Genomic DNA, 71,827 nt, shown 5'->3' with positions numbered 1-71,827 from the left:
GCTCAGTGGTAAAGCATCTGCTTTGCATGCAGAACGTCCCAGGTTCAATCTCTGACATCTTCAGCTAAAAAATACTAAGCAGTAGATGATGTGGCTGTCCTCTGCTTGAGAAGAAGACTGCAGATTTATACCCTGCCCTGTGAGGTGGATGGGGCTGAGAGAATTCTCATAGAAGCTGCTCTTTCAAGGACAACTCTTGTGAGAGTCATAGCTGACCCAAGGCCATTCCAGCAGCTCTAACTGGAGGAGTGGGGAATCAAACCCGGTTCTCCCAGATAAGAGTCCATACCAAACTGGCTCTGGAGAGCCACTGCCATTCTGAGTATACAAATACTGACTTCTGATTGTCTGATTCAGTATAAGGCAACTTCATGGATGTGTGTGTTCATGGGGAGGTTGGTTAACAGAGTAAAATCCTGTGATAGTTTTGGCCACCTAATGACACATTTTCTAGCCACTGCAACTGATTCGTTTTTTTGAACATGCAAACAAGAGATATTAAGAAACCTGTAGGCATTAAGGTCTTAGGATCCACAAAGTATCTTTGGTGATGTCACAATGTATATAGTTGAAACCATGTTGCTGAAATTTTGCCTAGAAGTGTATCCTAATTAGGGATGGGCACGAACCAGAAAAATTGGGTTCCTGTCAGTTCATGGCCAAACCATAAATCAAACTAGTTAATGGCCCCACAAATCCCATTTAAAGGCCCCCAAAACAACTGAGTGATGGGGAGCAGCCTGTTTGATGTAACGGTTAAGAGTGGTAGACTCTAATTTGATTCACCACCCTTCCACATAAAGCCAGCTGGGTGATTTTGGGTCAATATGTTGTCGAAGATTTTTGGGTCAATCATAGTTCTCTCAGAATTCTCAGCCCCACCTGTTGTAAGGAGATGAAGCGAAGGTGATTGTAAGCTGCTTTTGAGACTCCTTTGGGTAGTGAAGGGCAGGGTATAAAACCAATTCTTCTTCTCTGCCATTGCTCAGCTGTTTTTGCAGCTTTCAGGAAAACATGGGTTTAAAAGGACTCAGAGCCCATTTAAACCCCTGCTTTTTGCTCTATTCATGAACCGCTTCAAAAGTTCATGATGGTAAACCCATGATGAACTTTAGTTCATGAACCACAAAAGCAGGGCAAAATTTATCATGAGCTTTGTTTTGTGATTCAGTTCATGACCATCTCTAATCTTACTATGTAAAATATAAAAACCCAGTACAATTTCAGAGGTGCTTGAACAAATCAGTTTTATGCCTCTTTATTTCTATACATTGCAGAAATCAGTATTACTTTCTTTGGGAAATTGTCTTAATATATAAAACACAAAGGCACACATTATTTCAACTTTAAAAGCTGTTTGGTCTTAATAAGCTCTGTTTGGAACTGATCTTATTTTATGGTCAGAACTTTCATGCATCCACTCAAACCCATGCATAAACCTTTTTCATCCCCAACTGTAGGAGACACTAGGTGGACTCTTACATTCCAAGCTGGTCTTAGAGAAATAAAGCCAAATGTCACATTTCTGTGCCCATATCACCATGCCAAGCTTAGTGAATAATTTCACATGTGAATCAAGAGTTCTGAATGTATTCTTCCTTTAGAACTATGTGAAGACAGCCAAGTTTTGCACACAAAAACTGATGCAGTGGCAAAAAACCAACAAGGACAGTGGCTTTCAGCCTAAGCAGTGTTTCTCCCTTCAATTGACTTCAATGGGTTTAGAAGGGTATAGCTTTGCTTAAGGTTGTACTGTTTGCCTGTCATGCTTTTATTTAAAACTGTTGTAATGTATTTGGAGCTCTTTCACTTGAATGTTTATACTGGATCCTTGAGAAACTTATTTTCACCTGTAGCTTTTCCCACCACCACTCAATTGGCACAATATTTTCAGAGAGTATACCCCCTCACTTAGTGATTCCTTCCCTCCAATTCCAAATTTCATGCAGATGTGAGTAAAGTCCCTATTTATACACCATTAAAATTCTTCATTGCAGTTAGGTAAAACTTCTGATCTTTTGTGCTCCTGGGATTTTGCTGTGAGTAGGAGGTGGGCCCCATGTGGTGCAGAGTGGTAAAGCTGCAGTACTGCAGTCCTAAGCTCTGCTCACGACCTGAGTTCAATCCTGGCGGAAGCTGGGTTCAAGTAGCCGGTTCCAGGTTGACTCAGCCTTCCATCCTTCTGAGGTTGGTAAAATGAGTACCCAGCTTGCTGGGGGGGGGGGAGTGCAGATGACTGGGGAAGGAAATGGCAAACCACCCCGTAAAAAAAGTCTGCCGTGAAAACGTCGTGATGCGATGTCACCCCAGAGTTGAAAACGACTGGTGCTTGCACAGGGGACTATCTTTACCTTTAGGAGGTGGGGGATATTTTGAAACAGTGATGGCAAGGGACGCTAAACTTTCTTGTACACACACAAGAACCCTATGCTAGGTTAATTTCATGTTTCCAGACAGAGCCTTACTTAACTCACTGCCTGGTAGTAGTGGAGGTGCTGATCAGCTTGCTTGAAGAGAATTAAATGCTGTGAACAATAAAGCGTAGTGTTTTACATACCTTTGCTTGCATGCTGCTTTTTTGTAAATATACATATCATTTATCCCTGTCTTTTACAGTGAACTGTGGACTTGTACATAATTTCCCTCTACTTGACAACTTTGAGACAAGGTGAAAAAAAAATTCCCCATGCCCCCACCTCATAGATGTTATTTTGGGAGTTGTGGAAGTTGAAGCACAAGGAAGACAGGCGGCCTATATTTAATTCATTTGTTCACTGTCTTTTTCCCCAATGAAGACCTAAAGCAGCTTACCTCTTCCTCCTCTCCTCCATTTTACCTACATAATAACCCTGTGAGTTTGATTAGGCTGAGGAAGAGTGACTGTTCCCAGGTCACCCAGCGAGCTTTCAAGGCACGAGTGGGGATTTGAACCTGGGTCTCCCAGATCCTAGTTTTACATTCTTAGAAGCACAAGAAAACCATCCGCTGGTGGTTTGGCTTCCCCTGCCAAGTGTCAAAGCAACCTTTCTACCTTACAGAGGATAACAGTGAAGCCTTTGCCCCTTTCCCCAAAGGCAGCAAGAATGCAGCATCTGGCTTCCTAGGGAGGAATTAGGCACAGGCCCCAATCCTTGGCCTATATCAAACCTGGCCTCCCTTTTGCCACACTTCTATTAGCAAGGCTCACCTCTGCCAGTGACCTGGCAATGTGGTTGATCTTTCATAAATTTTGGCTCATTGTTCTGGCTGGATGGCATGTCTGAGGCACGTATCTGCTGGTTTACTCCCCCTGCCCCTCACTACCCCTGGAGAATAATAATAATAATAATAATAATATTTTATTTTTATATCCCGCCCTCCCCGCCAGGCGGGCTCAGGGCGGCTAACAGACATGGGAGTCCCATGATTCACATAAACAGCATAACAGACATGGGAGTCCCATGATTCACATAAAACATAACAGTTTAAATCAGTTACAAATAAATTATTTAAATAGATAAAACATATAAAATAGGTGCTAAAATGTTGTAGTCCTGATGTACACAAGATGGCTAAGTCTGCTCGTTAGTTAATCAGGTTCTGTCTCGAATGCCAACTGAAAAAGAAATGTTTTGCAAGCCCTGCGGAATTGGTTCAGGTCCCGCAGGGCTCGCATCATCTCTGGAAGGTCGTTCCACCAACGAGGGGCTATCACCGAGAAGGCCTGCTCCCTAGTGGCCTTCAACCTGACTTCTCTTGGCCCAGGGATTGTTAATAAGTTCTGGGAACCAGACCTCAGTGCTCTCCGGGGTACATATGGGGAGAGGCGGTCCTTTAGGTAGGCAGGTCCTCGGCCATATAGGGCTTTAAAGGTAATAACAAGCACCTTATAGCGAACACGGTAGACAACCGGCAGCCAATGCAGATTCCGCAGCCCAGGCCGTGCAGGCTCCCACCGTGGTAGTCCCTCCAACAGCCTGGCCGCCGCGTTCTGGACTACCTGGAGTCTCCGTGTTCGGTACAAGGGCAGCCCCATGTAGAGGGCATTGAAGTAGTCTAACCTCGAAGTGACCGTTGCGTGGATCACAGTTGCTAGGTCGGTGCGCTCCAAGAAGGGAGCCAACTGCCTCGCCCTCTTAAGATGGAAGAAGGCGGATCTAGCAGTGGCAGCTACCTGGGCCTCCATTGATAGGGAGGACTCCAGTAGCACTCCCAGGCTCTTGACTTTGCGCACCGGTACCAGTGGCGCACCGTCAAAGGCCGGTAAAGTAGTCTCCCCTCCCGGTCCGCCGCGGCCCACGCAAAGGACCTCGGTCTTCGCCGGATTCAACTTCAGCCCGCTCAGCCTGAGCCAGTCAGCCACGGCTTGTAATGCCCGGTCCAAATTTGCAGGGACATCACCAGCCTGGTCGTCCATCAATAGATAGAGCTGGGTGTCATCTGCATATTGATGGTAACCCAGCCCATACCTCCGTGCAATCTGGGCAAGGGGGCGCATAAAGATGTTAAACAGCATCGGGGAGAGGACTGCTCCCTGAGGCACTCCGCAATGAAGTGGGTACCTCTGAGACAGTTCTCCCCCAATTGCCACCCTTTGTCCCCGACCCTCAAGAAAGGAGGAGAGGAATAAAGAAACTGAACATTATGTTCTGGCGCATTAATTGGAATTGGCAAAAGAACATGTAGATCTGTCTTAGCTGATAGGAAGAAATATCATTCAGACTGGTTACTCTAAGATTAAGGAACCAGATGTGTTCAGCTCACATTTTGATTAGTTACTTTCCTAGGGCACACCTAGTTTTCACATTAGTGGAAATTTTATTCTTATCAAGGTGTATCCAAGTGTGTATGGCTACTGCCTCTAAGTTCAGAGCCTCACACTTACAGATGAATCTTCAAATTCTGCTTCAGCAACTGTTAGCCTAACAGTATCTTTCATATATCCACCTTAATCTTCTTGCCAGTGAGATCATCTCCTGCTGTCTTTATTAAGGCCAAGAGCTTTAAGCAGAGTGGGCATTATCTGCTGTAAGCTACAAAAAAGAATCTATATGAGAAAAGGCAGTTAATCCCACATGAAACATAGAATCCAGAAAAGGTGACAGTTTATGCTCATCAGAACCACTGATACCAACTTAGCTGCAGAAGAGGTCAGCTATCCCATCAGTTCTGTTGACTAGAATAGAAGCAGGCTGGGAAGTTATAGCTGAAGCCAAAGCACAACAAAAATAAAAATGAGAAAAAACTGTGGCACTAGAGAGATATCCCTCAATATAGGAATGCAGTTGTCATTTTATAGCAGAGAAAGAAACTTCCATCTCACCAGTAACAAAGGCTTAAGGGCCTGTGTATGTAGGCTCAGCAGGAATATTCACTGCACAGAACATGGAAGTGAAACTTTTTCACATTATGTGAATGACGTAGAGAAGGTTGTGGATTGCCAACATTAAAATGTCCTATTCAAGATTCATTCAAAGCTGTGAAAGAAGAAGCTACTGAGTGGGGAAACAGAACCATTCGAATGATATATTTTACTGTGTGCAAGGAGATACTGGATGCTGCCAGATATCCCCTTTCTGCCACTAGGTTAGATTAAAATGACCTTCTGTGAGTAAAGGTATCTTCTGTTCACAGAACAGCTATTTTTCTTTATTTTGCACTAGGGCAATCCATGAAAAAAATAAAATAAAACTAAAGATGTTCTTCCATCAGAACTACTGCTGGATCCATCTTGTCGTTCAAGTCTCTTCCCTTGTTCACTTGTTATTTCTTTCTGCTGTTCATGGTACCCTGGAGCCAATTTTCTGCTTTTGAAGCCTAACCCTGAGGGATGCTAATATTCTAGATGTAAACTGCTGAAGTCATTCTTTCTACACCACATCATAAAATCTGATCCAAGAAGAGTAAGAATTAATCCATCCAAAGCATTAAATAATTGTCTGCACCAATGCTCCCTCTAAGCTGTGGATACTTGTGAGCAAAAATTCCACTTTGTCAGCTACTGCAAAAATTAGTTTGCTCGGGGCCATCTTTCTTGAGCTGAGACAAAAATCTGTGAGGTAAAAAAAAATGTGAGCTAGCTCACACTAACTCAGCTTAGAAGGAACACTGGTCTGCACAGTCTCTTCGGCTCAGGATGATCATAAAAGGCATGGATGAAAATAGAAAAGTCTCACTAATGAGATGAGGTTGTTGGTTACAACACATTTAAAGTTCTTGAGACAGAAACGATTCTGTCAGCAAGTGAACTACAGACACTACATTGCATGATACTGTTGATATTGCATATCCAAATACTAATATTAATGGGGTAAGATTGTCATAGCTTGTTTGACCCTCAGTTTCATGTGGTCCAGCATCAGGCTGTAGAGATTAAAAGAATTTGCCATCATAGCCCTAAAAATAACCTTCAGCTCTTTTGTGGTATCTCTTATACTGTACCTCTATGCTAAATTTTACCTGTGTGCTATCTTCTTCGTGGTCTCTGTACTTCACACTCATGGGATAGAGCGCCTGCGCCAATCCCCAAATCGGTACCTAAAAAGCCTGGGATTTTTTCGCGCTTGACACCAACGGGCATGCGCAGGCATCCCAATGCGCGTGCTCGCCAGCGCCAGCACAAGGATCCCGCCAGTTCCTTTCTGACCGCTGCGCTGAGAGGATCTTTCGTGTCCCTGGTCGGTAAAGTAATCTTAGATTGCTTTTTTCCTGTTGTATATAGCCCGTTTGTTATTTTCTTAGTGTAGTTAGTTAGTTTTTAGATAGTTAGTGTTGTTTTTTTAAAAAAAAGTTTGTTGGACTTGCCCTTCGGGGCTCAGTTTCCCCCCCATGTTTTCCCCCTCAGAGACTTTCCTGGGTGGTTTTTTCTCCTGGGCATCTATGGAAAGACACTGTTTTTTTTTAAGAGGTGCCGCTCCTGTGGGAAGAAGACTGCCCCCCCCCCCGGATGGCCATTCCCTCTGTCTCCTCTGTCTACGTGAGGGACATTGCATCGATTCTTGTGCACACTGAGTTTCTCCAAGCAAACTCGTAAGAATCGAGTGGCGAGGCTTTCAGCGGCTTTGGTCAAGTCGGCACTTCGTCCTCAAAAGATAGCATCGGTACCGATGGGTGAGGCTGCGGCCCCGACGGTCACATCGGCTGAGACTTCGCCGATCAGGACGGAGATGCTGGTCGAGTGCGGGCGTTCCATGAAATAGCCTTCTGAAGGGTCAGTTGGCACCCTGGCTAAGAAGCGTCGGGATGACTCAGGGAACCGATCATCTGCGCCGAAGAAGGTGAAATCGAACGAGAAGTGAAAGAGACCATCCTGCACCCCTTCGCCTTCACATGACGCTTCAACATCGACAGCTCCACCGAGGAAGATCTTGGCGTTCCCGCATTGTAGCCCTTTGGTGTCGAGAGGCAGTGCTTCGCAGCTGCGCCTATTGGCATCGAAGCAAGAGACTGACCTGACTCAGCGCTCCCACTTTTCAGGGTCCAGGCGTTGCAGTGAGAGCGACTCGGTCTCGGAGGTGGAGGTGTCGATGCCGATGGAGCCTTCGGCACCGATGGATCAGGCGAGAGGCCGGAGAGAGCTGGAACCGACTACAGTAGCTCGTCGCTTCCCACCGCTTCCACCATGGGAGCAGCACCAATGGCCTCCTTATGCTTATCCCTACCTACCATACCAATGGTACCCTCCTCACGAGTTCGCTGACTGGAACCAGCAGTCCGAGGCATCCCATATGTCCAGGCTGTCTCAACACTCTAGACGGCGTCCTTCGGCATCGATCTCAGTCCCGCCTGACAGACGCGGCGTGGTGGTGGAGGAAGTTCAACCTCAGTCGTCTGTGGCGATCCGGTCACCCATCAGAGAGTCAACTCCGGTGCTCTCAGAACATTCTCTATGCAGAGAATCTTCGTCGTCGGACTCCGAGGTCGGTACCGACGATCCGGACTGGGCTTTGGAACCTTCACCAGTGTCTCATATGGCTGAGGATCTTCCCATCTCACCATCAGAGGATCTGAAGTCGTACGGGGACCTGGTGAAGAGGATGGCACTCTCCCTCTCGCTTCCAGTGACACAGCCGCAACCCGTTGTAGATGATAATGTGTTCGACATCATGCAGCGGGATACATCTACAGCGGTTGTCCTGCCGGTGATGAAGGTCATCCTACAGGTGGTGAAGGAGCCCTGGGCAAAGCCTGCTTCTACACCCGTGTCATCGAGAAGGTTGGACCATATGTACCGTGTCCACGAGTCCGGGGCTGAGTTCCTCTTTACACATCCAAAGCCAAATTCGGTGGTCGTTTCCTCCTCGTCGAAGGCCCGCAAGACGCACTCCTCTCCACCAGACAAGGAGGGAAAGAAGCTGGATAACGTCGGGAGGAAGTTCTACTCTGCTGGGGCGCTGGGAGTAAAGGTATCTAACTATGCCGCGTGCATGGCTAGATACCAATACTCAATGTGGGAACAACTTACCCCCCTCCTGTCTTCCCTGAGCGAGGAGAAGAGGTTGGCTGCAAAGAAGTTGCAGAAGGAAGGCTTTGCTGTAGCCAAACAACTGGCTGCAGCAAAGCACATGGTCGACATCTCAGCAAGGACCATCACTTTTGCCGTCTGCCTCCACCGCCACTCCTGGCTCAGATCCACGGCTCTCCAGCAGGACAACAGGGCCTTCGTTGAAGATCTGCCCTTCGAGGGCAAAGGCCTGTTCAGCTCTACCACCAACAATGCGCTCCAGGAAATGGATAAAAGTAGGAAGAGGCGGGGAAGGAGATCTGGATCCCACTGACCCCATTCCCATAGCCCCCGATTGACAGGCATTGAACAATTCTGCCCTAATAGTTTGCTGGAGCATAGACATAAATTCATTAGAAAAATACCCCATGGGGTTGGGTACGTTACTACCCTGGTAAATCAGGTCTGAATTTATCGCGGAGGCTTGATCCGATAGGAGCTGGCCTCCTGCAGTGGCTCCTGGCTGGAGATTGTCAACCATGCCATATAGAGGAGCAGATGGCTCATGGCGCCGATCTGGTGAAATTTGCGCAAAAACTCCTTCAAAATGGCTGCCTTCTGCTGCTCGCTTCTGACAAGGAGCCTCTCAGGTGTCCACTGAAGTTCCTGGACGCTTCTGCCCGCGGTGACCGAAGTCATCAGGGCGGGACACGTTGCCGGGAACCGCAGCAAGCTGCAAAGATATGCCGGTCCCGGAGGCTACTCCCGAGGCATCAGACTGAGGGCCGAGGGGAGGCAGGCCCTCCAAGAAATCATCTGTGAAATCTTCCATCTGCTGCGTCTTGCGCCGCTCCGCAAAGGCAGAGAGGAAAAAAAAATCGACCACTTTGAAATTTGCCGCGGTAGCGCTGTTCCCTCACTGACTGTGGGGAAATGAGTGTAAATAGAAATTGAAAAAACAAGGACAGTGTTATAAAAGTAAAGCTCAAGAAGTTGTAAAAGGAGTAAGGTTGTAAGAAAGAAGAATAAGGTAAGACAGAAGAGAAAATTGTTCCCTATCTTTCTGGAGCTAAGCCAGCTAGATGCTCTCCCTTTAGAGGCAGGAAAGAAACTGAGATCTGGGTACTCCAGGGTCAAGGAAGAGGAAGAATTATTCTATTTCCTCCCTCTCTGACAAGATGGTGGAAAGCACCCAAGATGGCCTCCGACTCAGAGGGAGAATTAGTGGTTCTTTACTTTGTATGCAGGGCAGCCACACAGGTAACATGCAGCTCCTTTGTGGCATCAGCTACTTGGGTTGATAGGAAAGAAACTGCCATATATATATTCAATTTGTGTTTCTCTTGTACAGTTAGCTCTGGGTGGACTTCTAATTGTCTAAGCCATGTTATTAACCAGTCTTGGCAAAATAGTGGGATAAAGACAGGATGCTTACCTGTAACTGTAGATCTTCGAGTGGTCATCTGTGCATTCACACTCATGGGATAGAGCGCCTGCGCTGATCCCCGAATCGGTACCTAAAAAGCCCGTGATTTTTTCATGCTCAGCACCAACGGGCAAGCACAGGCGTCCCAATGCGCATGCTCGCCGGCACCAGCGCAAGGATCCCGCCAGTTCCTTCCTGACCGCTGGAAGCCCCTACTGGAGGGAGACCATCAGCAGTGGGGAAGGAGGGCGGGTAGTGTGAATGCACAGATAACCACTCGAAGATCTACAGTTACAGGTAAGCAACCTGTCTATCTTCTTCGTGGTCTCTGTGCTTCACACTCATGGGAGATTAGCAAGCAAGACATACCTGGAGGCGGGAAGACGGTCAACCGGAAGAAACAGCTTGCAGTACTGCAGCTCCCAAACGAGTCCTCTGCTGAGCATGCACATCCAGCGTGTAGTGCTTCATAAAGGCATGTGGAGAGGACCAGGTGGCAGCCTTGCAAACATCTGTTAGGGAAACACCTTTCAGGAACGCCACCGACGTCGCCATCGCTCTTGTAGAGTGTCTGCGAATAGGCCCAGGTAACGGCTTCTTTGCCAACAAATAACACAGTTTAATAGTCTCAGTGAGCCATTTCGAAATCCGCTGAGACAAGATCCTGGAACCTAACTTAGGAGCAGCATAAGAAACAAAAAGCTGCTGGTCCTTACAAAAACCCTTGGAGCGACTCAAATAAAACAATAAGGCATGCTTCAAATCTAGAGCATGCAACCTACGTTCCTCATCCGAGGAAGGTGTAGGATGAAAAGTGGGCAACCAAACTTCTAAGTTGAGGTGGAACTGAGAAACCACCTTGGGGAGAAAAGAAATATCAGGAGCTAACGACACTCCAGCCTCCTGAAAAACTAGATATGGGTAGTCACAACGCTTAGCCGTGAGCTCCCCTGCGCGGTGTGCTGAAGTGATGGCTACCAAAAAAGCAGTCTTCCAAGATAGAAGCTGTAACGAACATGTGGCCATCAGCTCAAAAGGACGTCGAGTCAGCCTGTCCAACACTAAAGTCAAATCCCACAACTGTGGGGGTGATCTCAATGGAGGTTGAAGTCGAAGCAAACCCTTCAAAAACCTCTTAGAATGAGGGTGTGCAAAAACAGAGTGCCCCTCAACTGGTTCATGGAACGCAGAAATTGCTGCCAAATAAACCTTGATGGAAGAAAAAACAAGGCCAGCATCCACCAGAGATAACAAAACCTCAAAAATTACCGACAATCTGACTTTGGGGTGAAACTGAGGGATCAACTAAGAACTGCAGAAACCTCCGCCACTTCCTATCATAGGAAGCGCGCGTAGAAAGTTTCCTGCTGTTCAAAAAAACATGTTGGACTCTGCTAGAGAACCCACAGGGTCGATGAACCACGCTGTCAGCTTCAGGTGGGGCATGTTGTGATTGAGTACATGACTGTCCTGAGCTGACAGGTCTGGTTCTGCTGGAAACTGGTAGAAGACCCCCCTCGCCAGTTGGAGCAGGATCAGGAACCAGTTCTGGCGAGGCCACCAGGGAGTCACCAGGATACAGCAGATAGTCGAACAGTTCGGGCAACCAATCATGGACCTGTTTGCTTCTCACAACAACTATCAAGTACCAACATTTTACCAGGTTCTTTTACCCGGCTGCAGAAGCGATGGATGCTCTGACAGTGACTTGGCCTTAGGGCCTATTATATGCCTTCCCTCCGATTCTGGTATTATCAAGGTTTCTTCGTCAGGTGCAACACCAGAAAGCACAGGTTATCCTAGTAGCTCCATGGTGGCCACGACGTCCATGGTTCTCGTCTATTCAAAAACTATCAACCACCCAGCCCCTACGGTTGGAGATATTTCCAGACATGTTGACACAGGGCCCAATTTGGCATCCACACCCAGAATGGCTGCAATTGACCGTGTGGAAATTGAACGGTCTGCATTCCGGAAATTAGGCTACTCATCAGAGGTTACTAACACATTATTTGCCTCTAGAAAGGAGTCCACCACCAGAATTTACAATACTACTTGGAAGGCCTTTCACAGGTGGTGCCACAGAAAGACAAGGGATCCACTAAATCCATCAATTCAATACATTTTGGAATTCTTACAGGATGGTTTTCAATCTGGTCTGAAACCAGCCACTTTACGTAGGCAAGTAGCAGCATTATCTTTGGTATTGGGACTGATACAGGGAAAAGATGTTTCCAGACACGCACATATACAGAGATTCTTGGAGGGGGCCACACTCAAGTGCCCTCCACAGACTCACAGATTTCCAACGTTGCGATTACACACTGTCTTGTTCGTACTCACAAAACCACCCTTTGAACCGATACAGGACATTTCTCTAAAATGGCTACGTTTGAAGACAATCTTTCTGATAGCGATCACATCAGCAAGAGTTTCAGAAATTAATGCGTTGTCTGTAAAGAAATAACTCTGTATTTTTCACAAAGACAAAGTGGTCCTCCGTACAGATCCTACCTTTCAGCCCAAGGTTGTATCTAAATTTCACAACTAGCAGGAACCGCATTTACCATCATTCTGTCCAGATCCTAAACATCCAAGGGAGCGAATGTGGCACAATTAGATGTTAGACGTTGTCTGAAGGCATATCTAGTCAGAACTGAACCAATCAGGAAGATGGATGCCATGTTTATCAATGTTACGCAACCTAGGTTGAGCCAGAAAATGTCAATCCCAGCCATCAGCTATGCATCACGGAAGCATATAGAGCAAGGAAATTAGAAGTACCCAGAGGGATTACAGCACATTCAGCCAGAAGTGCGGCAACTAATGCAGCCTTTAAGTAGACGAGGTGTGCAGGGCTGCAACATGGTCTTCTATTTCAACATTCTTTCGACACTACAAATTAGGTAAATACTTACAGTTCAGCAGAAGCAGCATTTGGCAGAAAAGTGCTACAACATGTGTTCCTAGAAGAGAGCGATACCCCACCTAATCACTAATCTACTGCTATAGGAGAACCCAAGATGGCCTCCGACTCAGAGGGAGAACGACCATTGGTACTTACCATGAGGGGTCATTCTCCTCTGAGTACAGGAGGACATCTTGCCCACCACACTGCATCGCTCATACTAGGGCCTGTTCTGCCATACCTATATCTACTTCATCTCTTCTTGCTGCTTTACAGTTTTATCTGTTATGCTTGTTGCATATTATCTGGCTGTTACTACTGTTTAATTTTTCTGAGTAAGGTTGTTAGTCTAGAAACTGTTTCTCAGAGTATCCCAACAGAGGAGATCTGGGTGCTCCAGGGTCAAGGAAAAGGAAGAAGAATTATTCTATTTCCTGCCTCCCTGACAAGATGGTGGAAAGCACCCAAGATATCCTCCCGTACTCAGAGAATGACCCTTCACGGTAAGTACCAATGGTTGTTTAATCTGTTGCCAAATTTCAGTAAATTCAGCTCTTACTAGAGCACCATCTAGTGTCAATTTGAAGAAAACAGAAGCACTAAAGACGCTGTTTAACCACAGTTGTAAAGTCTTCACTTCTAACCTTTGTAAAACAATTCAAACATTTGAGAGGCTCTACTCTTTTTTTTTTTTGGTAAATACTTCCTCCATTTACTTTTGCAAGGAGACTATTTAGGTAACTTCCTCCACATCCAGACTGTTTTATTAAAACAGACTTTAAAATCCTGAAACCACATTGCCTGTTTGCTAATTGCTTGGCATGTCTGTTTGGTAATTTTCTGGCATGCGGAGCAGTCTGAGTAGTGATCTTATGCAACTAAGTTCCCCTAGGCCCCACATCCCTCTGTACTGCTACCGTCTCTGTACCATACCATAGCATCCCAAACCATCTAAGTCAGCTTCTTCAGAACTTATACAGCCAGCACAGAACATACATAGTTAGTGTGTGAAGAAAAAACAGTGACATGAATCCAGTGCTTACTGCTGAAGTAAGATTCAAACGTTTCCTGCAGGACTAGTTAGGTAGGGAGTATATGTTGATATATACATTTGCACTGTAAAGCCAGTTCCTCCAGATTTTGGCAGCAAAATTTAAGTTTATTTTCAAAAAAATAAGACTCAAATGCAACAGAGACTGTAAAATATATTCAGGGTCTAGTGCATTATTAACAGTCCAGAAAAGAACTACTCCAAACTAAACAAGGATCTCACTGCATACAAAATGGCAAGGTGGCTAGTGAATTCTCTTCCCCACAACAAACTGGAAAGATACAATGAAGCACTTAATTAGGCAAACCCTGAGCAACACACTCATCTCAGAGACAAGAATCTAAGTGTTCATTAATTTTAGCTTCTAAGACCTGAGAATGACAGGCAGGGCAACTAACTTTTCTTGTCTGAGGATTCGCAGAAGTAGCAGTGTATTCACAGGATACAGATTCATCCTTGATCTTCACAGACAGACTTGTGTGCTCTGGACCCGATTTCTTTATGAAGTAATTTGCAAAGGCACTTTTGTCTTCCATTTTTGCCTGTTTTTGTGGCACTCCATAGGCATGCATGCTACTATTTCCTTGAGATGTGGTCTGACATCCTGGAGTTGATATAGCTGGTTCAGGAAGGGTTCTTTTTTGTGTCTCCTTAAAAGGCAGAGAAATGTACTTTGCATTTGTTGAGAATAAACCTGCTCTTCCTACATTAAAAGATTTTTTCCTGATTGGCGAGCCATTAACATTAGTATATGCTTTTGTATTAGCAACTGATACTTTAGGAAGTTTGTTGGTGGAAACATGGCTATTTTTGTCACTGCAAGAAAACATATGGCAAGTATCTATACAGGAAACACTTGGTTCAAATTCTATTTCTTTTTTAGGATTTTGTCCTTTCAAACCAGGTGATGAATGTTGTGGTGAAGTGAGCATCTCCCTGCTGTTTGGACTTGTGGTTCTCTCTAATGATCCTCCACTTCTTACTCCAAGCACAAATCCTCTTCCACTAAAAGGAATTATGCTTTGTTTACCACCTCCAGAAGCTCTTCCTGCAAACACATCAGAAGTACAGTTCATCTATTCCACTACAGCAACACAAATAAACTATTTTATGCTGACTAGAGTTTCATTCAGATAAAATAAACAATGTATGATTCTTCAGTGTAAGGTACTATCCAGGCAATGATACAGAAATTTAAAGGAACCCCCCCCCCAGGTATCAGATAGATTAAGACCCTTCTTTCACCTGTTGGGTTTGAGAGTAGAAAGAAACCCCAACTGGTGGCTTTAAGACTGGTTGATCACCCTGGAATGGATGCATCTACTTGTTAAGGAATAAACAATTCAATGCCAAGACAAGCCCCTCAATTCTCTGCCCCACTGCATGTGAACACCAGAGACTGCATCCCATCTAGAATTTCCATAGGATTTTTGCTGATTTCCCCATTCCACAGCAGCCAAAAAGACTACTAAAAATGCTACTCCCGAGGGACCTTCAGGAATAGCTTCTGGTGAATCTGATCTCCTGAGGGAAAGTGGAATTGGCAAAAGTCATTCTGCTTAGCACCTGTGGAAATTGTAGATAGGATCCAAGCCCACAGGTACAAGTAAGTTGAGTATTCGGCTTGAATATTCAAGTATTCTGACAACATTAACCACATACACATTTTTGAGGCTTGCATGATAGCAGTTAACTCTTTACAACAACCATGTACTACTCCAGTAGAGAAGTACTAGTTACACAGCCAAATAAATTACATCCAAGGTATTATCCAGCCTTTCCATGAAACATAATAAACTATTATTCATTTTTGTTCAGTTACCAAAATCAATTGTCTATCCTGAAAAAAGTCATAAAAATAGTTTCCTGTTTCATGTATGACTATGCACAATAAAAAGTGCTAAGGCGTATGTAATTGAAAGATACCTTTGTCATCAGGTGGGAGCTCTCCTTGGTTTTTCTGTGTGCCTTTCTTGGAGTAGTTCTCTGGCTCTTTGATTTTAGTGAATGTCCCTCCACAGGACTGCTGATGTTCAGACCACCAGAAGTCATTTGCAGATGGTGCCCTATTCATTGCACGCTTCACATATCCAAAATATGGTTTTCTACTTTGACAGGGACCATTACATCGCCACCAGTGCTGACGATAAGAATCCACCTCGTCATGGAACTCATGATAGATCTAAGAGTAAAGGAAAGGGGGGACCTTAATACAGAATACACACCTTTATTTTGTATCAACTAGAGGCAAACTCATGCTGAGCCATAGCCTCCAATGCACACACATGTACAGCACATATGGCTGCCATTCCTGCAAGGACATTGCTGTTCAAAGGTAACATTCCACATAGGCTTCCCATCCCAGTAATAAATATGCATTAGGATTTTTAATGTTCTCTTCAACCATTTTTGTTTTCCAGAGCATCTTGCTTGTGTCAGAACTCTATGATGCAGTACTCTCAAATGCACCAAATTCTGTCCTGCACTTCCTTGATTTGCAGTAATTACAGTCTGCCTCCAAACCAGAATCAAAATCCTCCCCTCAACCCCCCCCCCCAAAAAAGATTTCAAGTTCTGATTTAAAGGCAAGCTGTGCTTAGTGGTAATCTTTGTTTACTTAGTGGAAAAAAGAATTTGCATGTATGAGAGAAAGGGATGTTTGAGCATAGCATATTCCTGATCTTGACATCTCAACTAGCCCAGACTACAGACATCAAGCTTCCTGGTGCTGACTTAAAAGTTTTGGATTTCAACCACTGAATGCAGATCACACCTCATTAAAACCAATGGAAATTTAGCAATTAGCTTAACAGATATGGATTACAGTCACTATGTTTTAATGCAAAAGTTAGTGTGGTTAAATAACTTCCTCCCCTCCTCTCAAGCTTCTTTTCAGCGTATATATTTTAAGAATTACACATTTATTTTAATACCTTTTACATCCTGAAGCCACATCCTGTTACAATAGTAAGCAAAAACAGAGATGTCAAAAAGTGCAATCTAAATGACAACTACAATGTAATTAATGGCTTCAATGTAAATTAGGGGCCTTAAACTGTGATGGACAGCAAGCAGATGCATACTTTTAGGCAGTTCTGTTTGGAAGAATGTGAATTAGCAGAACTGACTGACAGCTTCTGGAACTCACTCTGACTGGAGGACTAGAAGCTAAATGTAGAGGGGAGCATGACAGGCAGTTGGACAGTTGGTTGGAGAAGACACAATGGCCTCTCTTGGAGCCTAAAAAGCAGAATATGTTTCAGAGCCAGTGTGGTGCGGCTTTGAAGAAGAAGATATTGGATTTATATCCCGCCCTCCACTCCGAAGAGTCTTAGAGCGGCTCACAATCTCCTTTACCTTCCTCCCCCACAACAAACCCTGTGAGGTGGGTGGGGCTGGAGAGGGCTCTCACAGCAGCTGCCCTTTCAAGGACAACCTCTGCCAGAGCTATGGCTGACCCAAGGCCATGCTAGCAGGTGCAAGTGGAGGAGTGGGGAATCAAACCCGCTTCTCCCAGATAAGAGTCCGCACACTTAACCACTACACCAAACTGGCTTTGGAAAAAGAAGAGATTCTAAAGGAGGCTGTTCAATAGTTTAATCGGTCTCTGAGAAGAGAATTAGTTCTCCATTGAAAAGCTTAATATCCAGTTTGAAGGGACTGAAAATCTGGAAGATAAGGATTTGGCAAATGGTTTGAAGTGGCATTGAAAGGCTCTAAACATGCCAAAAGACCAAGTTATTGATTTTAAAGATAACTATCGTATTTAAAAATAACTATCTTGCCACAGAAAAAGGTTTAATAGAAAAACCTTGTCTTTAAAAACAAAGGGATAAAGCTGAATATTTTCTCAAGTCTGGGTGACCAGCAAGTTTTAAGTTAAAAAGAAAAACATAAGGCAATCTAGAACTAGCACAGTCTAAGCAAAAGCACAGTAACATCTGCAGCACCTTCAGTAAAAGTGAAACAGCCTGAAATCCATAAACATTTATTGTGTACCATAAGATGCAGGTCTGCAAATATATTTAACTATCTACTGATCCCAAAATGTATCCACTATGTAAATATCAATTCCCTTCCCTGCCAGTTTGTTCAAATAAATCTGAACCTGGGCAGTATAAAAAAAGTAGAGACATCACCCTGCCAACAAAAGTCCGCATAGTGAAAGCGATGGTATTCTTAGTAATGTATGGCTGTGAGAACTGGACCATAAGGAAGGCCGAGCGCAGAAGAATAGATGCTTTTGAGCTGTGGTGCTGGAGAAGACTCTTGAGAGTCCCTTGGACTGCAAGAAGATCCAATCAGTCAGTCCTAAGGGAAATGAACCCTGACTGTTCCCTGGAAGGTCAGATGCTGAAGCTCAAATACTTTGGCCACCAAATGAGAAGGGAGGACTCACTGGAGAACATCCTGATGCTTGGAAAGACAGAAGGCAAAAGAAGAAGGGGACAGCAAAAGTTGAGATGGCTGGACAGCGTTACTGATGTAACAAATACAAATTTGAGCAGACTTCGGAGGATGGTGGAAGACAGGAGGGCCTGGCGTGACTTGGTCCATGGGGTCGCAAAGAGTCGGACTCGACTGTGCGACTGAACGACAACAACAAAAATGGCACAGAGTGTTGGACTGGATGGGCCATTAGCCTAATCCAGCATAAGAACATAAGAGAAGCCATGTTGGATCAGGCCAATGGCCCATCCAGTCCAACACTCTGTGTCACACAGTGGCCAAAAAGCTTATATATATATATATATATACACACACACACACACACATATGTGGCTAATAGCCACTGATGGACCTCTGCTCCATATTTTTATCTAACCCCCTCTTGAAGCTGGCTATGCTTGTAGCTGCCACCACCTCCTGTGGCAGTGAATTCCACATGTTAATCACCCTTTGGGTGAAGAAGTACTTCCTTTTTGCCTGCCTGATCACAGTCTTGTATTTGATTTGCCACAGCCTGTGTTCCCTTTTATTAATCTCACTCAGACTAGCTTTCCACTGCTTAAAGGAGTCCTTCTTACCTTTTACAGCTTCCATTACTTTGTTTGTTAACCATGCAGGCCTTTTCTTATACCTGTTTGTGCCTTTCCTAACTTGTGGTATATATTTTATCTGAGCTTCTAGGATTGTAGTTTTAAATAGCCTCCAAGCTTCCCCAAGGGTTTTGACTGTAGTTACCTTTCCTTTCAGTTTCCTCTTCACATGCCTCATCTCAGAGAATTTACCCCTTTTAAAGTTAAATGTGATTGTGCTGGTCTTTTGGGGCAACTCCCTATTTATACAAATGGTGAAATCAATAACGTTATGATCACTGCTCCCAAGCGGTGTGATGATTTTTACATCTCGGGCATTACTTAGAACCAAATCCAGGATTGCCCCACCCCTGATAGGTTCTGTGACCATCTGCTCCATAGCACAGTCATTGAGAGCATCTAGAAACTCAATCTCTTTCTCAACCAGAACACATATTGACCCAATCAATCTGCGGGTAGTTAAAATCACCTATTACGACACAGTTTTTACGTTTAGCCACTATTTTTAATCCTTCCATCATATTATAATCATCCTCTATTTTTTTATTTGGTCCCATAGTCCAATTTTCTTTTGGGCCCTCTATTTCGACCCAAAGCATTTCTAGAAGGGAATCAAATTCTCTGCCCTCAGTCTTACTGGACTGTATACCCTCTCTGACATACAGAGCCACCCCACCTCCAACCCTTCCCTCCCTATCCTTCCAATATAACATATCCAGGAATCACCGGTCCCACTGTTTCTCCTCATTCCACCAAGTTTCTGAAATTCCCACAATGTCTGTTTTCTCCCAACACTAAACATTCCAACTCACCAATTTTACTTTGAACACTTCTAGCATTTGTATACAAACATCTATAATTTCCAGGCAAGCTACGCCCATAACCTTCCTCCTGCTGCCTCAAGGCTTTGGCAGACAGTCCATACTGTTTGTCACCATCTCAGTGGACAACTCTGATCCATTACCCGGTAGAAAAGTAACAGCTAGCCCTTCATCTCTTTGAGATGAGTCCTCTCGAACCAGAGACATTTCATCTCCTGTCGGCTTTCCCCCAAGTCACCTCAGCCTCAAGGGTACGAATTCGTTCCCTGAGGACCAGGAGCTCCTTGCATCGAGAACACACCCAAGACTTCTGTCCTGTGGGCAGATAGTCATACATGTGATAGTGCAAAACACTGGAAAGCCCCCACCCCCTGCTTGCAGTCTACCTTCATGATAGCTTTTAAAAAAATATATACAGTCCCCTTTAAATCCTGTTTGATTATGTGGCTCCCCTTCTGGTCAACTTACCTTATTGGGAGCACAAGGAAATTAGGGATCTGAGTTCCTGGTCCTTACACAGCCCCCAGGCTAAGAGCCACAGGCCAAGAGCCCTTTAGCTCTTTGGCAAGGCTCAGCTTAATAATGCAAAGAGGTTGGGGAACATAGGCACTCCTAATCAATCAGCACCAATCACCTTCAGCCCACTCAAACCAAACAGACAGCAGTTCCCCAGCAACCACAAAGTCAGAATTTTCAGAAGTCACACAAACTCAGAAATTCTCAGCAACTTCCCCAGCTGTTTAGCCAAACCTCACCCTTGTAGCACTTCTTCTCTGCTCTCTCTCAGAATTCTCTGAAACATGGCTTCTCTTATGTTCTTACGTACATTTATACATATTTTTGTATACAGCAACATTCAATCCTGTGGAAACCCTCCATCCCTGCAGCTGAAGTGGTACTTCCAGCTATCTCATTACTAAGCTAGAACTTGTTAAGATAGCTCTTAAAAATTATTTATTCCCTTCATTTATACTCTGCCTTTCTCCCCAATGGGAACCCAAAGTGGTTTACATCATTCTCTTCTCATCCCATTTTATCCTCACAACAACCCTGTGCCTGAACTACCATAAAACTGAAAGCCACAAGACATTACAGAAAATACTTACTGTAATATTGGCACCAGTTAAGCGATTTATCCGATGCATGTGTTTGCAGAACTCTGGCCCATGGGAATCATGATCTTTGTTATTGTGAGTGACAAACAACAAGGCATGAATCATTTCATGCAAGAGGGTCTGAAATTGAAATAATTACTGGATTAATGTTTTCCTCCCAACAAGCAACTTGTGAGAAGCTTGGCTGCCACACTCAAGAATATATCTAGTCAATTTAAATAAAAAATTAACACATTTACATTTACTGTCTACTCTGTATCACACACAAATCTACAAATGTACATTGATTTTAGCCCCTCCCTGCCCCAACAATGGCACCCCCAGGTTTTCAGCAAAAGCTCTCTGGAATGAACTCTTAGAGATTTCCTTAAACTGGTACTACAAAAGGATTAGAGCTTAATATTGCTAGTAAAGACACAGCTGGTCACCCTGGGTATTTTCTATGGATGTTAAGGTGAATATACAGCAAGCCGCTCATATAAAGTGGCTGGACAATCAAATGCAATTTTTCAAAAAATGATGGCTATCACTCTGAAACATACACTTCAAAATATTCTTTTATTGCTTATTAGATAGATTTTACTATGCACACAAACATGTTAGCAGCAAAATTTACATGGTTTACATGTTTTGATCAGTGTTTATTTACAGTCTCATCTTACAATACCTCCACAAGATCTTTCCTTGGCCGTAACTTTAAGAGTGGCTCACTGAGTCGGATGGAGCACATTCCACCTCTCCCTTCATAGCAGCAAACCCCAGCACACCTACAAGATGAAACAGAAAGTAAACTTGTTTGCCACTGTAGTTTATGAGACACAAAATAATCACTGGTTAAATACTGGTTATTTCCCCTGTTGGCTGGATTAGGCCAACACACTTTTAAGGGTTTTTTGACATCATACCAGCTTTTAATATGCTGTATTATGTATTACAAACAGTTACAAAGGTGTAATTGCACCTTTCATAATAAAAAAGGTAAAGGTAGTTCTCTGTGCAAGCACCAGTCTTTTCCGATTCTGGGGTGACGTTGCTTTCACAACGTTTTCACACTTTTTATGGGGTGGTTTGCCACTGCCTTCCCCAGTCATCTACACTTTACCCCCAGCAAGCTGGGTACTAATTTTACCCACCTTGGAAGGTTGGAAGGCTGAGCCAACCTCGAGTCAGCTACCTGAACCCAGCTTCCACCGGGATCGAACTCAGGTTGTGAGCAGAGCTTAGGACTGCAGTACTGCAGCTTTATCACTGTGCCACAGGGCTCTACCTTTCATAATCGTAGATAATACAATATAATGTGCCAACACAGGAATGCGGAGGACTGCCTTACAGTGGTTTTCCTCCTTCCTCCATGATTGGGGACAGAGGGTGGAGCTTGGAGAGAAGGTCTCCCTGTGATACCCACTGAAATGTGGAGTGCTGCAGGGCACAACCTTCTCATCAGTGCTACTTAACATCTATATGTGCTCCCTTGCCCACTTAGTCCAAGGGTTTGGGCTGGGTTGTCACCAGTATGCTGATGGCAGCCAGCTCTATCTGTTGTTGGATAGCTGCCTAGACTCCATCCCAGAGAACTAGGTGAGAGCTTCGGAGGCTGTGGCTGGGTGACTACAGCAGAGTCAGCTGAAACTAAATCCAGTGAAGACAGAAGTTCTATACCTGAGCCAGGAAGGGGGGGAGAGTCAGGATTCAGGCTTCCTGCCTTGGATGGGGCATTGCTAGTCCCTGTGTAGCTTCTGATCATTTAAGACTGCTGTACTCCCTATTTTATTGTGTTTCCTGTTTTAATTGTTTAATTATTGAATGTTAGAACTATTTTAACAGTTTTATACTATTATTGTTGTGACCTGCTGGCAGGGAGGGCAGGAAATAAAGTGGCAATGCCATGAGGCACCATACCCCTTATAAACAAATATCAGGAAGCCACAATGTCATACAAAGGCAGAAGAGCCAGTTTATGGACTACATGTATAAATGAAGCTAGAAAGTTGACACGAGTTTATACCTCTATGTTTCTCATTCAAAACTCAGCTGACTGGATTGGTGATCATTCTCTCAAACTGCCCAAACAAGCCACATAATAGCTATGTAGCTACATTCACTGAGTGAACTATGGCACAATATCTTTTCAGAAGTGTTTGCATATTTGGAAGTTTTCCAGCAACACTTACTCAGCTACAGCTTGTATCACGTTTTTTAAAATATTTTCTAACATACATATGTAATAACTAAGTTACTGTACATTTTCCTGTTTTGTCTCCTCTCCCAGCTGAACTTTTTCCAAGTCAAGAGTTTCTGAGGATATATTTCCAAAACAAATTAGAAGCAGCAGGAATGTTGTACTGGCTTTCTACATAAAACAGTACCTGTGGCAGTAGCAACCATGCTACAGCTACAGTCGTTGTGGACCATAGTTTTACCTACATACAATACACCATAGTTCTTCTAAGACCTTCTGCACATGGAAATACAAGTGCCATAGTCCTGGAGTGTACATACAGCAAAGTGTTGTGATAAAAAAGACTGTACCACTTCACACTGGAGGCAATTTTGCACTCCAGGGATTATATCTTTCACAGAGAGGCACTAAGTTGCCTATGTATCTGCTATAAAGATGCAATAGATGTTTGGTTCTTAATCACTTCCAAGTCAAGTGTAAAATAAATATTCTTCTTTGGCATCTACAAAACATCCACAAACAAAGAAAACCTAAATAAATTCCCCTCCACCATACCTAACACAGTTAGTAGCATTTTCATCCTTCATTTCAGTGAAACCTCGATTTCCAAAGTAACCCACAGTAATCAAGCTACAATGAGAGACTCAGACACACATGGGAGTGTGACTCATATCCAAATCCAGAGAGACTCAGACACAATGGGTGGGAAGCTGGTCCCTCCCTGCCTGGGGCGATATCATCAGTGGAAGATGATAGAGAAAAAACTCCAGCTAGAGGTAGCCCAGTTTCTGTGGGCTAGTAGTAACTTTGGTTGCCACGTTCACTTAAGATCTAAGAGCCAGCGTAGAGTAGTAATAAAACTGTCAGACTAGATCTGGGAGATTCTGGTTTGAATCTCTGCTTTGCCATGGAAAATTGCTGGATGACGCTGGGCTAGTCACATGCTCTACGCTTACACTACTTCACAGGATTGTTGTGAGGATAAAAACGGAGAGGAGAATAAAGTAAGCCGCTCTGGATCCCCATTGGGGAGGAAATTAGGATGCAAATAAAGTAAATAAAATTTTAAAAGTTTCCTCAAGCAAAAGGAAGTCTCAGTTGCGGTGACTGTCCGCGCAGTGGAGAATAAGCAGGAAAAGGCTGATGAGCCATTCCGCACAAAAGCGCGCCGGAAAGACGACAGACTATCAGTCCCAGCCGCCGGCCATGAGATGGAGTAAGGGGGAGCCCCCCCCTCGGAGCACGAGAAAGCCCCGAATGCCCCAGGAGGGGCCTGCAGGGGGAGAGTTCTTCAGCGCCCTTTACCGTACAGCGTCATGCGAGGGCTCCACTTCACTTCCACGGCGGCCAGGCGCCCCCAGAAAAGGGTCTCGTTGAACTGCATGAAGAGAGCCCGCACGTCCGGGCTGGGGTCCAGAAGCTCCCAGGCTTTGTCCACCACTGACAGCGGCCGCGGTGAAGAAGGGCTGGCAGTTACTGTTGCTACCGCCGGGACCTGATCGTCATCCTCCGCCTCCCACTCAGCCTGCAGCCGCAGCGCCAGCAAGAAGTCGCCGTCCATCGCTTTCTAGAAAGGGTTTGTATTCGTGCAGGGACGCAACCCTAGCCTACAACCCCGTCAAACTCTCGCGCATGAGCAGCGTTGCAGGCTGCTAATGCGCATGTATACGCTTGCGGTTTACTTTCTTCTCTCTCCTATCCGGCCGCAGTATCTACATACATCCCTAAACTATGAATTCTACGCGCTTTTTTACAGCGAAAGAACGTTTACGTCACTGGTGTTGAAAGAAACAAATGCATTACGCACGTTTCCCCCGCCTTTACGTTCCCCTTTGACCAATCAGGCTTCGGCGTTATCTGAACGGTCTGGCGCAGGCGCAATAGTAGTGTTTTAGGTAGGCCGCTGCTCCGCTGTTCCTGTCAGTCTGTTGTTCCGGCTCGAACATGGCGCTGTCTCTGGGCGAAGTGGCTGCAGTTGGTGGTAGCCGGCTGAGAAGGCAGCTGGAGTCGGGGAGCTACGCGGCCGACGAGTACGTGAAGGTCCTTTCCCAGCAATCAGACGGCGACCGGGACCTGCAGGAGCACCGGCAGCGCATCCAAGCGCTGAGTGAGGAGACCGCGCAGAGCCTCAAGCGCAACGTCTACCAGAACTACAGGCAGTTCATCGAGACGGCCCGAGAGATCAGCTACCTGGAGAGTGAGATGTACCAGCTCAGCCACATCCTCACTGAGCAGAAGGGCATCATGGAAGCCGTCACCCAGGCCCTGCTGCAGCAAGCCAGCACCACCGACCGCGATGACCCCGCTCTGGGGGGCGCCCGACGAGCGGCCACTGACCCCCATGCCAACCCTTTCTTGCCCCTCTCGGCCAAAGACTCTGCGGCTAATGAGGAGGGCCGGCAGCGAACTCTCACTACCCTCCTGGAGAAGGTGGAGGGCTGCCGGGACTTGCTCCCAGAGAGCCCTGGCAAGTACCTAGTCTACAATGGTGACCTTGTGGAGTATGATGCGGATCATATGGTCCAGATTCAGAGAGTGCACGCCTTCCTGATGAATGACTGCCTTCTTGTGGCTGCCTGGCTGCCCAACCGGCGTGGTACTTACCGTTATGATGCCTTGTACCCACTTGACGGTCTAGCTGTGGTCAATGTTAAGGACAATCCACCTATGAAGGATATGTTCAAATTGCTTATGTTCCCTGAAAGCCGCATCTTCCAAGCTGAGAATGCCAAGATCAAGAAAGAGTGGTTGGAAGTGTTAGAAGAGACCAAGAGGAACCGTGTCCTCAGTGAGAAGCAAAGGCTGGAACAGGAGGCCCCTACACGGGCTCCTCCTCCAGCTCCCACAGAGACCACAAATCCATTTGAGGAGGATGAGGAAGAGGAGTCAACTCCAGAAGAAGAAATGGTGGATCTGTCTCTAGAATGGATTCAGGAGTTGCCTGAAGACCTAGATGTCTGCATTGCTCAGAGAGACTTTGAGGGAGCAGTTGATTTGTTGGATAAGCTTAATGAGTATCTGGGAGATAAGCCTGTGACACAGCTAGTCAGGGAGTTAAGAGCCAAGGTGGATGAAAGAATCCGGCAGCTCACTGATGTGCTTGTTTTTGAGCTGTCTCCAGATAGGTCTCTACGAGGTGGACCCAGAGCTACTCGGCGAGCTGTTTCTCAGCTCATCCGCTTGGGTCAGTCAACCAAGGCATGTGAACTTTTCTTGAGGAACAGAGAAGCTGCTGTACACACAGCCATCCGACAGTTACGCATCGAAGGTGCCACTCTGCTGTACATTCATAAGCTCTGCCATGTCTTCTTTACCAGCCTGTTGGAGACTGCAAGAGAGTTTGAGACAGACTTTGCAGGCAACAGTGGGTGCTATTCTGCTTTTATTGTTTGGGCCCGATCTGCTATGAGGATGTTTGTAGATGCCTTCAGTAAACAGGTGTTTGACAGTAAGGAAAGCTTATCAACTGCTGCTGAATGTGTAAAGGTAAGAGGAAGCTAGGAGTTCAAAGAGAAGAAAAATGTGCTGCATCTGTATGCTAAACTCAGTCACACATCCTTCAGACTCTTCCTAGACCATTGTTAAAATTTAGCTCTCCATAGAATACATTCAAACATGAAAAACCAATTAACTATTTAGTTTAATTTCATGCTCCAAGATAAAATATCTGGCTAGGTGAGCACCACTTCTGCCAAACAAAAACAGTCTTCTAGGAAGATGATCTAGCAATTGTACTGAGCAGCATAATGTGGTCCCCCCCCCCCCACACACTAGCCTTTTGATGGCCAGGGTGTAATTCTTTTGGCAGTCACCTACTTTGATCTTTGTCGCTGTTCTGGCCCACACAAGCATATCTGTGCTGTCTAGAAGCAAGGACAGGAAGTGGTAGGAGCCTAGGCCTGTGTAGGATTGTGCATGGGGAGTGGTTGCTGAATTGTTTCCCATTCTGCTTCTTGTCTTTGTCAGTTCAACCCATATGGCCTATTATGTGACAGCAGCTGCAGCAGGGATCTGATAAAATCAGCACTTCTGGGAGGAAACAACTGCCATAATAGATCTTATGCTGCTGGGAGAGGGCACTCCTGTTGACATTGCACATGCAGTGGAATCTAGGCTGTGGTGGTGTGTGTGTTTTGGGGGGGTTGTTCCTGGCCAGCATGACAGCAGTGATGGAAATAATGGCTGAGTTGAACTCCTTTATTCTTTTCCTAGTGGTATTCATTGTCAGGTTTTCTAGTAATAAAGATGTGGCCCTTGTCCATGTTAAGTAAATTGTGCACTTATTTTTAATGGGGCTTAATTACTGCTAATTCTATTTGGTTTGGGGCCTGTTCTTTAATGATATGACAGAAGAGTGAGAATGCATACAGAAATATATGCAGCATCCATTTAGCTGTGTACTTGACACAGAACTGTGATATGAATGTTAAATACTTCTCTCTCCCTCTCATAGAGTCATAGAGTTGGAAGGGACCTCCAGGGTCATCTAGTCCAACCCCCTGCACAATGCAGGAAATTCACAGACACCTCCCCCTAAATTCACAGGATCTTCATTGCTGTCAGATGGCCATCTAGCCTCCAAGGAAGGAGAGCCCACCACCTCCTGAGGAAGCCTGTTCCACTGAGGAATTGCTGTAACTATCAGGAAGTTCTTCCTAATGTTGAGCCAAAAACTCTTTTCATTTAATTTCAATCCATTGGTTCTGGCCCTACCTTTTGGGGCCACAGAAAACAATTCCACACCATCCTCTATATGACAGCCCTTCAAGTACTTGAAGATGGTGATCATATCACCTTTCAGCCGCCTCCTCTCCAGGCTAAACATCTAAACATCCCCAGCTCCTTCAACCTTTCCTCATATGACTTGGTCTCCAGACTCCTCACCATCTTTGTCACCTTCATCTGGACCTGTTCCAGCTTGTCTATATCCTTCTTAAAATATGGTGCCCAAAACTGAACGCAATACTCCAGGTGAGGTCTTATCAGAGCAGAGTAAAGCGATACCATCCCTTCACGTGATCTGGACACTATACTTCTGTTGATACAACTCAAAATTGCCTTTACCTTTTTAGCCACCACATCACACTGTTGACTCATGTTCAGTGTATTATCCACTAAGAACTCTAGATCCTTTTCGCACATACTACGGCTAAAACAAGTCTCCCCCATCCTATAACCATGCATTGGATTTTTCATACCTAAATGCAGAACTTTACATTTTTCCCTGTTAAAATTCATTTTATTGGTTTTAGCCGAGTTTTCCAGCCTGTCAAGGTCATCCTGTATCCTGTTTCTGTCTTCTTCTGTGTTTGCAACCCCTCCCAATATATAATCGGCAAATTTAATAAGCATTCCCTCTATTCCGTCATCCAAATAATTTATAAAGATGTTGAACAAAACAGGCCCCAGGACAGATCCTTGTGGCACTCTACTTGTCACTCCTCTCCAAGAGGAGGAGGAACCATTCATAAGCACTCTTTGGGTGTGATCTGTCAACCAGTTATAGATCCACCTAATGGTAACAGGATCCAAACCACATTTTACCAACTTGTCAACAAGGATAGTATGTGAAACCTTATCAAAAGCCTTACTGAAATCAAGATAAACGATGTCTACAGCATTCCCCTGATCCAGCAAGGTAGTCACTTTCTCAAAAAAAGAGATCAGTTTAGTCTGACATGACTTGTTCTTGAGAAACCCATGCTGGCTCTTTGCAATCACAGCCATCCTTTCTAAATGTTCCAGGACCGACTGTTTGATGATTTGTTCTAAAACTTTTCCAGGTATAGTTGTCAAGCTGATGGGTCGGTAGTTACCCGGATTGTCTTTTTTCCCCTTCTTGAAGATGGGGACAACATTTGCCCACCTCCAATCTTCCAGCACCTCTCCTGTTCTCCAAGAATTCTCAAAAATACTAGCCAGAGGTTCAGAAATTACATCCGCAAGCTCTTTTAGAACCCTTGGATGCAATTCATCTGGCCCCGAGGACTTAGTTTCATTTAAAGAAACTGTGTTTATGTACTAGCCCTATGCTGATCCTAGATCGGAACTTCATACCCTCCTTATATGTTCTGTTTTTGCCATGTTGAGCACCGTTTCCCTCAGAAGAGAAGACTGAGGAAAAGTTGGAATTGAGCAGTTCTGCCCTCTCTTCATTACCTGTTACAATTTCACTTTCTTGCCCTCGCAATGGGCCTACCGTGTCCTTGCTTTTTTTCTTACTCTGAACATAAGAAAAGAACCCTTTTTTTTGGTTGTTTTTAGCATCTTTGGCCAGCCTAAGCTCACAATGAGCTTTAGCTTTCCTAACTTTTTCTCTACAAGTACTGGTGATTTGTTTATATTCATCCTTGGTTATAAGGCCCTCCTTCCAATTCCTAAAGAAGACTTTTTTATTTCTCAAGTCTTTAGAGAGCTGTTTATGGAGCCAACTCAGCTTCTCTAGGCTTTTTCCATTGTTTCTTCTCATAGGAATCGTCTGTGATTGTGTTTTCAGTATTTCGCTTTTAAGAAACTCCCACCCCTCCTGAACCCTTTCTTCCTAAGTATTTCTGACGATGGGATTTCACCCAGCATAGTTATAAGTATATCGAAGTTTGCCTTTCTGAAGTCCAACCTATAAGTCTGCGTATAGCTTTTCCTTTCCCTAAGACTGTAAATTCCAAAATCACATGGTCATTACTGCCCAGGGTGCCCACTATTTCCACTTCTTCAATCAATTCTTCGTTGGTGGTGAGAATCAAATCCAAGATAGCAACTTTCTTTTCCAGAAAGTGAAGAAGGAAACAACATCCCTTTGTTTCCTTCTTCATTTTATGGAAAAGAAAGTTGTCAGCAAGACAAGTCAGGAATCTATTTGACTTTTCATTTTTAGCAGAGTTGGACTTCCAACAGATGTCTGGGTAATTGAAATCTCCCATGATCACTGTATCCCTTCTCTTGGAGAACTTTGCAGTCTGTTGTAGGAGTATGTCATCGAAGTCCTCTGCCTGGTTTGATGGTCTATAGCAGACCCCCACAATAATATCACTGTTATTTCTTACTCCTTTTATTTTTATCCAGAGACTTTCAACTGAGCTGCCATGCACAGATTCACATATTTCCTCACAAGTATATACCACATATACTGCTACGCCTCCTCCCTTTCTCATTTGCCTGTCCCTTTTAAATAAGTTGTAACCCTGAATCCTAATATTCCAGTTGTGAGTGTCATCCCACCAAGTTTCAGTAAAGCCTATTATGTCATAGTCTCCTTCCTGTATTAGGACTTCCAGTTCCTCCTATTTGTTTCCCATTCTCTGTGCATTAGTGTAGAGACATCAAAATCCACGTTTTATGCATCTTGAGGGTTTAGTTTCCGTACAAACCTGCAAGTTAACATTACCTAGCATATGCAAATCTTTAATGTTCTTATCCCCCGTTTCTGGTATCATACAAGGCTTTCCCATGCTCTTTTTAGCTCTAGCCTCCTACAAGTTTGCCATTGGGAGCTTCCCTGGAAATAATTGCTAGAACTGGGCCAGAAAATGTAACAGATTGATAGGTTATTGTGCGGTATCTTTGATAGGTGACTGTCTAGTCTTTTTAAAAAAAAATCCAAGGAAGTATGTGTTTTGCCTTTACCAACCAGTGAAGGATATAGGGAAAAAGGAAATTGCTGATATAGCTAATGTTCCTAAGATTATCTGCACAGCCACTCACTTTATAAAGAAACAAAAATTGACAACTTTAAAAAAAATCTTAATGTATTGTTCTTCTGGCAATTCATAGTGGGATGTTAATTATTTGTCTTTTAGAGTGTTGCAATATCTCTCTTTAGTGTTGTTAATAGTATCATTTGTTGTTGTAGGTGGCAAAGGAACACTGCAAGCAGCTCAGTGAGATTGGTTTGGATCTGACCTTCATCATACATGCTTTGCTAGTGAAGGATATCAAAAGTGCTTTGCAGAGCTACAAGGATATCATCATTGAGGCCACAAAGCACCGCAACTCTGAGGAAATGTGGCGAAGAATGAACCTGATGACTCCAGAAGCTTTAGGAAAGCTGAGAGAAGAAATGAGGAGCTGTGGTGTGACCAGTTTTGACCAGTACACTGGTGATGACTGCTGGGTGAATCTTAGCTACACTGTGGTGGCCTTCACCAAACAGACCATGGCCTTCTTGGAGGAAGCACTCAAGCTATACTTCCCAGAGTTGCACATGATTCTGCTGGAAAGCCTGGTGGAGATAATCCTTGTAGCTGTCCAGCATGTTGATTACAGTTTACGGTGTGAACAGGACCCTGAGAAGAAAACATTCATCAGGCAGAATGCATCTTTCCTTTATGAAACCGTCCTTCCTGTAGTGGAGAGGAGGTTTGAAGAAGGAGTTGGAAAGCCAGCTAAGCAACTGCAAGATCTGAGGAATGCTTCAAGACTGATGCGTATTAATCCTGAAAGTACTACCTCTGTGGTCTGAAGTTTAATGCCTTGGAACCTTTCTTACAAAAGATTGTGTATATACCTAATGTATGTTTTATGTACATGTATATGTATAACTCCCCCCCCCCTTTAAAAAAAATAATGACCACAATCCCTTTAGCTAATTATGCCTTGCAAATAAATTAGAAGGCAAAGAAAAAAAAGAGATAAGAAAACTAGGAATGCAGTTGGATAAACAACATTGAGCCCATTTCCTCTGAAGGTCTTCTTGTGAAATTTTAAATTAAGGAAGTCACTTAGTGACATAATGTATTATGATTCAGTGGTGAATGACATGTTTAAATATAATGAATGTGATAAAGCATAACATTTAAAAAGTATTAGCTGGTTCTCCCAAGAGAACAAATGATGGGGTGTGCACTACAGAAAGCAAATTAATGTGCATAATTATGTCTGTTACTTTGAGAGAAGATTATAAGGAGTGGAGTTCACTGTTCCAGTGATTTTACAGATCCCTAGCTAAGATGAATATTGCTAAGTTTATAATGGGCTGCATGTATGTTTTCTGTCTGGAGGCAGAGAAGCACAATGCCTAAAAATAACATACAGACTACCAGAAGAGCAGTGTGCACAAGCAAACCATCGGGATTTGGCCACCATGCTCTCTGCAACCAAATATCTAAAGAGACTCTTAAGTTAACCATGCATCCTTGATAGTCTGTAGGAAAACTACTGTGCCAAAAGCTTCAGAGGGAATTGTGACTGTGCATATCATTTCCTGGCATGCACATAAACTTTCTTTGGACAGAAACCAGTTATATGAATTGAAGGGTGGGTATATAGTCTGCCCAAATTTTATGTCGGCTTACATTATCAGTAGGAATTATGACTTGAGAACATGGATGAAACAGAGTTTTACATATTGTTGAATCAGCCTGTTGCATAGACCTCTGGAAGATTCCATGATGTGAAAACTGCTAGTGTATCATCAAGTGGAGGGTGTCAGTGGTTGAAAAGCAGCCTAGTGTATGTATCATGGAGCTTTTGGGTGACTACAAATGGGAATCAGCATTTGGGTATGGGAGGCATGCATAGGATGAAGGCACAGACACCTGGTAAGGACTGTAACCAAGGCCAAACAATCCCATCTAGCTCTGCATACAGTGCAATTGTGTTCAGTGTGGGTACAGGTTCCTTGTTTGTTAAAGTAGTTGGGGCTTTCCAAGACTGATAAGTGACTCCAAGTAACTCAGATTATCCTAAGGCTCTTTTTATAAACAGTAGGCTTCAGTAAGTATACAGCAGATTGTATGGTTTATATATTAAAAGTATTTAAGACCTTATTGTACAATTATGGTCTTTAGATACAATGGAAATCTGTTGGCTTGTTTTTTGACAACTGACTTTGCCGTTAAAGTAAACATCATCTTGAGATCATTCATGGCACTCACTCACATGGAAGAAAGAGGCAGGGAAATCTCTCCACACTCCAGAAATATTCAGTCTAGACAGCAATGTAGTATAATGGATAGTGTTGTGGGCTGAATCACAGCATATGAATGCATTGTTTAGCCTCTGAGTGAGGGGGGAGGGCTGGGTAGCCATCATGTTTGCATCAGTGAGTGGATTTGCTCATTGTTGCCTTCCAAAGGGCATGCTGGTGTGGAATAGGGTATAGGGGTCACCATAGTATGCACTTGTAGCCTTTAGACTTTTACAGCAATGGAATTTAGAGCACCTGATATAGATATTTTACAGTTTGCAGTTGTTGCGCATCTCTTTTATACACTGAAGAAAATTTCTTTTTAGGAATGCTTATCCTGCTATCTCAGCAGGCCTAAGAAACTAAATCAATTTATAGGCAAGCTCCTCATCTCTTACTCATTAGATTTCTGCAGGCGGATCTCCCAAAAGTTATTTGTAGAGCACTTATGGATATCTGAGCTAAATATTCTTTGTGTTCAGTGATATCTGTTTCTACTGATGTGTATAAATATATGGAAGCCAAATTTGCTCTAAGACCAATGATATAAGTTGAAATTTGTGGACGGTCTTTGTATTTTAACACAGATAACTGAATTAAAATAAGTGCACCCTGAAAATTTCAGAATTTGCTGCTGCTGCTTTTTAAAAAAACTATGCATGTAAGAATGTTGTTGTTCAGTCGCAAAGTCGAGTCCAACTCTTTGCGACCCCATGGACCAAGTCATGCCAGGCCCTCCTGTCTTCCACCATCCTCTGAAGTCTGCTCAGATTTGTGTTAGTTACATCAGTAATGCTTTCCAGCCATCTCATCTTTTGTTGTCCCCTTCGTTGGCCTTCTGTGTTTCCCAGCATCAGGATCTTCTCCAGTGAGTGCTCCCTTCTCATTTGGTGGCCAAAGTATTTGAGCTTCAGCTTTAGCATCTGACCTTCCCGGGAACAGTCAGGGTTGATTTCCCTTTGGACTGACTGATTTGATCTTCTTGCAGTCCAAGGGACTCTCAGCATTCTTCTCCAGCACCACAGCACCACATGTAAGAATAAGCCCCTTTAAATAAAAATCAGATGAAACTGTTGTGATAGCATGTGGCCCAGTCACTCATACTTTATCTAAGCTGTTTCTTAGGGTTGGGAGGATAACATGGAGGTAGGTATATGGCCCTGAACTCTTTGGGGGAAAGGATGGGATTTGGGGAAAATATTGTTGAAGCACATACTTTTACATGTTTAAATCTCAGGTCTAATATCCATCAGCTCTAGTTAAAAGGTTCTTAGCTGGCAAGGCCAGGAGAAAATTCCTTGATGATCTGCTGCTGATCAGCGTAAACCATGTTTCAGTTATAAAGTGGCTTTATAAGTAAGTAGGTTTTGATTGAAATACAGATGAACTGTGCATGGTTTTAAACATTTGCAGCAGGTGCCAGAATATATAACTTATTTAGTAACAACTCTGGTCATCCAAATTTGCCTTGATTACAAAAACACACATGGAGGTTGTGCTAATCACCCTAGCTTTTTCTTTCCTTAGACATTCAACAGAATGCCACAGTAACAAACATTTTGTGCTGTGTCTCACATACTATTGCCACAAAAATTTACATCCATATTGACCTTTGCTGCTTCCATAGCTCACATATGCTGTGGGGAGGAGCCTATCATCTGTGCAGTGGGTGGCATTTTCCATCACAATATGGTAATACCACTAAGATGAGTTCAAATTCACAATCACATCTGCTAACTTCCTTTTAATCTTCTCAGTGAAACTTCGCATTTCCGAAGTAGTATGCTCATGAATACCTGATACTGGGGATAAATAATGGGATGGATAACTGTGATGTCCTGAATGTCAGGTTCTAGAGGCCAGCTACTGGAGGCAGGATGGTGGACTACAGGAACTTTGACCTGATCCAGTTTGAAAAGTTTTGTTTATTTTATATATAAACAAGTGGGGAACCTCCAAGACTCAGGGATGGGGGTCTGACCCACTTCCTCCCCCCTCCTTTACCTTCCTGCCCTCTGCTGTGGCTGAGATAGTGGGGAATGGCAGGGGTGTCCCCTTCCCCTCTCACCTGCAGCACAGCCACAGCTTATTGGATTCATGTGGCAGCATGTACCCCTCCACTGTCTTGGTGGACCTTCTCTGCTGCCTGTTTTGAGGGATTTTTTTATGGCACTGCCAGTTCAGTAGCAGGATGGTGGTGGCAGCAGCTTTGGCTCCTATGAACATATGAAGCTGCCTTATACTGAATCAGACCCTTGGTCCATCAAAGTCAGTATTGTCTTCTCAGACTGGCAGCAGCTCTCCAGGGTCTCAAGCTGAGGTTTTTCACACCTATTTGCCTGGACCCTTTTTTGGAGATGCCAGGGATTGAACCTGGGACCTGCTTCCCAAGCAGATGCTCTACCACTGAGCCACCGTCCCTCCCCAATCCGCCTTCCGCCTTAGACCCTCACCAGTCCGGCTTCCGTCCGGGTTATGGGACGGAGACAGTGCTGGTCGCCTTGGTGGATGACCTCCAGCGGCATCTGGATCGAGGCGGCGTGGCGGTGCTGATATTGTTGGACCTGTCAGCCGCATTTGATACGGTCGATCATCAGCTACTGGCCCGCCGGCTCGCCGACGCGGGGATTGGGGGATTGGCCTTATAGTGGCTCTCCTCCTTCCTCGAAGGACAGGGACAAAGGGTGGCCATTGGGGGGGAGCAGTCCCGGAGGCACCCACTAGTATGTGGGGTGCCACAAGGGGCAGTTCTCTCCCCGATGCTGTTTAACATCTATATGCGCCCCTTTGCCCAGATTGCCCGGAGGTTTGGGCTTGGGTGCCATCAATACGCTGATGACACCCAGCTCTATCTACTAATGGATGGCCGGCCTAGCTCCATCCCAGAAAGCCTGGACTTAGCATTGCAAGCCGTGGCAGGTTGGCTCAGACTGAGCGGGCTGAAGTTGAATCCAACGAAGACAGAGGTCCTTTGCTTGGGTCGCGGTGCCCTGGGAAGGGAAATCCCCTTGCCGGTCCTTGACGGTGTGCAGCTTAAAGCGGCACATAAGGTCAAGAGCCTGGGGGTTCTTCTGGAACCTTAATTATCAATGGAGGCACAGATAGCGGCCGCTGCCAAGTCCGCGTTCTTTCATCTTCGACGGGCGAAGCAGTTGGCCCCCTTCCTGGAGCGCCGTGACCTAGCAATGGTGATCCATGCTACGGTCACCTCAAGACTGGACTACTGCAACGCCCTCTACATGGGGCTGCCCTTGTGCCGAACTTGGCGGCTGCAGCTGGTGCAGAATGCGGCGGCTAGGCTGTTGCTGGGGCTCCCAAGGTGGGAGCACATACAGCCGGGGCTGCGTGGGCTGCACTGGCTGCCAGTGGCATACTGAGTTCGCTACAAAGTGCTGGTTATCACCTTTAAAGCCCTATATGGCCGAGGACCTACCTACCTGAGGGACCGTCTCTCCCCATATGAGCCCCAGAGGGCACTGAGGTCATCTGGGAGAAACCAGTTGAATATCCCTGGGCCAAGGGAGGCCAGACTGAAGGCCACCCGGGATCGGGCCTTCTCTGTCACCGCTCCATTACTGTGGAATCAACTCCCTGAGGAGGTGAGGGCCCTAAGATGTTTAGATCGATTCCGTAGGGCCTGTAAGACCCACCTTTTCAAGATGGCCTTCAATTAGTGACAAAACTAGTGATAAAGCTAGGTATGCTGCTGGAAATGCTTTTATTTTCTGAATTCCACTAAAAATCTAATGTTATAACGCCATATTGTCATGTTAATTTTAATAACTTATAATTGTTTTAACCATGTTTTTATAATATAATGGATGTAATGTGTATTTTATGTTGTGAGCCGCCCTGAGCCTGACCGGCGGGGAGGGCGGGATAGAAATAAAAAATTATTATTATTATATTAATCAACCCTCCTGGTCTTCCTCCCCTGCACACAGAGGAAAGGTGATGGTCATGGGGCTGGCGGCAGCAGTGGCTCCTACTTGTCTGTCTGTGAGGAGACGTAGCATGGCAAGCATCAGTAGTGAGCTCTCCAGTTTCGTTCAATTGACTCCTTACCTTCCTCTCCACACACAGTTTGTGCGAGTACAGATGTGCCTTGTTTGGGGGCTAGCCTGAGGAGTCGCCCAGGTCTGGAGAAAAGCACTCCCTTTCTGAACCTGGCTCCTTTCTCTTGGTCTATCAGTGCACGCAGGGGCCAGGTATAGGATAATGGTTTGAAGTTTTGGAGGACTAATATGCCGTATGAACAGCAATATGATAGAAAGCTCAGCATTTATATATTTAATAAGCCTGGAGGCAAATGATCTTCATTATTACAATTTTCAGTTGATCAGCAGCACAAATATTTTATGCACATAACGCTTCCTTGTTTGACTATATAAATAGCTTGAAATGACATATTGCTTATAGAAGCAATGTTTATAGAAGTAGTGCCAGCTGAATGAAACTCTACTTATCATTTACATGCTCATCACTTATTCATATATTTGATCAGTACAATTGCTTAGAGGAATATTTAATTGGAAACGGATATGTATTTGCCTTCTCTTCTGAGGAGAAGTTGCTTATCAAGTGTTTTGCTCAAGGGCAGGGCTTTAATTCTAATATTTCTGACATCTCTGGAAAAAAGCAAGGATTTTCAATCTGTTGAATTATAAATGTCCAGAGAAGCAACAGGATTTATTTTGTTTTGCCAGTCACTGTTTTTGTTCCCTATCAAAATGTAAATGTATCTATGTTGGGGGATTTCTATTGTACCCCCAACAATATAAAACACCAAAATCAAAACCTGCAGGAACCCAAAACAACCTGCAGTTATCAGAAGGCTAATACATACTCACTAATAAGTTTTAAGACCTCGTAGATAAACTTTCTTAGACTCCATGTGTAGAAAAAGTTATCAGTTTATTGGACTCTAAGTTTCTTCTTTGCACAGAAGGCTTCAAATATATGGATAGAAAGGCAGAACAGAAAACAGTTTACACAGAGCATAAATCATAAAATACAATAAAGCAGAGAGCATACTGAAAAATCTAAGTCCTAAGAGGACTTAGCCCTATTAGTCTACATTTTCCCTCTTAAAATCTAAGCCCCAAGTCCCATTCTGTCAGAGCTATGATCTGTGTTTAATGTTTGAGACCTCAAAACAGAAATTAACAAGGATTGTTAATTTCTGGGCTAGACTGACAGGTCCCTGCCTCTGATACAGTCTGCAGCTTTTGCTCAAAAGTGGAGGGCTTATAAAGGCTTCAGTGACCTCATACACACATCTACTTGTGTCACTCAGCTGTAAACAATTCTGCAGCCAAATAAACAATCTGAGCTAACTAAACAATCATGGCTGAGAGTGCCCTCAGGCAACCATTACCTTAATCCCAGTTTCTGTTTTTTTTGCAAGTGGCTGCCTCCTCCATCTTGTTTCTTGTCCTCCATAGAGGAGACAGAATGAACCTTCACCTAATTACCCCATCTGGCCCTCTATAGAGGCTCCATGATGCTGAAAGACTGAGACCTCTGGTGGCCAAATTCTATAACTGCATCCAAGATCCGACAGCTTAGAGCTGCTGAGAGCAATTATTGCAGTTAAGAGAAATATGAATGCTTAATATTGTTGAAAAGCTTAGAACTCTTGTTGCCAATTTCATAAAGAGTATATTTAAGAGTATGTTTAAGATCATAAAGAATATGGTTAGGATCATAAAGAGGGCCAACCCAAAACAAATTCCACCACAATCTAATGATTCAATATGAAAAATGCAAAAAGTTATGTGTGTATGTGTGCTGTTTCTGCGCTTTAAAAATTGCTGATACTGGCAACTGATTAGTTTTGCTGGGTAATCTGTCCCTAAATTGACTAAACTGGTACTGATCGCAATAGACCTGATGTGTGAATATATTTTTGTTTGTTCATTTAACTTTATCTGCTTCTTAGTACAGATAGGGTGGCCAGACCGTCCCGGGAGCCCGGGAATGTCCCGGTTCTGGCCCCCTATTCCCGCCTCCCGGGCTGGCTATACCGGGACCATTTAGAGGTCCCGGTTTAGCCAGCCCCGGAGGTGGTGGGCCGCGGGCGCCGGCGCCGGCGGGAAAGGCGGCGAGTGAGGGAGGGAGCGTCCCTGCGCCTGCGCAGGGACGCTCCCTCCCTCACTCGCCGCCTTCCCTGCCCGCGCGCGGGGCCGGCAGTGGTGGCGGAGGCCTCTCCGCGGCCTCCGCTGGTCGCTGGAAGCCCTCCAGAGCCTCTGGAAGGCCTTCTGGGACCACCGCCGACCAGCGAAGGCCTCTCCGCGGCCTCCGCTGGTCCCTGGAGGCCCTCCAGAGTCTCTGGAGGGCCTCCAGGGACCAGCGGAGGCCGCGGAGCAGCCGGCGCTGGTCCCGGAAGGCCTTCCAGAGCCTCTGGAAGGCCTTCCGGGACCACCGCCGACCAGCGAAGGCCTCTCCGCGGCCTCCGCTGGTCCCTGGAGGGCCTCCAGGGACCAGCGGAGGCCGCGGAGAGGCCGCGGAGCAGCCGGCGCTGGTCCCGGAAGGCCTTCCGGGACCACCGCCGACCAGCGAAGGCCTCTCCGCGGCCTCCGCTGGTCCCTGGAGGCCCTCCAGAGACTCTGGAGGGCCTCCAGGGACCAGCGGAGGCCGCGGAGAGGCCGCGGAGCAGCCGGCGCTGGTCCCGGAAGGCCTTCCAGAGACTCTGGAAGGCCTTCTGGGACCACCGCCAACCAGCGAAGGCCTCTCCGCGGCCTCCGCTGGTCCCTGGAGGCCCTCCAGAGTCTCTGGAGGGCCTCCAGGGACCAGCGGAGGCCGCGGAGAGGCCGCGGAGCAGCCGGCGCTGGTCCCGGAAGGCCTTCCAGAGGCTCTGGAAGGCCTTCCGGGACCACCGCTGACCAGCGAAGGCCTCTCCGCGGCCTCCGCTGGTCCCTGGAGGCCCTCCAGAGTCTCTGGAGGGCCTCCAGGGACCAGCGGAGGCCGCGGAGAGGCCACGGAGCAGCCGGCGCTGGTCCCAGAAGGCCTTCCAGAGCCTCTGGAAGGCCTTCTGCGACCACCGCCGACCAGCGAAGGCCTCTCCGTGGCCTCCGCTGGTCCCTGGAGGCCCTCCAGAGTCTCTGGAGGGCCTCCAGGGACCAGCGGAGGCCGCAGAGAGGCCGCGGAGCAGCCGGCGCTGGTCCCGGAAGGCCTTCCAGAGACTCTGGAGGGCCTTCCGGGACCAGCGCCGACCAGCGAAGGCCTCTCCGCAGCCTCCGCTGGTCGCTGGGGGCCTTCCAGAGTCTCTGGAGGGCCCCCAGCGACCAGCGGAGGCCGCGGAGCAGCCGGTGCTGGTCCCTGGAGGCCTCCAGAGGCCAGCACCGGCAGCTCCCTCCCTCCCTCGCCGCCTTCCCCGCCCGGCGGAGGCCAGGGAAGCGAGGCCGCCGCTGCAGGACTCGCCGCCACCGCTGGACTCTCCGCCGCCCTGGAAGCAGGTAAGGGGGCCGAAAGCGGGGGGGGGGGGCAGGGGGCGGCCTTCCTTTCTTCCCTCCCTCCTCCCTTCCTTCCTTTCTTCCTTCCTTCCTTTCTTCCTTCCTTCCCTCACTCCCTTCCCTTCCTTCCTTCCCTCCCTCCTCCCTTCCTTTCTTCCTTCCCTCCCTTCCTTCCCTCACTCCCTTCCCTTCCTTCCCTCCCTCCTCCCTTCTTTCCTTTCTTCCTTCCTTCCCTCCCTCCCCCCTTCCTTCCTTCCCTCCCTCCCCCCTTCCTCCCCTCCCTCCCTCCCTCCCCCCTTCCTTCCTTCCTTCCTTCCTTCCTTCCTTCCTTCCTTCCTTCCTTCCTTCCTTCCTTCCTTCCTTCCTTCCCTTCCTTCCTCCCTTCCCTTCCCTCCCTCCTCCCTTCCTTCCCTCCTTATGTTCTTATGTGACACAGAGTGTTGGACTGGAGGGGCCACTGGCCTGATCCAACAGGGCTTCTCTTATGTTCTTATGTGACACAGAGTGTTGGGACTGGAGGGGCCACTGGCCTGATCTAACAGGGCTTCTCTTATGTTCTTATGTGACCAGAGTGGTGGACTGGATGAGCCATTGGTCTGATGCAACAGGGCTTCTCTTATATTTTTATGTGGCACTGAGTGTTGGACTGGAGGGGCCACTGGCCTGATGCAACAGGGCTTCTCTTATGTTCTTATGTGACACAGAGTGTTGGACTGGAGGGGCCACTGGCCTGATCTAACAGGGCTTCTCTTATGTTCTTATGTGACCAGAGTGGTGGACTGGATGAGCCATTGGTCTGATGCAACAGGGCTTCTCTTATGTTCTTATGTGACCAGAGTGGTGGGCTGGATGAGCCATTGGTCTGATGCAACAGGGCTTCTCTTATATTTTTATGTGGCACAGAGTGTTGGACTGGAGGGGCCATTGGTCTGATGCAACAGGGCTTCTCTTATATTTTTATGTAGCACAGAGTGTTGGACTGGAGGGGCCACTGGCCTGATGCAACAGGGCTTCTCTTATATTCTTATGTTACACAGAGTGTTGGACTGGAGGGGCCACTGGCCTGATGCAACAGGGCTTCTCTTATGTTCTTATGTGACGCAGAGTGTTGGACTGGATGGGCCACTGGCCTGATCCAACAGGGCTTCTCTTATGTTCTTATGTGACAATACTGACTTTGGTGGACCCAAGCACTGATTCAGTGTAAGGGAGCTTTGTGTTTGTGACTGGAGTAGATAATACTGACTTTGGTGAACCCAAGCACTGATTCAGTGTAAGGGAGCTTTGTGTTTGTGTCTTCTGGTGCAATTTTGTTCTCAGATCCTGTATTTACTTCATCAGTATATGGGATAAGGCACTTTCTCAACTGCAGCCTATTTATTTTGTCCTGTTGGCTCTATCTGCGCCACCTTCATCACTTTCGGGGTGTGGATCCCCCAGTGGGGTGGTCTCGTGACTCCCTCCGCCAGCTGTTTCTGATAGCCCTGCGCCCCCTCTTTCATTTGATATGTGTCCCGTGTGGGTGCCACCCTCCCGCCAGGAGATGCCGCAAAATGAGCCCCCTTGAGGCTTATGGCGGCAGGGCTCGGGGGAAGCGAGCTAGACTGCTGTTCTTTTGAGGGGTTATAGAGTGTCGAGCCCGTCCCTGTGGCATCAGTCCCATCGTTGTGGGGCCCAGGGGGCCGGCGCAGCGGCACGCTGAAGCAGCCTGTCGGTCACTTCCGGGTTCCTGTCCTGCATCTCGACCTGTGTTATTAGTGACAGGCTAATAACTATGGTCACCCTAAGTACAGATATCTTAGTATCCTGCTTCTTAGTACATGCAGACCTAAAATGGCTAACGAGAATTCACATATAAAAGGGGGGGATTATATTCCATTAATAAAACAAAGGGTTGGATCTAAAGGTCATTTTCCACTGATGAAAGCCACTTCCACCAGCACAGCATTACTTCCCCCCCCCTACACTGCAGCTAGTTAAATCCTTGAAATGCTTCTCTTTGAGATAGTCAGGACCAATGTGGGACCAAACTGAGGTGGGAACTGATAAAAATCACCCTTCCTGCTTCCACTGGTGAATGTGCCTTTCAGCAGTGAAAAATAATCTTTAGATCCAACCCAGTGCATCCAACTGTAAACAAAAGCATTACCTAAGCTTCTTAAAGGGAGAGTGGGATAAAAATGTACAGGAGGGAGGAAAACAATAGCAGATAGCAGTGTTACATTAGAACAGAATTGGGACATTTCAGGCATCAATAAAATGGACAGTTTTGCAGATAAAATAATTATAACCATAAAACAGTAAAAACATGGAAATAAATAGTTTTCAAAAACCTAACTCCAAAAGCCTCCTATGATGACCTTGCTATCCCATCCTGTCCCAGTATAGTATTTTGCTGCTGACTCAGCCTTGGAACTTGAGGGAAGGGTCGAGATCCCCCTTTAACTTAAACCACTGAAATGGCACTCAAAGCTTTTTTAAAATTCAAAATTAACAAAATATTTTATTCGATGTAGAGGGGAAAGGTCAGGTGAAATCAGGGATAATATTTCTGAGATAACTCAATATAGGTACAGACTACAGGTCAGACTACAATTGAGAGTTTCTTAAGCTTTCCACAGTGAATCTTTTAAGATGAGAGGATTTTGCTTGAGTGTTTCCTAAACACTCCAGAATACTTAAGCATATTTGGCTCTTTTGGCCTCCAAAAGGCAGGGATACTCTGTCCAGTATGCAAAATCCTTTGCTAGTATGCTTCTTGAGTTTTAAATGACTCCTCAGGATTTAAAAGGCAGTTTCTAAGCATACCAAACTAGGGATCTCTCCACTCTTCAGAGAAATCTCCCTGTTTTAACCAGGTAGGAAAATTCTTCTCTCACTAGAAGATCTATTCCCTTTTCTGGCCCAAATGGGAGTCTTCACCTAACTATTCACTCCTCCTGCCATCTTTTCCAGTACTCTGTGTTAACCTATTCTCAGTCAGGGCTAAACATAAATCCTGCCAGTACAAACCCTTCTCAGTCAGGGCTGAATTCAGATAACATTCTCAGCATTCAGCTCTCCTTTCTCTGCTGAACTGATGCTACCCATTCCCACTACTCACTCAGCCGGGCTCCCTTGGCCAGTGGAGTAACTAACAGGGCAGGAAGGGAAGGGTCAGGTCAGGGAGGGATGCAAGCATGAGAGGCTTGTTCAGCCAGCCAGGTGGACTGCCTGCTTGCTGCTTCTGAACTCCAGGTGGCTTCAGTCAGGCAGCCGCCTATTCCTCTTCAATTGGGGGAGGTGACACAGCAAGGGAAAGGAGGCTAAGAAGGGGCTGGCTGGCCAGTGCAGGAAGCTGGCAAGGCAACTGCTCTTGCAGGGGAAAAGGCTCAAAGAGAGATTACCTGCTGCTGACACTGCAAGCTCCTGGTTCTGAAGGACAGGGAAGAAAGGCCAGCACCAAGCCCACCCCACATGATCTGCTCTGGAGGATGTGAGGAGAACAATGCCTGGAATGACACCCACCCACACTTTGTACAAGAGCCCAGCTGGTCTCTAGCAACAGACCATGGTTAGGGGAAGCAAAGGTCTCTGGCTGACTCTTCCCCTCCCCTCTCAAATCCCACTCTCCCCAGGTGGCACCTTAGTGCATCCCCAGCAAAATTTTTCTTGGTATGGGGCTGCCAGGCAAACTTTCTGGTGAAGGGAATTCCAAAGCCTGGGCACCATAACGACATTGAAGGATTCTGTCTCCTTTAGTGCATGAACAGATAAAGGTTTGTGATCTTTGCTACTTCCTATAAACAATATTTGTTGTAGGAATAGCTAAACAACTATATTATAAAGCAGAAACCCAGCAACATCAAATAACTACTTTTTCATTTTGTTTCATTTATTGGCACTTTCCAACAAGACAGCACTCAGATCATAGTGTCTATATCGAATGGTATAAACAAACAAAAGTACCATTCCTGTCTGCTTTTACTGCCTGATCCCTCTAAAAGTTTTCAGGTCAAGATGCTGCCTGCCCTGAGCTTTTCCTGCCCATTGCCACTGCTGTGTCTCCCTCCAGATAAGGTTAGCAGATGGCTTTTTCCATTTGAACAAAGGTGTATGTTTACAAAATAAAACTAGGCAGAAAAATGCCAATGAAGCATGCTGACCAAAAGGACATGTCTTTTTATTAGAAAATTTAAATCTGAAAACAAGGAAGAATATTAGGTAAGGTCTCAGTCAGTGGGGAATGCTCAACCTATGCAACTATATACACTGTGGGGGAAATATAATTACTTATTATTACAAATATTTCCAAGCTGAAATATTGCCAAGGTGTCTGACATCAAACTGCAAAAAAGTTTTTAAAGGTTATGAAATAACAATGACAAAGACAGACATAAGTCCAGGTTTTCCTAACTGCAGTTTGCTAATGGAATGGTAATTATCTGTCCAGTCCTGGGAGGCTCCAGGGGTCCCACCTGGGGGTAGTTTGGGATCCAGGGTGTCAGTCCCGACCAGAAGATGTGGGTTCCCAAGGCCTCAGATTTTGAGATGAAAGGCGGTTGAGTCACTAATACTCCTTCTCCATGCACATGAACCCCTCACTGAATGGGGCCTCCTTTCTGGTACTCTTCCTCTCTCTGTTCTGAAACCCCTAATTCATTCAGCATATGATGGTGTCATGCTTTGTCTCCTCTTTGGCCTTGGGATTCCTCTCTGCTTTTCAACATAACACCCCACCCCACTCCCCCCAGGTGGCTGGGCTCATGTGTTTCCCCAGCTGTAGCTCTACCCAAAAAGGCTGGGTCAGAGAGGGCAACGCAGGTGGCTCACTGCTTGCACGCACCTTCCTCTGAAGAAGCTTCACCCTTCTCCATTCCCTCCTTTTCCTGATGGAACTGTTGCTCGTACATGACCTGTAGTGACAGAGGCCTTCCAATATGGTGGGTAGGTCAAGCCTGCGAAGGGTGAAGTTGAGCTGTCTCCTACTTGTTCCCAGACTTTGGAGCGGGCCTAGGAGTCAGGGCAGTCCAGACCCAGCTCAGGCTTTGGACATTACCTTTGTTAGTACTTTGGAAGCTAGTAGCAAGGCTTGTACCTTATTTCTCCATTATTCTCTTGGTACATGTGGAAGTGGAGCACAAAAAGGAAAGCATATAGCATAGATCAGTGTTTCCCAAAGTGGGCGATATTACCCCCTGGGGGGTGCTGGAACTATCCAGGGAGACGGTGGTAGCCTTGGTTGCAATTGGGGGGGCGGTGAATAAAAATAAGGGGGTGCTGGAAGCATAATGGGAGAAGAGAAGAGAAGGGAGGTGTCAAAACATCACATTTCTGGGAAGGGTCCAGAATTTCTAATTTAGAGAAAAATTCCAATTAACAAAAATAGAGGGTTCCTTTTTGTCTGCTACTTAATGCTGATTCACCCAATTAGACTAGTAATGAGGACCAGAACTCCTTCCAATTAAAATATAAGGATGCAGTTTATTCGCAAGACAGAAAAAAAATAGAGGCGAATAGACAAACAAGAAACAGAAACAAAAAACCTCATTAGTCTTTCCTAGCCAATACTTGCTACAGCTAGCAGCTTCTCAAGGTTGCTTGCAGTTTCTCTCTCAGTAGTACAGTTCAAGTCAGGACAGTGGAGGCACTGAGACAATTGCACAAAATTCTCTGAAGAGTTTCAAGCTGTAGCTTTCTCCTCACATGGTTTTCTGCAGAGCCTCAAGCTTCTTACAGTCCTCTGGTTACCAGGTGGGTGCTTCTGTTGATTTCAGTCAACTGCAATGTCCCAGCCACAGAGTGTCTTCTGCAGGGCCAGGCATGGGAGTAGGTGGGGTAGGTGATTGCCTAGGGTGCCACTCTGCTAAGGGGCACTGCTGGGTGCCTCCTTAGTCCCCCTTCCCGTGTGGTACGATCGCGCCAGCCAGCAGGCAAGCCAAGAGCCCTGGGCACTACTGCTTTTCTTCACAGGGCAAACGTTGCCTGTGCTTGTCAGAGGCTTCCAAGGAAGCCTCCAAAGAGCTGATGAGCGTAATGGGAAAGTGCTGCTCATACAGCCGCTTTCAAACCAAAAGCAGCAGGCAGCAGAGGCTTCCTTTGAAACCTCCAACAAGCACAGACAATGTTTGCCTTGTGAAGGAAAGTGGCGGTGCAGCAGCATTTATGTGTGCCGCCTGGAACTCTGGGCTTGCCAGCTGGCTGGCACGATGTCATTGCCTGTGCACAAAGAATATCCCCCCCTTAGGAGCACACAGTGGGGTGCTAAGTAATTTTTTTTCTGAAAAGGGGGCATTAGGCCAAGTAAGTTTGGGAACCTCTGGCATAGATGAACACTGCACAAACCACTAAGGGTGCATAATGGAGGGGATTACCTTGTGCTATTGCTTTTGCAAGGGTAACATTGTTATGTATAAGCCAAGGATATGTGAGTGAGGCAGTTTTGCTGGATTCCTTATTTATGGGAGGCTTTTTTGGGCCCCATAGTTTAATACACAGCATCTCTACAGAATACCACAGATTTTAGAAAACATAGTTGCCATGCAGGGCCATCTTAACAGCATTATGGGCTCCGGGCAAAGCAGTGTATTGGGCCCCTACGACAACTACTCACAGGAATAAAAATGTAATTGGTTGATAAAATTAAATATATATCTATTTTATTGGCACTTTCAACAAAATTGGTGTTCAAACATTAAAAACATGCTGTGCAGCAACAACTAATCAACATTTGAACAATACACGAGGCTTGAAAAACACAATAATACTCAGTAAGCCATACAGATTAGATGTCACAGTATGAAATTACTAAGAATTTTTTATTATAACAAGCATTTGCGACATTTCTTAGCAGAGAATTGCTTTATTACTGGCTTGAAGTCAATGGTCTTCAGGATGTCATTTTCCATGCACATGAGTGAAAGCCAGTACAAACTATGCTGCCCCATTGTGCTACGAAGCTGATTTTTTATAAGTTTCAGTCTTGAAAAAGAACGTTCTCCTGTACCATCATGCACATGAACACTCTGAGTGCAATTTCAACATTTGGGAATACAGATTACAAATTGTCGGAAATTATTTTTCTGTACAATGGAGGGAGAGTCTCACAATTTTCATCAAGAGCCATTCATTTAAAAGGTCATCATAATTAAGGTCTTTGTGATACATATTAGCCATATGTTCACACTTTTTCTTCAGTGTATCAGAAGCAATGGTTTTCAATTCACTGAAGAAAGAAAACAGATTTCCAATTTGTGAATAAGCTTCTGCACGTTTTGTCAGTTCAAAGATTAGAATGTCCAGAATAGGGAGGAAAGTTTCTACCTTGAACTTTCCGCTTTTATTGAGAAGTATCTCTTCTGCTGATAATGATCCATCATATCTAGTAAGACACACACTTCGTTTTCATTCCCGTTTTTTCTCATCACTGTAATCTGTATCTGGACACATACTCCTGGCTTTGAATTCATATTCACTAAATTTATCTCTAGTTTCCCGAAGATAGGTTTTCATAGACTCAAGAAGATTTGTAGAAACAAGGATGTTCACATCCTTTGACTGCAGGACCTGGCTTGTTTTGTTCTTTCTTTCTAGCACGTCATTCCAAAGAATTGTGAAAAAGACTGTTTCCAGGTTTTCCATTTTCTTGCTCAATCCTTCTGCCTCTCGCCTTGTATTCACTTCCTGTTCATTGTCAGCTGATACAGAATCCAGCGCATGTTTTATTTTCTCGAAACCCCCATACAAAGCATGAACAGCATCAAAATGTGCTGACCATAGTGTGTCAGAAAGATGCTTGACCACAAAATCTTTTCTTAAAGATGATGTCAATACATTCCATCAATGAGTAGAAGCAGCAAAAAAGGAATACAGATGCTGAACAAAGTCAAAGATTTTCAGTTTGTAGACAACACTCTACTGCTTTTACTCCAACCACGTTCAGGCTGTGTCCAGCACAGGGGACATAGATGATGAACTCATTGAGTTGATGAATCCGTGCTTGCAATCCAGTATATCGTCCAGACACATTTGAGGCATTGTCATATGACTGACCACAGCAATTTGATTGTGAAATTTTGTTTTCAATAAGAAAATCCACAACAGTGTCTGTTAGAGCCTTTGATCCATGAGAAAAGATGGGGATGAACATTCCACAGGCTCACAAGAAACGTTCCACAGGCTCACAGCCTTTAATGTATCGGACAGTAAATGTCAGTTGATCTGTGTGTGAGATGTCTGGAGTGGAATCTACACTTATTGAATAATATTTTGACTCTTTTACTTCTTCAAGAATAGTCCACAGAACCTGTTGTCCCATTACTTCAATAAATACTTCACAAATGTTTGCAGGTGAAAATGACGGGTTCCCTTTTCCAGGATTTCCATACAGTTTGAGATGTTCTTCCAAGAAAGGGTCAAATTCACTCAACAGCTCTAGTATGCCTAAATAGTTGCCATTTTTTGCTGACCCAATAATCTGATTTACTCCACGAAATGGCAAACCTCTGGAGGCAAGTAAGCAAATTACAGAAACCACACGTTATGCCAATATTCCTGCTCTGAGCGATGTTGTTTAAGTAATAAAGAATCTACACTTCCAGTTTCTTTATGCCTAATTAAATATGTCATCATGCACTTTCAATGTTCTTCTCCATTTTTATATGAACCGAACTGAATTGTTTTTAAATAATGTTAATTTTAATGTCTGTATACCTATTGTACTGTATTGTATACCTATATGTGTTGTTAGCCGCCCTGAGCCTGCTTCGGCGGGGAGGGCGGGCTATAAATAAAATTTTTTTTTTATTATTATTATTATTATTATTTTCATGTTCTACAATAACATTGCTGAGCTTCCAGTCACTGAACCCCGATGTAGCAAATGGAGATTCTTTGACAATAAGCGACATACAAAACAGTACAAACAACCTTGAGATTGGAAATAGAGTAGCCATTCACGTTTTACACACTCGCCATTCCACAGTTCACGTTTGAACACATTATTTGATAAATACCTTGTCTTCATACTCTCTACTCCAGCTGTTTTATACACTCTGCATGAGTTTGAAAGGTCACTATCATGATTCTGACATGATGAGGGCCCACTACGAATCCAGTAATCTACTGTGTTAGTATCATTAATGTTCCATAGCCCCAGATCTCTCTTGGACTGGAAACTTCTTTACTGTTACAGATCTGGGTATTTCCTCTTGTGAAATGTCACCAGCAGCAGCAACAGGTGATCATACTATTGGTATGTCTGCTGAAACTGGATGATTGGTAGCAGGAATGGATTTGGATGTGAATGGTATATCTGAAAGAACAGTACTAGTGGCTGACATTGCAGGAATAGATGTGGATGCTATATCTGAAGGTGGTAGAAGTGGCTGACATTGCACCTATGTTGAACCACAATGTTAATTTTGGAAGTTTTCCAATTTTCTCCTCCTCTGCAGCTCTCTTCCTCTTCTGTGCTCCGCTCAAAATATTACATTTCATTTCTGCTGAAAAGGTTATTCACCTGGAAATATATATTATAAATGTTTAGTATATGGTCCCACACCAGGATCTTTGTATAGGTCTACAAGACTACATTCAACATTTTTTCAACTTGCACAAATAAAAAGCTTATCCATTCATATACTCACAAACTATCAATACCTGGCTATTAGTACTGCTTCATACACAGATTAGTATGGGGCCCCTATGCTCGTGGGGCCCACGGTCAAGTGCCCATCAGGCCCATGCGTTAAGACAGCCCTGTTGCCACATGTTGCTCACATTCAAAATATTAAACTTGAATTGTTCCTGAAGTGTTTGTTCAACTGAAGTGGTTGTTCAATCTGTGCAGCAGGTGGCAGCATTGCCTATCTGAAGAAAGGCGGCATCTTGCAAATTGAGTCTCTGAAGGGTTCCCTCCCCCCTTGAGTTCTCCTGTTAACACTACCTGAAGCCAAGATGGCACCATCTGCTGATCAATCTCATATGCGGTAGAAGGTAAAGGAACCATTGGTACTATTTCAGTGTTAACAATGTTGTGTACTTTCCCAGTATGTCCACCAGGGCATAGCATTTCCTCAGTAATACATTTCAAATAAGTAAAGATCTCTGAAAAGTCACAAGGACAAAGACTGGGGAGGGGGTTGCCTCCATTTGCTAAATCAGCCAGTGCCTGCCTAGGCTAGACATAAAGCAGCTTTTATACCAAATCAGATCAGTTAGCCACTTGTCTATTCTGATTGGTAGCAGTTCCCCTGGATATCAGGCAGAGAGAAGTTGCACTCAGCACCTTTTGTTTGGAGCACCAGCAAAATTATCTGTTGCTGTCGGGGACTGATTGCAAAGCCAAGCACTTTACCACTGAGCCACCGCCCTTCCAAGAGCATTAGGTGGACAAAAGGGTTTTCACAGGAATCCATAGAACTTCCCAGTCAAGTGGGAAGAGGAGAGGGTCAGGGAGAATCTATTGTAAGGTTTCTTCATAGACCAGGGGTGGCCAAATTTGCTTAACGTAAGAGCCACCTAGAATAAACATCAGATGTTTGAGAGCCACAAGACATGAACTTCAGATGTTGGAAGGAAGGAAGGAAGGAAGGAAGGAAGGAAGGAAGGAAGGAAGGAAGGAAGGAAGGAAGGAAGGAAGGAAGGAAGGAAGGAAGGAAGGAAGGAAGGAAAATAGATGTGGATGGAGGGAGAGGTGGAAAGAAAGCAACTTTAACTTTAAATGCATTTTTCAAGCAGCCAGCTGGCTTGGCGAAGTGTTTTAAAGAGATAAATGCCTTCTTCAAATCAGCCAATAAGGCAGTGGGGGCTTTGAGAGCTACACAATATGTGTGAAAGAGCCACATGTGGCTCCTGAGCCACAGTCTGGCCATCCCTCCATAGACCATAGGAAGGACAGGACAAGATATGAAGTATTTAAAGGATCCAGTGGGTCAAGGCTTACCAACAATTCCTCTCCTGTCCGAATTCCTAGTTCATTTTATCCGAAAACCTGAATTGCAAAGTACCCAAAACTTTTGTAAAATGATGTGCCCCCCCCCTTGAGAAGTCCTTTGAGATCTCCCCTATCAGAACTTCCTTCATGTTTTTCTTGTCACCCAGATTCAGCCCTCTCAACTCCCCCCACCCCTTCTGATGCTTTCAACTGTGGGCATGTTCCCTCATATCCTAGAATTCTCCAGATCTTCTTCGTGGTCTCTGTGCATCACACTTGTGGGATACTGCGCCTGCGCGGGTCCCCGATCGGTATCTGTAAGAAGCCCGGGAATTTTCCGCGGTCGGCGCCACTGGGCATGCGCAGGCGTCCCATTGCGCACGCCCAACGGCGCCACCGCGGCAATCCCGCCAGTTCCTTTCTGACCGCTGCGCGAAGAAGCTGCGTTTTCATCGTGTTCCCGGTCGGTGAGCTTCGGGGTTTTTCACCCTTTTTTCCCCTTAGCCTCTGTATATATATTAGCCTGTTTATTGTTTTTCTTAGAATAGTAGTTAGTTCTTAGTAGTTAGCTAGTTAGTTTAAAAAAAAAAGAAGTTGTTTTTTCTCAGGGTGCGTGTTGCGGGGTTCGTCCTCCGGGACTCCCCCCCCCCTGCTCCCTAAATTTTTCTCCTCTCAGAGGACTCTGAGAGGACCCTCCTAGCGACCACTGTCTATGGACAGTCGCTGGGGTTTTTTCAAGAGGTGCCAGGCCTGCGGGAAGAAGATCGCCCCTCCCGACGGCCATTCCCTGTGTCTTCTTTGTTTGGGAGAGGCGCACCGCGTGGACACCTGCCCACACTGCCAGCACTTCTCCAAACAGACAAGGAAGAACAGGGCGGCAAGACTCTCGGCAGCGCTAACTGCCTCGGCACTGAGACCTCCAGTTTCGGCTTCGGTACCGAAAATGGCAAACGCCCAACTGTCGACGGGTCCATCGGTCGATGCCCCCGTAGTCGACACAGGAGCGCCGAGAGAACAGCAGTCGGCGAAACGGTCCCTCGAGCTATCGACCGAGAAGCCGTCGAAGAAGCGACGCGAGGAAGCGGGCCGCGAGTCCTCCAAGAAGGAGAAGAGTAAAGAAAAGAAAAAGTGACCTCGCTCCTCTCCTCCGCCACCGGACACGGCGGCATCAACCGCCACCGAGCCGCGCAGAAGGGTTCCTCCCTCTCCGCTCCGCAGCCCCTCGACTCCAGCGGTCGGCGCGCATAGGTCGCACAGCCCTACAACTCAGAGGGCTAGCGTCCATCGGCCGCGCAGTCCCTCAACTCCGAGGGCTAGCGCTCATCGGCAGCACACCTCGCCGATCCTCGACCCGAGCGCTCAGAGGCAGCAGATTCCAGCACCAGAAGCGGAGATCGACCTAACCCGTCAATCCCCTTCGGTGGCCTCCCATCGGAGGAGCATCGACTCGGCATCGGACGTCGAGCCCCTACCATCGGCTGACGAGGCAACGCCTGCAGCGCCCAAGCGACCGAGACGAAGGGACCCGTCGGTCGAGCGCGTGAGGCGAAGGGACCCATCGGTCGAGCGCGTGAGACGAAGGGACCCATCGGCCGACCCGTGCCGCTTCCCATCTATGCCCCCCTGGGAACAGCACAGATGGCAGCCTTCGTATCCCTGCTGTCCGCCTTACCACTGGTACCAGCCACCGGAACACCAGGAATGGGAGCATCGGTCCGATACGTCCTCGTTCTCTAGGACATCGCACCGACCCAGGCAACCATCGGCATCACTCTCGATCCCGCCGGAGCGACGCGCCGCCGCGACAGACCCCCCGACCCGACCGCTGACGCCGATCCAGCACCAGCAGAGGGAGCCTTCACCACCTCTGTCGACACACTCGGACCGTGAAGAGTCCGAGCCATCGGGTTCGGAGAGCGACGAGGGGAGGACCTGGGAACCCTCGCCTGACCCAAATACTGCGGAGGACCTCCCGGTTTCACCCTCCGAGGACCTGAGCTCCTATGCGGAGATGATCAAGAGGATGGCATCGACCATCGCTTTACCCATCTCGCAACCCAAGCCAGTGGTGGACGATAGCGTCTTCGATATCGTCCAACGCGACGCCTCCACAGCCATAGCCCTACCGATGACCAGGGTCATGTTGCAGGCACTCAAGGACCCATGGAAGAAGCCATCATCGGCACCGGTGTCCTCGAGGAAGTTGGATCACATATACAAGATCCAAGAGGCGGGGGCTGAGTTTTTATTCACTCATCCAACACCCAACTCAGCCATCGTCTCGTCTTCCTCGAGGTCGCGCAAGGTGCATTCTGCCCCCCCTGACAAGGAGGGGAAGAAACTAGACTCCATGGGCAGGAAGATCTATTCTGCAGCATCCTTGGGTGCCAAGGCCTCCAACTACACAGCCTGCATGGCGAGATATCAATACGCCATGTGGGAACAGTTGTCCCCGCTCCTATCCGCCCTGCCTGAGGACAAGAAAGCGGCTGCCAAGAAACTGCAGCAGGAGGGCCTGAAGGTGGCCAAGCAGCAATTGACAACTGCAAAGCACCTAGTGGACGTCTCTGCCTCACACATCATGTCCGCCATCGCCATCCGCAGGCACTCCTGGCTGAGGTCCACCGCCCTGCAACAGGACACCAGGGCACTCATCGAGGACCTGCCGTTTGAGGGGGACGGGCTCTTTAGTTCCACTACAGATAACGCCCTGCAGGAACTAGATAAGAACCTTAAGATCTCCAAGAGCCTGGGAGTGCAGGCACCCTCCAGACAGCCCAGGGCTAGACAGTGGAGTAGATCCTGGATTAGGAAACCCTCCCACAAGCCGTCCACAGACCAGCAGTGGCTCCCACGCCCTTCGCAGCCCGACAAGCAGGCCTATTCGGGCAATAACACCAACAGGGGGCGCTACACCACCCAGCATTCAGGCAAACCTAAGGGTGCCCGCCCCTCCAAGCAGGGACTTTGACTTTTCTGTCCCACGCATCGTCGCCCCCGCCCGCTGCACCATCCGCCTCCGCCCCTTCCTCCCTGTCTGGGAGCAGGTCTCCTCAGACAGGTGGGCTCTCTCCATCATCAAAGAGGGCTACAAATTAGACTTTGCTCAGATTCCAAACCAGTCCGTGGTGGTTACCACCCCCCCCTCCCCACCGCTGCTGGCAGAGGTGGCCACCCTCCTACAGAAACAAGCCATAGAGGAAGTACCTCCAGAGGACAGTCCCGGGGGTTTCTACTCTCGTTACTTCCTGGTTCCCAAGAGGGATGGGGGACTGAGACCCATCATGGACCTTCGGAATCTGAACAAGTTCATCCTATACCGCAAGTTCCGGATGTCCACACTGCAATCCATCCTGCCCCTCATCAACCAAGGGGATTGGATGGCCACCCTAGATCTCAAGGATGCCTATTTCCACATCAGCATCCACCCAGAGTTCAGAAGGTTTCTAAGGTTTGCGGTAGGCCCACAGCACTTCCAGTTCACGGCCCTACCATTCGGACTTTCCACAGCACCCAGGGTGTTTACAAAAATGATGAGCGTAGTGGCTGCCCACCTCAGGCTACAAGGGGTGATGGTCTTCCCATACATAGACGACTGGCTCCTGGTAGCCAGTTCAAGGGAAAGCCTATCTGCTCACATCACGTCCACGCTACGCCTTCTGGATGCCCTGGGCCTACAGGTCAACCTAGAAAAATCGAAACTCACCCCATCGAGGTCAGTGCAGTTTATAGGAGCAGTGCTGGATACAAACCTGCACCGAGCGTTCTTACCCGCCCAAAGGGCAAAAGACATTACCAGCTCTGTACAATTGCTCCAGAGGCAGGGATGGGGCACAGTCAAACAGATCCAGCGGATGCTGGGCCTGATGGCAGCGACGACAAGCGTGCTTCTCTTCGCGAAACTGAGGATGAGGAACATGCAGCTATGGTTCCTACGTCAGTTCCGCCCAACCAAGGACTCACCTCGAAAGAGGTTCACTATTCCTCCCATGGCGCTCCACTCGCTTCACTGGTGGGGGTCAAAGGACAACATCTGCCAAGGAGCGCCCTTCCACCTTCCGGCCCCCACAGTGACCATCACCACGGACGCTTCCCAGTGGGGATGGGGCGCTCACATGGAAGGACTGTGCGTGGGGGGCCAGTGGCCACCCAAGCTGGCCCTGCAACACATAAACTACCTGGAACTGTTAGCAATCCACTTTGCTCTGCGTTCATTCCGCCCGAAGCTGACAGGGAAGACGGTGGCTCTGCTCACAGACAACACCACCGCCCTGGCATACATCAACAGACAGGGTGGAACAGTGTCCCGTCGCCTTTGCGCACTGGCAATGGACTTATGGGCGGAATGCATCCAGCAGGACATCTTTGTCAAGGCCGCGCACCTCCCAGGGGTCCTCAACATACAGGCGGACTCCCTGAGCAGAGGGGGGGCCTCACTGCACGAGTGGGAACTCCAGTGGCGCTTCCTGCAGCCAGTCTTCCAGCTGTGGGGTTACCCACAGCTGGACGCCTTCGCCACAGCACACAACAAGAAGTGTCCCAGGTTCTGCTCCAGAGGGGGTGCCGACCCAGCATCCCTGGGGGATGGCCTTCTCATCTCCTGGGAGGGCCGCTTCCTCTATCTCTTTCCGCCCCTCCCCCTTTTGACGAGGGTACTCAACAAGATAGCCAGGGACAGGCCACGCTGCATCCTGGTGGCCCCCTGGTGGCCACGTCAGAACTGGTTCTCCTCCCTACTACGCATGTCAGGGAGGAACTTCTACCACTTCCCAGCGGACCCAGACCTCCTGTCATCTCAAGGGGGGCTAGTGCTGCACCACAATGTGCCACACCTGAAACTGACAGCGTGGCTCATAGACCCCTAGACTTCTCCAGCAGGGTCCAGGAAGTCCTACTAAATAGCAGAAAACCCTCTACCAGGGCTTCCTACGATAGAAAGTGGAAGAAATTCTCCAACTTTATGGCCGACCGGCCAGGCACACCACAGAGGGCAGGCCTGCCGGCAATCTTCGACTTCCTATTGTCTCTAGTCGACGCAGGCCTAGTCTTCTCGTCCATCAAGGTCTACTTGGCAGCTATATCTGCTTTTCACGACCCTGTGGGCGGATACTCAGTTTTCGCCCACCCTCAGTCCAAAAAGTTTATGAGGGGACTGTTTAGACTACATCCACCATCTAGACCTCCCACTCAGCTGTGGGATTTGACTCTGGTCCTAGACATGCTAACCAGGCGTCCCTTTGAACCTATGGCCACGTGCTCTCTGCAGCTCCTGTCCTGGAAGACTGCCTTCCTGGTGGCCATCACCTCTGCTCGTCGCGTGGGGGAACTCACGGCGATGCGCTGTGACTACCCCTACCTAGCTTTTACAGAATCTGGTGTCTCCCTGGCCCCAGATATCAACTTCCTCCCCAAGGTACCCTCCCAATTCCACCTCAATCTTGAGGTTTGCCTACCCACCTTCTTCCCTAACCCCTCCTCGGACGAGGAGCGGAGGCTGCACTCCCTAGACGTCAGGCGTGCCTTACTTTTTTACCTAAAGCGCTCTAAAGCCTTTCGCAGGGACCAACACCTGTTCGTCTCATATACTTCGCCCAGGCTAGGGTCTAGGATCTCTTCACAGCGATTCTCGAAGTGGCTGACGGAGACCATCAAGACCTGTTACCTCCTAGCAAAGAGGCCGCTGCCGGGACCTGTTCGCAGACACTCCACCAGAGCAATGGCGACATCGGTGGCGTTCCTGAAAGGCGTATCCTTGGCGGACGTCTGCAAAGCTGCTACCTGGTCCTCCCCGCATGCCTTCATGAAGCACTACGCGCTGGACGTGCATGCTCAGCAGAGGACTCGGTTGGGGACTGCGGTGCTGCAATCTGTCGTCTCCGGTTGACCGTCTTCCCACCTCCAGGTATGCCTTGCTTGCTAATCTCCCACAAGTGTGATGCACAGAGACCACGAAGAAGATAGACAGGTTGCTTACCTGTAACTGTAGATCTTCGAGTGGTCATCTGTGCAGTCACACTACCCGCCCTCCTTCCCCACTGCTGACGGTCTCCCTCTTATGGGGGGCTTTTTTCAGCGGTCATGAAGGAACTGGCGGGATTGCCGCGGTGGCGCCGTTGGGCGTGCGCAATGGGACGCCTGCGCATGCCCAGTGGCGCCGACCGCGGAAAATTCCCGGGCTTCTTACAGATACCGATCGGGGACCCGCGCAGGCGCAGTATCCCACAAGTGTGACTGCACAGATGACCACTCGAAGATCTACAGTTACAGGTAAGCAACCTGTCTTTTTCTTCAAGTATAGCCATGATTACAACTCATCCATCTGAATAAAGGAAGCCTGTACAGTCTGTGACTCACAGTACAATCCTAGCAGAGTGACTTCCTCTAAGTCCATTGAAGCCAATGGATTTAAGAGGCTATACATTTGCTTAGGACTGTGCTCAGCATACTGAATGCAATCTACCAACCTGCCTAGTGACCTTATGGTTTAGCACCTCTTCCTAGGGTTGCCAATCCCTAGGTGGGGGCAGGGGATCCCCTGGTTTGGAGGCCCTCCCCCCGCTTCAGGGTTGTCAGAAAGCAGGGGGGGAGGGGAGGGAAATGTCTGCTGGGAACTCTATTATTCCCTATGGAGATTTATTTCCATAGCAAATAATGGAGAATTGATCCGCGGGTATCTGGGGCTCTGGGGGGGGCTGTTTTTTGAGGTAGAGACACCAAATTTTCAGTACAGCATCTAGTGCCTCTCCCCAAAATATCCCCCAAGTTTCAAAATGATTGGACCAGGGGGTCCAATTCTATGAGCCCCAAAAGAAGGTGCCTCTATCCTTCATTATTTCCTATGGAAGGAAGGCATTGAAAAGGTGTGCCGTCCCTTTAAATGTGATGGCCAGAACTCCCTTTGGAGTTCAATAATGCTTGTCACATCCTTGATCTTGGCACCACCCCTAATGTCTCCTGGCTCCACCCCCAAAGTCTCCTGGCTCCACCCGCAAAGTCCCCAGATATTTCTTAAATTGGACTTGGCAACCCTACCTCTTCCCCAGTCTTCAGTTCCAAGCATGCAACAAAAGGAGGTTTATTGAGACCCTGCTGGCCACAATATCTAATAGGCTGTGTTTAGCTTTATGAGTTGTAAGTTATAGAGGTCTGAAATGAAGTAAAAACAGCTGTAGCAGTTAATGTTTGCCATGGTGATGAGTTTTTGTGGATTGCTGTGGATTACATAGTTTTACCCTCCATTAGTATGTTATTGAGAACATGTCTGCCAGCTGAATAAGACCTGGGTTGAGCTTTTGTTTCCTTTTCTGTTTCAGGTATTTAAGTCTGAGGGTGTCTTCACGCTACACTAAATAATGTGTTTTGTGACTGGATTTTTTAATTATGGAAGAATAGCAAAAATCAAGTTGCAAAATGCATTATTTAGTGTGGTATGAATGCACCTTGAGTGTGGCAGAGGCTCCAGTCTTTTGGTGAGGGTGAATGGGTAATATCCCAAGGCCTCTTTGCCCTTGGCTTGCAGTTTGTATCCCTGAATGAGCCAGTCTCATGGATTCAGAACCAGTACTGTACTCTTTGTTACTATTCCTGTGCATTGAAACTGTACTGTTTGTGTTTTGTAAGTTTCCTGCTAGGGAGAATAGTGGGGTAAAATAAGTAAATAAACACAGCTCTTATTTTTAAGGTGACCCTACTTATTACCTGGCAGTGGCTTTCCCCATTGAAACACATAGCTACAGACTAGAACGGATGAAAGCTTTAGTAATGAATTTAACAAAACCAGAATCAAGTAGCTTTTATGCAGTTATACTCCCAGTGAGTTCATCTTGAGCTATAATGCAATCCTGCCAGGTGCTCAGCTATGCAACAGGAATCCTCCTTGGCATGTGGCTGCATTTAATGGACCTGTATAGACTTCTGAAGATGTGACTGTATCCTGAATTTTTTTACCTCACTGCCCCATAATCCTTGATCTGGTATGTGTGCAAATCTTTGATAGTGGTGAAGAGAAGTCATACTCATGTATGCCAGTACTCATGTTTGTCTCCAGAATTTTTTCCTCAGCTACATGAAGTAGTTTCTGAACAGCAAACACCTTTTTTTAAAAAGTTGCACCTTTAAGACCAACAAAGTTTTATTCAAAATGTAAGCTTTCATATGCATGCATACTTCTTCAAACAACGGGATAGGGTACAGTGGGCTGAAATACATGATGACATGAAATACATGAGGGGTGACATGATAGAGGTTTACAAGATAATGCATGGGATGGAGAAAGTAGAGAAAGAAGTACTTTTCTCCCTTTCTCACAATACGAGAACTCGTGGACATTCGATGAAATTGCTGAGCAGACAGGTTAAAACGGATAAAAGGAAGTACTTCTTCAACCAAAGGGTGATTAACATGTGGAATTCACTGCCACAGGAGGTGGCGGCGGCCACAAGCATGGCCACCTTCAAGAGGGGGTTAGATAAAAATATGGAGCAGAGGTCCATCAGTGGCTATTAGCCACAGTGTGTATGTGTGTGTGTGTGTGTGTGTGTGTGTGTGTATATATATATATATATATATATATATATATATATATATATATTTGGCCGCTGTGTGACACAGAATGTTGGACTGGATGGGCCATTGGCCTGATCTAACATGGCTTCTCTTATGTTCTTATGTACATGTAGTTGGTGGTGAAGCCTAATTGCCTTGTCTTTAGCATATCTGGATTCAACTTGCATTTTAATGTCCATATTTTCCAGTTCTTCTTTGGTTTTCAGTTGATTATCTTTCCCCAACAGATCATCATACCTATAATTCTGGTTTAGTTTTAAAAGATTTGGGTGAGTAACTGCTTCTACTAGTGAAACCCATCTTGAAATTTTTTGATAAATTTTAGGCTTTAACCATGACCAGACTTGATATAAAGATTTTCGAAATGATTCTTAAAATAAGAGTGGCCTTCAAGTCTTTGATACCACAAATAAGCATGCCATCCCATAGTCAAATCATGTCCTTCTAACAACAATTGTCTCTTATCTTTCAATAATATCCAATCTCTTATCCACAAAAGTGCAGATGCTTTATAGTATAATTGCCAGTCTGGCAGACCCATACTTGCTCTTAATTTGGAGTCCTGCAAAGTCTTTAATTTAATTCTAGATTTTTTGCCTTGCCACACATATTTGACAACCATCTTGTTTATTTCTTGAAAAAATCCACTGTTTAAGAATATTGGGATAGTTTGAAAAAAAAAATAGTAGCCTTGGTAAAATAGTCATCTTTATTAGGGCTATTCTTCCCATTAAAGATAAGTTCAAATCATGCCATTTTCCCAAATCTTTTTTAATTTCTTTAAGTAGTTTGTTATAATTATCTGCTTTTAAATTACTACATCTGTTTGAAATCACCACACCTAAATATTTTATTCTTTTTCCCTGATTTTTGCTGGAAGGCCTGACTTTGTTCCGCTGTCATGTTCTTTGTCGTAATTTTGTTTTATAATAATTAATCTTTAATCCTGCCCAATAGCCAAATTGTTTAATCTTGTTTATAAGACAATCTATTGAGTCCATTGGTTGTTCTAATATAAAAACTAAGTCATCAGCAAACGCTCTAAGTTTATATTGTTCATCTTTTATCACAGCTCCCTTTATGCTTGTATCTTCCCTTATTTGATTGTTCAATACTTACAAGAATAAAATAAAAAGTAAAGGAGACTGTGGACAGCCTTGTCTTGTACCTTTTTGAATGTTGATTATTTCTGTTAATTCACCATTCACTGTCACCCTAGCATTTTGTGAAGAGTACATTGATTCTACCGCTCTCAAAAAATTTTCACCACATTCCATGCCTTTCAATTAGTGTAACATAAAATGCCAACGAACGTTGTCAAATGCCTTCTCAGCATCTAAACAAATTAAAGCCAATTGCTTCTCTGGATGATTCTCATAATATTCTAGAATATTACAAACTGTTCTGACATTATCTTTCAGATATCTTTTAGGCAGAAATCCTGCTTGGTCATAATGTATTATAGATTGTAAAACTTTCTTCAAACGTTGTGCCAATATTGCAGCAAAAAATTTATAATCCACATTTAAAAGGGAAATTGGATGGTAATTTTTAATGTCTTTCAAATCATTGTCTTCTTTCGGAATCAAAGGTATCGTAGCTTCTTGCCATGAGGTTGGAATTTGGCCTTCCTCTTGTATCTTTTCAATGAGGCATTTAAATGGAAAAAGTAAAGATTCTTCATAAGCTTTGTAAAATTCTGCAGGTAATCCATCTGGTCCTGGTGATTTGCCATTCTTTTGAGTTGTTAGTGCCTCTCCAAGTTCCCTTATCGTTATAGGTTCATTCAAAAATTTTTGTTGTTCTTCTGTGAATTTATTAAGATTGTTTTGTTTAACATATTCTTCTAAGTCTGTTTTATGAACTTGTTGTCTTCATATAATTTTTTATAAAATTGTTTCACAATTTGTCGTCTTTCTTGTTTTTGAGATTTCTCTTTATTATTCTCATCTCTCAATGTTGTAATTATTCTTTTAACCTTCTCTTTTCTCATCCTATAGGCCAACCACCTTCCAGGCTTATTGGCATGTTCAAAAATTTTTTGTTTGGCATATCTTAATTTAATCTCTACCTCTTCCATAAGAATTACATTCAATTTGTGTTGCATTTCTTTCACCTTTTTTTGAAGTTTATATTTTGTTGCTTGTTTTTTAAGATTCTTCTTAGCTTCTCCAGCTTGTGACATTAAATTTTTAAAATTTTCAGTTCTTTCTTTCTTTTTTTAAATGCTGTATCTAATTGCAAGACCCCTGTAAAAAACTTTAGCTGTGTCCCAAACTATTTGCATCTTTACTAGGGTTGCCAAGTCCAATTCAAGAAATATCTGGGGACTTTGGGGGTGGAGCCAGGAGACTTTGGGGGTGGAGCCAGGAGACACTGGAGACGGAGCCAGGAACAAGGGTGTGACAAGCATAATTGAACCCCAAGAGAGTTCTGGCCATCACATTTAAAGGGACAGCACACCTTTTTAAATGTCTTCCTTGCATAGGAAATAATGAAGGATAGGGGCACCTTCTTTTGGGGCTCATAGAATTGGACCCCCTGGTCCAATCGTTTTGAAACTTGGGGGGTACTTTGGGAAGAGGCACTAGATACTATATTGAAAATTTGGTGCCTCTACCTCAAAAAACAGCTCCCCCAGAGCCCCTGAAACCTCCAGAACAATTCCCCATTATACCCTATGAGAATCGATCACATAGGAAATAATGAAGACGTTTCCCTCTCCCCCCCCCCCCTTTCTGGCCAGTCTGAAGCAGCGGATCAGCCTCTCAACTCACCATTTGCTGCCAGCTTCTTCACAGAAACACACACAGACACACCATCCTAAATGGAAGCCTTTCAAGTCAAGCCTCTGGAGGTGCAAAGGCACATGGTCCTTTGCAGGCGGGGCTCCCTCTCTCCCCCCCTCTCCCCCCAGCCAGCTGATTGGGACCGGAAGCAGCCTGGGAAAACTGAAGAAAGGCTGCTGCGATCGGGGCTGGGTGGGAAGGGCAGGGCAAGGAAAAGTTGCTGAGATCGGGGCTGGGTGGGAAGGGCCGCCATTCCCCCCCCCGCTTTCCAGAGTTTTGGCTAGCGGGAGAAGAAGGCTTCAAATCGGGGGTCATCAGGCAAAGCGGGGGATTTGGGAAGCCTAATCTTTACCTCTTGTGTTATATTCTGTTTGAAAAAAGATTCCATTTCCACCTTAGATTCTTTAAGAAAATCTTTATCTTTCAAAATTGAAATATTTAACTTCCATGGTCTTCTTATCCATGAACCTTTTAGTTTTATCATTACAGGGCTATGATCCGAAATGATTCTTGTTTGAATTTCTGTGTCCACTAAGTCTTTGATCAAACTTGTAGAAAGCCAGCAGATACCAATTCTTGACCAAGTTTGGTGACTAGGAGAATCGTAAGTAAAGTCTCTGGAATTGGGGTATCTTGTTCTCCAAACATCCACCAAATCCATTTCTTCTGTTAATTTCCAAAAACTTATTGGGAGCTAACATCTATTTGTGTATTTTCTTATCCAACTGTCTGTCAGACACAGCATTGAAATCTCCTATTAAATAATATTCCACATTTGATCATTTAAGACGCAAATCTTGAACAAATATCTCTTGATGGTCATTTGGAGCATAAATATTTGCAAGCAAAATTTTCTTGTTGTCAACTGTAATTTCCACTAATAAAATTATTCCATCTTCAGAAGCAAATTGCAGTTGTGGATTGCCACTCCCCCTTTCTTCTTATACAAATCTGTTGCTGTAAATAAATTGCCAAGTTTTTTATTTTTCAAAAAAAATTGATCTTTGATTAAGATATGAGTTTCTTGTAGGCAAATTATATCCATTTCCATTTTTGCGAAATATCTAAATGTCTTTCTCCTTTTGGCAGGCGAATTAAGTCTATTTACATTAATTGAAACAATTGAAAACATTATAGGTTTTGCCTATAATCATTATCTTTCTTATATTTTTTAGACTGTTGTCTTGTACAGTATCTCCGTGGTTCATTTGGGTCTTCTTCACCAGAACCTTCTTTTTCCTGCTCCTCCTCATTCTTTGCCTTCTTTTTTCTTCATTCTTTCCAAGAAATTCTGAGCTTTGAAAATGGAATTAATCCTATATCTCTTCTCCTGGTACATAAAAAGAAGACCTTCTGGCATTAGCCATATGTAGGGTATTTCTCTTCCTCTCAGAAAGTCTGTTAATGCTTGATATTCTCTCTTCTTTTGTCTCACAGGCCAAGGAACCTCTCTTAAAATTTTCACCATGTTTCCAGCTATCACCATAGGTCTATCTCTTACTTGTTTCAAGACGTCATCTGTAGTCTTTTTTCTTGTGAATCTCAAATGGACTTCACTAGGCAATTTGTTTCGTCTTGTATAACTCTATGGCACCTGTCTAACTTGATCAAACTCATCCTACATCCTCTGTGGGGTCATCTGTAAGATTTCAGTCAAGGCTTCACTTAACATTTTCTGTAAATCTTCATTTTTCTCTTCTGGTATGTTTTGAAACCTCAACATATAAGCTGCTTTATCTACTTCCAACTGTAAATGGAGTCTTGTATAGTCTGTTCTTTTCCCAGATGTTCCACTTTTTGAATATTCTCTGTCACCTGACCCTCTAACGCCTTTAAGGCTTTATTGGTCTCCGCTGTCTGTCTGCTATTCTCCATAAGCTCTTGTTTGATCTCTGCCATCTGTTCACCTATATTGTCTATTTTACTTGTCAGCCATGTTATAGCAGTCATTAAGATGGTTTGCCATTCTTTCATGTCTCCTTGCATGGGTGTAAATTTCCCTGGCCGCGATTGGTCACTGGGTGAATAAGATGGTTTCCCTTCTTTAATTTCTTTTTTTTTTGGCCGTTTCCTTGGGAATGTCCCCTGCTTTATTATCCATTCTTATTAATGAAGGCACACTCACAATCACCAGTTCAATAAGGTGTCTTCAGTGTTCGTTTTGAGACTCTATGTTCTGTTTATGGCAGGTGAATAATCTTCTCCAAACAATACTCTTATTACAAAATAGTTCTAAAAAGAAAACAACCTTCTAACTTCTCTCAACAATTTATGCTAGTCAAAACAGTACTCAAAATAATAACAAACAGAACGTTCACCAGAGCAGATATTCAATAGACAACACAGAAGACAGCAGTTCACTGTCCAGTGGCTTCCGTCAATGTTAGTTCAAATGCAAACCAGCTCTCCACCTCGTCTTTGAGATATCTTCTAAGCACAGCAACTGGCAAGTATAAATTTGTAATCCCTATTTATAATCCCAAAAATAAGAGCCAAAATTGAATAATAAAGCAATAATCCCAACAAAAAAGAAAAGGAAATCCAGCAGGACCAAAAAAACGAAAAGTAATCCAACCAGTGTTGGATTATTCAGTAATAATCCAGTGTTCAAAGTAAAATTGGTGAATTGGAATGTTTAGTGCTGGGAGAAAACATAGACATTGTGGGAATTTCAGAAACTTGGTGGAATGAGGAGAATCAGTGGGACACGGTGATTCCAGGATATAAGCTATATCGGAAGGATAGGGAGGGAAGGGTTGGAGGTGGGGTGGCTCTGTATGTCAGAGAGGATATACGGTCCAGTAAGGCTGAGATCAGAGAATTAGATTCACTTTTAGAAATGCTTTGGGTTGAAATAGAGGGCCCAAAAGGAAATTTAACTATGGGAGTTTGTTATCGCCCACCAAATCAAAAGAGAGAGGACGATTATAATATGATGGAAGGCTTAAAGATAGCGGCTAAACGTAAAAACTGTGTTGTAATAGGTGATTTTAACTACCCGCAGATTGATTGGGTCAATATGTGTTCTGGTCGAGAGAAAGAGATTGAGTTTCTTGATGCTCTCAATGACTGTGCTATGGAGCAGATGGTCTCAGAACCTACCAGGGGTGGGGCGATCCTGGATTTGGTCCTAAGTAATGCCCAAGACTTGGTGAGAGATGTAAAAGTGATTGCGCCGCTTGGGAGCAGTGACCATAATGTTATTGATTTCACCGTTTGTATAAATAGGGAGCTGTCCAAAAAGACCACCACAACCACGTTTAACTTTAAAAGGGGTAAATACACTGAGATGAGGAGGCATGTGAGGAAGAAACTGAAAGGAAAGGTACATACGGTCAAAACCCTTGAGAAAGCTTGGACGCTATTTAAAACTATAATCCTAGAAGCTCAGATAAAATACATACCACAAGTTAGGAAAGGCACAAACAGGCATAAGAAAAGGCCTGCGTGGTTAACAAACAAAGTAATGGAAGCTGTAAAAGGTAAGAAGGACTCCTTTAAGCGGTGGAAAACCAGTCCAAGTGAGATTAGTAAAAGGGAACACAGGCTGTGGCAAATCAAATGCAAGACTGTGATCAGGCAGGCAAAAAGGGACTATGAGGAGCATATTGCAAAAAACATAAAGACCAACAATAAAACTTTCTTCAAATATATTAGAAGTAGGAAACCAGCCAGGGAGGCAGTGGGGCCCTTGGATGACCATGGGGTAAAAGGATTACTGAAGGAGGATAGGGAAATGGCTGAAAAGCTAAATGAATTTTTTGCCTCCGTCTTCACTGTAGAAGACGAGAACTTTTTGCCCGCCCCAGAACCACTAATTTTGGAAGGGGTGTTGAAAGACCTGAGTCAGATTGAGGTGACAAATGAGGAGGTCCTACAACTGATAGACAAATTAAAAACTAATAAGTCACCGGGTCCGGATGGCATACATCCGAGAGTTCTGAAGGAACTCAAAGTTGAACTTGTGGATCTTCTAACAAAAATCTGTAATCTTTCATTGAAATCTGCCTCCATTCCTGAGGACTGGAAGGTAGCAAATGTCACCCCCATCTTTAAAAAAGGTTCCAGAGGAGATCCGGGAAACTACAGGCCAGTCAGTCTGACTTCAATACCGGGAAAGTTGGTAGAAACCATTATCAAGGACAGAATGAGTAGGCACATTGATGAACACGGGTTATTGAGGAAGACTCAGCATGGGTTCTGCAAGGGAAGATCTTGCCTCACTAACCTGTTGCATTTCTTTGAGGGGGTGAACAAACATGTGGACAAAGGAGACCCGATAGATGTTGTTTACCTTGACTTCCAGAAAGCTTTTGATAAAGTTCCTCATCAAAGGCTCCTTAGAAAGCTTGAGAATCATGGAGTAAAAGGACAGGTCCTCTTGTGGATCAAAAACTGGCTGAGTAATAGGAAGCAGAGAGTGAGTATAAATGGGCAGTCTTCGCAGTGGAGGACGGTAAGCAGTGGGGTGCCGCAGGGCTCGGTACTGGGTCCCATGCTTTTTAACTTGTTCATAAATGATTTAGAGTTCGGAGTGAACAGTGAAGTGGCCAAGTTTGCGGATGACACTAAATTGTTCAGGGTGGTGAGAACCAGAGAGGATTGTGAGGAACTCCAAAGGGATCTGTTGAGGCTGGGTGAGTGGGCGTCAACGTGGCAGATGCGGTTCAATGTGGCCAAGTGCAAAGTAATGCACCTTGGGGCTAAGAATCCCAGCTACAAATACAAGTTGATGGGGTGTGAACTGGCAGAGACTGATCAAGAGAGAGATCTTGGGGTCATGATAGATAACTCACTGAAAGTGTCAAGACAGTGTGCGTTTGCAATAAAAAAGGCCAATGCCATGCTGGGAATTATTAGGAAGGGAATTGAAAACAAATCAGCCAGTATCATAATGCCCCTGTATAAATCGATGGTGCGGTCTCATTTGGAGTACTGTGTGCAGTTCTGGTCGCCGCACCTCAAAAAGGATATTATAGCTTTAGAGAAGGTGCAGAGAAGGGCAACTAGAATGATTAAAGGGCTGGAGCACTTTCCCTATGAAGAAAGGTTGAAACGCTTGGGACTCTTTAGCTTGGAGAAACGTCGACTGCGGGGTGACATGATAGAGGTTTACAAGATAATGCATGGAATGGAGAAAGTAGAGAAAGAAGTACTTTTCTCCCTTTCTCACAATACAAGAACTCGTGGGCATTCGATGAAATTGCTGAGCAGACAGGTTAAGACGGATAAAAGGAAGTACTTCTTCACCCAAAGGGTGATTAACATGTGGAATTCACTGCCACAGGAGGTGGTGGCGGCCACAAGTATAGCCACCTTCAAGAGGGGTTTAGATAAAAATATGGAGCACAGGTCCATCAGTGGCTATTAGCCACAGTGTATGGAGCACAGGTCCATCAGTGGCTATTAGCCACAGTGTATGTGTGTATATAACATTTTTTGCCACTGTGTGACACAGAGTGTTGGACTTGATGGGCCGTTGGCCTGATCCAACATGGCTTCTCTTATGTTCTTATGTTCTTAACCACAGGTAAAAAGTAATCCATAGGTAAAAAATAATCCAACCACAGGTAAACAAAGGGCAAAAGAAAAAATAAAAACACACTCAAAAAATTATATCCATAGCAACTACAGAGTTAGAGCAGAATTCACTTCCCATCCAGAGCACTAAGATTTTAAAGCTTTCCATAAGATCCACCAAAATAGAACTAAATCCACTTTATAAGTTTATAAAAATATTCTTCTTACATCCAAAGATCCTAAAATGCAATATCAGGTATCCACCAGCTTTTAAAAGTTACTTTAAAAAACTAATTAAAGTTCTTATAAATTCAGTTTGAGCACATCAGTGCTTCAGCTTCTGCTTCAAAGAGTCTTTTAGCCAAACCTCTTTCACATCCATATATACTTACCAACAAGCATCTTTCTCCTTTTCCTCCTTCAACAAGGTTTGAAATAAGTCAATTAGATTTAGCCACCAAGTCTCATATAAAAATACAAATGGTTGTAATCATCTGCAGGTAATTCCAATATTCAAAATAGGCAGAAACTTTTGCAAGCCTTGAGAGAGAATGGGAGAGAGTCCCCCCCCCCCACTTTCTCAGTCTTTTGCCTCTCTTAAAATCTGCAGTCTCCTTATTCCTGCTTCTCAGACATACATCCAAAAGAAATATAGTAGAAGTCACTTACATTAGTAGAAGAATCCATATCACTTATCTTGAAGTTGCTTGAAGATCCAGAATGAAGAGTGTTGAAAAGTAGAGAAAAAGGGAAACTGGAAAAAGGGACTCTTTGGCCATTTAAAAATGGCGATCGGAACGATGAGGCTTGGGAAAAGTGGGATCAGGAAGCTGCCACCTCTGCTGACATTCCCGATCAACCGCTCTGATTCCCCGCCTTCTGTGACCCTTCCTGGGTCGCAGAGTTGAGTCATCCTTTGAGGTGCAACCCCTCAACAAACCAATTTGGAAGCGGCTCAGGACACGACGGTCCGAGCCACTTTCAATGGCAAGCTGCCGAAACCGGAAGTCCGAGAACTGTGTTTTCAAACTGAACAAAGGACTGTATGGTTTGAAACAAGCTGCAAAAAGCTGGTATGACAAAATAACTGGACTACTACAGCAACAAGGATTTGAGCAAGCTGAACCCTGCATGTACACTAGACTTAAAGATGGAGAATATCAATACATCCTGGTTTACGTTGATGATTTGGTTGTGAGCTGCAAGAACAAAGAGGACATTAAAAACATTGTTGAAAAGCTGAACAAAGAGGTTGAAGTAAAAAAATTGAAGATATTAAACATTACCTAGGAATACAGATTGAGAGACTCGAGGATGGAACCTTTCAACTGTGCCAAAGACAAAAGATTATGGACTTCATAGAATCTCTTGGCATGAGAGACTGTAAAGAATCTAAGATACCTCTTGAACCTGCTTAGAGCCCAAGAGGGTGATCCAAGAATGAAGGTTGCACACAGTAGTTGTAAAACCACTATGCACACTTATTTACACACCAATCACTCGCCACTCCGACAATATGCTCCGCTGCATTCCAACTTCCTTAACCCACACACATCAAAGTGTCTTTGTACATTTATACATTGAGCAGCTAATCAGCAACTTGCTGTGTCATGCTGACTGTGCTGGCTGATGCAATATCCCTGGCACCCAGCCACCTGCTGTCATCTAGATGATCTAGCCTCCAGCCTTAGTTTCACTTTCCAACATGTGCTATAAGCTGTCACTTCTCTCATATATAAGCACACCCCTCCTCAGATTATAGGCTCATGCTACAATATAATGCACAATATTCCACATTCATATTGTTCATATTACCATTAATACATTCAGTTACATTTTTCCATATTTACAATTGTCACAGTTAAGTATTTCATTCCCTGAACTTCTTGTGCTAACACACACACATTTCGCTCTGCTTGCTAATTACCCTGCAAGCACAGTCTTATCAGTTGGCTCATTTCCCAGACTGACCATATCTTATCAGTTGGCTCACTTCACATTTTTACAGCCTTTAGTTTTACATTTTGGTTTAACAGTTACAGTTTGGATTATTCACATTTCAGCTTAACAATCACATTTTTGGTTACAGCTTAATACACATTTTGGAGCCACTTGTGTGTTGATGTTACATCATTCCTTTTTAACATCCTAGCACATATATTTGCTTACACATTGAACCCTTTTCATTTAGTTACTGTTTAAAGCCTCTCTTTCCAAGCTGTTGCTTATGTCTCTCCCTCTTCCTTGGGAGACTTGCCATACAGTAATTCTAGCACACTGGGATAATTTTTAGGTTCATCATCATACACATACACATAACCTCTTTCCTCCTTTGTGAAAGAGGTATCAACATTTGAATCCGGTGCACTCTGATAACACCTGGGCTCTCCATTAGGCAGATAACCTCCATTGCCCAGATAGTGTATTTCATTATCATATCCGTACCTCTTTGGCGGTACTCCTTTATTTTCTCTTGCAGAGACCCTGATTTTACCTGGCTCACTCTTTACAGCCTCAGAGCTCTGCACAACTCTGCTCGAACTGCCTGCACCGTCCTGTTTCAGTGAGGGAACTTGCTTACTTTCTGGCTTTTGCCCCTCCTCACTTTTCAGAGACAGCTGCAGTTCAGTTTCCTTGGGCATTTCATTGGCATGTATCTCAGACCAATTATCATCCTCGCAAAACGAGGCAGATCTGCTCAGTTTTATTACATCCTGCCCGTCCACAAATCTGTAGGACTTCATGCCGTTCTGATAGCCCACAAACACTAGTTTTCTGGCTTTAGCACCACCCTTCCTACTTTTGTCTAGAGGAATGTTTACCCATGCCTTAGACCCAAAGATTCTAAGGTAGTCCAGGGTTGGCTTTCTCCCATATAGGACCCTGTAGGGTATATCATTTAGAGCCTCAGTCCACAACCGATTAGAAATATAACAGGACGTTTTCAAGGCTTCTCCCCAATATGCCAGTTTCAAACCACTATCTTCTAGTAAAGCGTGGCACATATTCTGGAGTACACCCGCTCTCCGTTCAACGACCCCGTTTTCCCACGGAGAGGAGACGCTGGCAACCCTGTGGGCTATGCCCTCTTGCCTCAGATAGCTGGCAAAGTCTTTATTTAAGAATTCACCTCCCTGATCCGTTTGGATCGCGGCTATCTTGGCATTCAGTTGCTTCTGTACTCTTTTAGCCCAGTACTTGAATGTAGCAAACACATCGCTTTTATGTTTAATAGCATACACCCACGCAAACCTGCTGTGGTCATCGACCAGAACCAAACCAAATCTATTTTTAGAAACACTGGGTGCATACGGCCCCACAACGTCTGCATGTATTAACTGGAGCAGTCTCTCTGACACACGCTCACTCCTTTTAGACGATGGAAATGACTTTGACTTGGCTTCCTTACAGACATTACAGTCTAGAAATACATTGCATTTATCAACCTTTCCCCCCTGCAATATCTCCAGGGTTTTATTTATGGTGTTGTAGCTGGCGTGACCGAGCCTTCTATGCAACCGATGGATGCACCTGCTGTGTGGCTGTTTATTCCACACCGTCTGTGCCTTCCCCACAGTCTGCACAAGCTCATAAACATTTGCTTTCAAAACACCCTTAGCCAGCCTTTTACCCTTCTTTAAGATTTCACAGCCCTTATCATCAAACATTACTGTGAACCCAGCTGTTGCCAGGACTGAGACACTCAGCAAATTAGTCTC

The 71,827-nt window shown here is 45.3% G+C and overlaps 2 protein-coding genes across 2 annotated transcripts; one reads left to right on the top strand and one right to left on the bottom strand.

Moving 5' to 3' along the window:
• Positions 1-13,894: 13,894 nt before the first annotated feature.
• SPRTN (SprT-like N-terminal domain) lies at positions 13,895-24,792 on the bottom strand. Its single transcript, XM_060242888.1, has 5 exons — positions 24,272-24,792; positions 21,450-21,549; positions 20,774-20,902; positions 15,734-15,989; positions 13,895-14,855 (listed from the first exon to the last, which is right to left on the bottom strand). The coding sequence occupies exons 1-5, from the start codon at positions 24,520-24,522 to the stop codon at positions 14,134-14,136; spliced, it is 1,458 nt and encodes a 485-aa protein (XP_060098871.1). The 5' UTR covers positions 24,523-24,792; the 3' UTR covers positions 13,895-14,133.
• A 49-nt stretch (positions 24,793-24,841) lies between these two features.
• EXOC8 (exocyst complex component 8) lies at positions 24,842-33,484 on the top strand. The gene is made up of 2 exons (XM_060242887.1): positions 24,842-26,447; positions 30,811-33,484. The coding sequence occupies exons 1-2, from the start codon at positions 24,906-24,908 to the stop codon at positions 31,417-31,419; spliced, it is 2,151 nt and encodes a 716-aa protein (XP_060098870.1). The 5' UTR covers positions 24,842-24,905; the 3' UTR covers positions 31,420-33,484.
• Positions 33,485-71,827: the final 38,343 nt, after the last annotated feature.

Source organism: Heteronotia binoei, chromosome 1 (genome assembly GCF_032191835.1).
Source record: "Heteronotia binoei isolate CCM8104 ecotype False Entrance Well chromosome 1, APGP_CSIRO_Hbin_v1, whole genome shotgun sequence".
Classification (NCBI taxonomy): Eukaryota; Metazoa; Chordata; class Lepidosauria; order Squamata; family Gekkonidae; genus Heteronotia; species Heteronotia binoei.
The sequence above is the reverse complement of the archived record's forward strand: the minus strand, read 5'-3'. Positions and strand labels throughout refer to the sequence as shown.

Coding starts and splice junctions, on each gene's coding strand:
- SPRTN (XM_060242888.1), bottom strand. CDS start 24,522: ATGGACGGCGACTTCTTGCTGGCGCTGCGGCTGCAGGCTGAGTGGGAG. Junction 20,903..21,449: donor CAAGGAAAGATCTTGTGGAG/GTATTGTAAGAT, acceptor TTTCAATTTCAG/ACCCTCTTGCATGAAATGAT. Junction 14,856..15,733: donor GCTCCCACCTGATGACAAAG/GTATCTTTCAAT, acceptor ATGTGTTTGCAG/GAAGAGCTTCTGGAGGTGGT.
- EXOC8 (XM_060242887.1), top strand. CDS start 24,906: ATGGCGCTGTCTCTGGGCGAAGTGGCTGCAGTTGGTGGTAGCCGGCTG. Junction 26,448..30,810: donor CTGCTGCTGAATGTGTAAAG/GTAAGAGGAAGC, acceptor TTGTTGTTGTAG/GTGGCAAAGGAACACTGCAA.